The 72,089-nt window shown below is 44.2% G+C and overlaps 1 protein-coding gene across 1 annotated transcript; it reads left to right on the top strand.

Annotated features, from left to right (window-relative positions):
• Positions 1-39,538: 39,538 nt before the first annotated feature.
• Positions 39,539-71,043, top strand: LOC119396651 (isoleucine--tRNA ligase, cytoplasmic). The gene is made up of 31 exons (XM_037663941.2): positions 39,539-39,654; positions 40,018-40,156; positions 42,870-43,026; positions 44,016-44,135; positions 44,543-44,677; positions 46,727-46,811; positions 47,558-47,686; positions 49,389-49,476; positions 49,566-49,626; positions 50,125-50,220; positions 51,125-51,247; positions 51,907-52,097; positions 53,156-53,282; positions 53,587-53,660; positions 53,782-53,976; positions 55,279-55,365; positions 56,200-56,283; positions 56,397-56,541; positions 57,182-57,299; positions 59,490-59,581; positions 61,352-61,429; positions 61,846-61,964; positions 62,128-62,230; positions 62,525-62,608; positions 63,064-63,198; positions 63,668-63,826; positions 64,448-64,543; positions 66,145-66,321; positions 66,795-66,925; positions 67,975-68,089; positions 70,663-71,043. Exons 2-31 carry the CDS (start codon positions 40,041-40,043, stop codon positions 70,798-70,800), a joined length of 3,558 nt encoding a protein of 1,185 aa, XP_037519869.1. The 5' UTR covers positions 39,539-39,654; positions 40,018-40,040; the 3' UTR covers positions 70,801-71,043.
• Positions 71,044-72,089: the final 1,046 nt, after the last annotated feature.

Genomic DNA, 72,089 nt, shown 5'->3' with positions numbered 1-72,089 from the left:
AATGCTTTGCGCCTTTAAAGCAGTATAGTAAAAGCGGACTAAATGCGACTCTGCGGAAGCATGGAGTCGCATTAGGCTGCTTTTGTGCAGTAGGTCGCACTGTGGTTATAGCGACAATAGTAAAGTTATTTAGTTATTTAACACACACAGATATATATATATATATATATATATATATATATATATATATATATATATATATATATATATATATATATTCGTTCCGCAAACCGCAAATAATAAAAAGAGTGGCTTGCGTCGACGCTAGGAATGTTTGCGCGAGACGGCGCATATTTACGTATTCGCGCTAAGCGACAAACTTGCAGAATGTAGATGCACAGAAGCACGATTTCTTAACTTACCGTGGACATTATTAACGCTTCATCCTATTGCTTGAACAGTGAGTTAGTAGTTCATTTTAGTGAGAAGTATATTCATTTTATTTTATTTCTTCCTGTTCCTTTTCTTGCTCACTCACTCTGCTTAAGACGTGCTTAAGCGGAGTGAGTGAGTGAGTGAGTGAGTGAGTGAGTGAGTGAGTGAGTGAGTGAGTGAGTGAGTGAGTGAGTGAGTGAGTGAGTGAGTGAGTGAGTGAGTGAGTGAGTGAGTGAGTGAGTGAGTGAGTGAGTGTGTGTGTGTGTGTGTGTGTGTGTGTGTGTGTGTGTGTGTGTGTGTGGTGTGTGTGTGTGTGTGAGTGTGTGAGTGTGCGCATGTGCGTGTGTGTGTGTGTGTGAGTGTGCGCATGTGCGTGTGTGTGTGTGAGTGTGCGCATGTGCGTGTGTGTGTGTGAGTGTGAGTGTGCGCATGTGCGTGTGTGTGTGTGTGTGTGTGTGTGTGTTGTGTGTGTGTGTGTGTGTGTGTGTGTGTGTGTGTGTGTGTGTGTGTGTGTGTGTGTGTGTGTGTGCGTTGAACCTGCCGTTCCGCGCACGCGAATTCTGACCAATCACGATGACCCACGATGCACGATTCGTACTCTCTAGACAAGCACAAGTCGTTACCGTGCATCGCCGCTAAGTGAATTCGGCGTTCGTTGTTTAGCCGACACGAACCCTATCACTAATGTCACCGCTCTAGCGTCTACTCCGCTGCACGGTAATAACGTGCAAACTACGGCTAGATTTCACCGCCCAGCGCCTTATTTAGCTCGAGTCAGCAGGCAGTCCGCCCTCTGCTTCTTTCTTTTTCACATAATGAAACGCAAAGTGGCACGGGACCGAATATAGCGGCTTGCGTCTGCAACGCACATCCCCGCTGGCATTTTCACCTCCCCCTTCTGTTTCTTTTTTCCCCCGTTTTCTTTGAGAAACGAGAATTTCGCGACTGAGACCCGCGGCGCGAGAATAACGCGGCAAAGAGGAACTGCCCGGGCTCGGGTGTGTGGTGTCGGTTGTTTCTTCCGAAAAACAGCCTCGTTCTCGACGCTCCCGAGAAGAAAGATGCCGCGCCCCTTTCTCTCAGATAGAGAGGAATTCGAAAGTGGGCTGCCACGCCGCGTGGTAAAGCGGTGGAATCGGACAAGGATGAATCGATCAAAGAAGAAAAGAAGAGAGAGAGGGACACAGAACACGAAGGGAAAGGTGAAAGGCTTTTCGACGATCAGGGAGAGAGAGAGGTGACTCTGCGGAGAAGAGAATCGCAGCGTCGGGACGCGTTGAACCGAAACCGAGCCCAGCTGGAGGGGAAAAAAAACTCTTAGCGGGGACTTGTTTGTGACTCTCTCTCTCTCTCTCCCTCTCTCTCTCTCTCTCTCTCTCTCTCGCTCTGGTGATCCAGCGTGTTTGCAAGTATCCTTTCTTTCCTCACCATCTGCCTCTGTTCCTCTTCTTCTTGCGATCTTCCAGTATCAATTGCGTCCTTTATTCTCCGTCGTTTTCGTCCCCATCCCCTTTACTCGCAACTTAAGAAAGAGGAGGAGTGAGAGAGTTAGAAAGAGAGAGAGGAAAGAGGGAGTCCACGGAAGGAAGAAATATGTACGGGAACGAATAACGTTTTCTCTCTCTTGTTTATTAGGCGCGATTTTTCTCTCGCGCCCAAGAGCGCGCGCCAGGAACCCCCGGACAGGAAACGGCACGGAACGACGTGTGCAAGAAAAAAGAAAGAAAGAAAAAAACAGATGAGTCCCGCTGCGTTTTCGCCAGAGCGTCCACCATCACGGGAAAAGGAGGACGCGCATTAAATGACCGTGACATTCGTCTAGATCTCCAGGAATCCCGACCGACCGACCGCCATGTCGTGTCCATTTCGCCTCCTTGGACCTTCAAGTGTATACGTTTCTTTCTTTATTTTTTTATTTTTGCTTGATTTACACTTCGATTTCCCTTTTCTTGCTCCTTTTTTTTTTGTTATTCTGGGTTTCTTTTTTTTTACGTCTGTCTTTTTATTACGACACCATCTTTAATTTTTATGTTTCGCGTATTCCGCCTCAGGAAGGGGAAGATCAGGGCAGCTTACAACGACGCCTCTATACCCGCAAAACAGCCGTACGCTCGGCTGCTCGCGGCATCGTTTGCCAGCCGGATGCGCAGAGAAGCCGGCCGACAGGGGCACACGTGCGAGAGATTGTACACGAAGAAGAAACGTTTTAATGCTCCTCCACGAAAAGAAACGAAGAAATAGAAGCGCAACACAAGCCGCTAGAAGAGGCGATACAGAGGACGAAACGCTCGAGAGAAGGTATGCAGCGGCCGCAAAATGTTTGGTCGACAGCTTAGCGCCCTATAAAAGCCTCCTACCGCCGGAAGAGCCGGATATTTTCGCGAAGCATTGTCGTAAAAGAGTGGCGAAACGATAAATAATAATACCCGACTTATGAACGAAGCATTCTTTTGTACATCTGGGGTGTTGTGTTGTTGCGTGTGTACGTCGAGGGAAACGTTTAGACGAGAGTGGAGAAGCGATCGAGTAGCCGTACCTCACGAGGAATGCGGTCGGACAAGGCGACAAAAAATAATAAATAAGAGGAAACAAGAGTAAGGCTGAGTAACGTAGTAAAGCTCAGCCGCACACATTGGCCATTCCCTCACAAAAGTTCTCGATCCTGGACAACGGCGTGCGCCTCCAGTTTCCTCTGTCCTCTCTCGCGCGCTTTTTCCAGCGAAAGAAATACCGCTCTCCAACCGTCAAATAAAGAAACTTTGTCTTCTTTATTTCTTTTTTACATCTCCCTGCTGCCTTAGTGATCTGCTGGCGCTGTAGTAGCGTGTTCCTGCCCTCCCTCCCCTTCCCAAACCCATATCCTGGACCTTCCTTCCTCTCATACCGATACCAATGCCCTCGTATGCCCAAATCTCTTCGTTCAATACCATCCGCGATGTCAAAGTTGTTGCGCCGCTGTTTCTCCGTGCACTCGGCGTCGCAGTTCCTTCGTTTGGTTGTTGTTTCTTTGCTTTTTTTTTTTGCGAAGTTCGGGCTTGCATCCAGCTGCTTTCATAGCCATTGTTGTTCCCGCGCTGGAGAAGAGGGCGAGAGAGAAAACCAGCCCGTGCGAGCTCGCAGTTAGGTACAGCGGCCGTTTGTCCGTAAAAGCCCGAGAGGCCCGCAATGTAGGGTTTATGACAGGCGACGCCTGTTCCGTGCAGTGTTACGGAAACTGAAACGCAGTCCCTCGCTTGCGTGTGTGTGTGTGCGCGTGTGCGTGTCTAGTCTGTGTGCGCATACTCATACAATCCAGATACACTACAAAGCCTTTGCCTTATGGGTTGTTCATGTTGATTTTTTTTTGCGTAGACCAGCAGAAAGACTCTACTGTTGTTCCTAGGCACGTTGATTGATTGATTGATTGATTGATTGATTGATTGATTGATTGATTGATTGATTGATTGATTGATTGATTGATTGATTGATTGATTGATTGATTGATTGATTGATTGATTGATTGATTCTTCGGTGTGTATATGCCGCAACAATGACCTTTAAACCTGGTGAGCTACGATCACCTATAACCTGCAGTGTCCTCGTAAGAGCTGCTACTGTAAAAGGGAAAAAAAATCAGTGCAAGGAAATACCTAGCATGCTACCGAAATGGTTGGAGGGCTCTGGCTGGGTTGAAGAGTAAAAGTGCATACGCCGCTTTCTGGAGACGAGCTAAAAGCGCCAGCGCAACGCCGATGCAAAAAAGAAAAAAAGGAAAGAAAAGCGCGTGTGTGAAGGGTCGCGACAACGGCTTTGGTAATACCACTCTCTCGTGCTTTCTTCTTTACTCTGCCTCCTTCTCACATTACCCCTTATCATCCTATTACTCTGCCAAATTTTTTCTTCTATTTTCTCTTTCGCTTGTTCGTTCACTCTTGCATCACGCTTCCTCGCTCCCGATGCCTCTCGAGCTCTTTTTTGTGCGGCTGACACAAAACGGGGTAGTGTGGGCTGACTTCAGGACGCTGACATGGTTGACAGGTTTTTACGCCGGTGAGAAGTAAAGTAAAAAAAGAGATCCCGTCTGTAATTCAAGCATTTTTTCGTCACCTGACACACTTCGCCGATCGTGTCACCAGGCAACACTTACTTGTTCATGTTGGTTCGAGACGCGCCAGACACTAAGTGGCAAAACAGCAGCGCATGTTTAAGTGCAGAAAGATATCCTCAAGGAAGCGTCTGGGCTATAGCTACAACGACAAACTCCGATAGCTCCAATAGAAAGAATAAGAAATAAAAGGCCATGCGGAAAATATCCATGTTCAATGAAAGAACATAGAAGAATGTTGCAGAAACTGCTGGGCAAAGACGAATTCACATTCAAAGCGTATGGAATAGGCAATGCACTGGTTATCTTTTTTTTTTTTTCAATAAACGAAAAGAGGTGAAGAGTGAGAGGCAGCGTAGAACAACCCTTTCTGTGGCTCGCTCAGAAAAAGAGCGCTTCATATTAATGGGGCCGTTACAAAACCCTAGCGTCAACTTGCACTTCACAGTGCTTTTGACGGCATAGAAGAGCAACATGGACTAGTTTTCATTCAATATTCATTGCTCCGTCGCAGTGCGAATAAAAGTCGTTTATCAAGCTCGCATATGCGTGTCGAAGAGTGACGTGCAAGTAGCGAAAACATTGCTTTACATTCTTTGACGTCAAGGGCTTCTCGAAGCAGTGATCAACAGCCGTCTGCGCGCCTAACATGCGCTGTTTCTGAGAGGACCGCGAACGTGACAATGATGATATTTTTTTACCATTGCCTGTTTGATAGAGGTCGTCACCAAGCTATATTCACCTAGCATCTTTGTTCTAAACAAGTTTCGTTACGCTTAATGCCTTCTAGCATTATGATCATCTCGTTCTGATCATTCTTCTAGCCAATAAGGCCTCTAGCTGTTTCTACACTGTAACGTTAACTAACGACTATAACTCTTGTTTTCGAAACATTCTTCCCTGTATCTTTTAACCAATACTCTAAGCCTCTCTTCCTTGTCTCGACTGCTGACTATTTATTACTTGCACCTAATTTGAATGCCAACGTCCCGCAAAGTTTAACGTTTTCAATAATCTTGGTGGGTTAATATCTTATCATTTCATTACGATTAGCTGGGAAACAGGTGACGGAGTATACACAGGAATATATTTGCGGCGGGGACAAGGTTCCTTCTGTTGCGAACTTCTCCTTTGGTAACTTTTTGTTCAGAAGCTCCAAGCTCAGCCTTGAAACGGCAAGGCACTGACCTTTTTGTGTTATCGCACAGAAAACTTTCCCTCTGACTTCTTGCTTGCCCTATTTGTGAATATCATTTATATTTTCTACTTGTTTCTGTTCTTCGCGATCGTTACGGTCATTGTTTCTCTGAGTTTCCTTTGTTTTTCTGAAGACGCCTGCTTGTCTGTTCACTCTTCCTATTGCCTCGTCACCTTTTCGCCAACGTCCTTGTCTTCTTCATCCATTTCGTGTCACCGCATTTGAGCTACAGCCATTTCTGCGCTTCAGCCATTCGTTGCTGTTCATCCATGTCCCTGGGCCCCTTTGTCGAAGCCAACGTTGATCCGCCCTTGCTCGAGATCAAAAGAATCCCAACTCACATCACATCACAATGCCTCATTTGTTGTTTCACCTTATTACATCAGTGCCTGTTGCCTCTCTGACCTTCGGTTAACATCCAAAACCGATGAGACCATTCTGACTTTAGGTAGACAACGGCATCTGCAAACCTTAGCGCTGGCACCGTTAATCATTTCCGAAATTCCTAGGACCACTTCATATTTACTGCAGCCCCAAAGTGCTTTTGGTTTCACTATTTACTGTTAACGCGCTTCGCTTCTTCATGGCCCTCTGACTATGTATGTGAGTCCTTCAGCAATATTTCCTGCGCTTATGCATACAGGAGATATTTTGTTTCTACCTCTCGCAACGACACAAAGGTACTGCGAAGCAATGCAGCCTAACTGCTTTTGCTTCAATCAAACGACTCCTGATGCACCCGCAATGTGTGAAATATTTTTTTCGTCAGCGGCTAGCTTTAAACTATCCAAAAACTACAAGAACAGAAACGAGGTGAAATAAAATTCGCATGGAAATTTACCCTGTATATTTTATACGTATATTTCAGAAGCAAATAATTAATAACTAGAGAGCGGAACAGAAGAATCAGCAGTATTTTGCCGCCGACGTCTCACCTAACGGCGACAAAAAGCACTACTCGATTCGCGTTCATATTAGGAAGCTAGTAAAATAAACAAACAACAATATTGGCAGAGAATGGCTGACAGTATCTCGCGTGGCATGCCACCTTCATTCTCACTTCATTGCTGGGTAGTCTTCAACGGCGTGCCGATGCACACCTCGTAACAATGTAATGCCTGTGTTAATCCTTTGACACGCTATGTACACAACTGTGTACACCCTTTGTTTTTGCCATTTGTAGCGACTAGGGGCTAAGAGAGAGCAAGATACATTGAGCTTTAGATGAAATGAACCTCCTGCCTAATAAATTTGTCTTCATTTAACTTCATTTTGCAGTGCACTGTTGCATACGATTACTTTGCTGAAGGCACTACACTGTTCGACGAGCCGTTCGACGCGCCCTTCCCCGCGAACCACGTCAAAGGTATTTTTTTTCTTTGCTCCAAATGAAAATACCAATTTGCACAATATTTCTGGCGTAAGATTTCATTCTATTAATCCAAAAACGGAGCACGAATGTCTTCACAATGAATAGATATTTAATTACAATTGAATTAGAATTAATTACTATAACACACATAAATTAACGCGTTATGACATTATTTTTGTTGCAATAGAATATCGAGTGCCTTGAAGTAACGTTGTATCGATTTGACGCATTTACAGACAGTTCTTCATAGGTGGCGTCTGAAAGGGTTAAAACCAAAAAAAAAAAAGAAAGAAAGAAGCTAAACAACAAACCATGCAAGTTACTGGACAACAACGAGGCTAATGAAGTTGTGGTTTATTGTCACAATGTCACCATCACTGAGACACGGACGTTGCTTGGAAAAAGTTACCGAGAGCTCAAAAAGTCATTCTTTGAATCACAGTATATTTACCACGCTGTTACTATTTACTAACCTTGGAACAGGAAAAAAAAAACGTTTTCCTTTTACTCTTCAAAGCCCCGATAAACAGACGCATCAGAGACAACAATCGTTTCTAGTCGGGAAACGAAAGGGATCGCGGCGGCTCGCTTAAATAAAAATCTTGCCGATTGAGGCAAACAGCCTTATTGCTTTTCCAGCTTGCTTTATTATTAAAATTAGGTCTTCTATCTACACGAGACTCGGTTCATTTTACGACGTGCTTTTTTCTGTTATCTCAAACTCGGAGAATGTTTATTCAACGCTATCCTCGCAACTCCTTTTTAGTTTTTATTTTCTTCCTTTTTCAGAGGCTTGTAGTCACTGCGTCTCCATCTGAAGATGTGACGTACTATAGCACCGGAACTGTTTAAGCCGACCGTTAGTCCGTGCAGAGCGAACAGAAATAATCATCCTCATCATGGCCGGCGCACGCTCTTTTCGTTCTCTTCGTGATCGTCGTCTTCGTCTTATTCTCCGCTAAGGAAACACGTGCGCCGATTTCTCCGAGGCGGGATGCAATAACTCTGATGGGCGAGACAACGAGTACAGAGAGAGAGAGAGAGAGACAAGTAAAGGTAGATAAATTCTTGGGGAAAGAAATTTCTTGGCGAGGCGAGATTCCAACCCGCGTCACCCACGATCCGAAGGCGAACGTCTTCGCCACTCGGCTATCCAGACACGCTAGCAGAGCATAGCATAGCCTTGTGTAGTATAGTGTAGCAAGGGTATGGGAAAGGGAAATGAGGGTGAGGAGGACAGATAGAGGTTGAGGGGGAGGGAAAGGGGGAGGGGAGAACGAGCAGAGAGAGAGAGACAGACAGAAAGAAAGAGAAAGAGAGAAATAGATAGAAAAAGAGAGCAGGCATAGCCATGTTTAGTATAGTATATTAAGGGGTAGGAAAGAGAGAGGTGAGAGGGTAAAAGCCTAGCCAAGCCAAGACCAGCTAGGTGCCCACCAGCTCTGCTGCGCTGATTTTTTTTATTATTTCAACTAGTAATGACAATGGAAAAATCATAAACGTAGCGCTGAACGCAAGTGTAATAAAAAACAGTCGCATAAGCCGCCATCGTGCAGATAATAACCGCAAGCAAATGTAATTAAAGGATCCCCAACCACGTTTCATGAGAATTATGACGAGTTTCTCTACACAACTGCGGTTAACCTGTATTTTTTTTTTCTTTTAGCAAATATCTAGCTTTTTAGTCTTTTTTACTGTAGAGCAAAGTGCATAGAAGATGCATATATTGGTAATTAATTTATTTTTCTAATTTCGAAAGCTTGCCCGTAGTGATCTAAATATTTTTGCTACATGTGTCACGCTTTTATGTGCGTAAATTTACTCATACCTTATGCAACAAATATCACCCTGATCACCTGGCATAAACAAGTTGACACTGCTGTGTACTTATGTGGAGACCACACCTGTAAGGCACATTGTATTTATCCTGTATAATTTGATTATCTTTTCTCTCTAGCTTCATTTTGAAGTTGCACTGACAGTTTTTGTCTAATACTTACAGCGGCTAGAAATTAGGCAAATACCATCCAGTATTTCTGTTAGATATTCTTGACCATAAAACAAATCTTTAACTCGGCCATTAACTTGTGCATATTATTTTATTTCCGTCTTTTTATGGTCAACAAAGAATAACGCAGCCCGCAAACTCGATTCTCGCGACCTGTAAAGCGTGCTTCACCTTTTGCAAATACGTATAACAACAAAGCCAAAGCAAAAATAAAAAAGCGAAGGTTAGGTAGAACCGTAGAAGTGATTGAAACGCGGATTTGCTTGCTTGAAACAAAGCGGCCGTCAAGTACCGAATGAATTTTGTTGGTTCCCCGTGAATACTTGTTATTCGTTTTTTTACCAGTTGTGGTAATGTTATATTTACAGTGTCAACGTAATTCAACGTCTCCGAGAGAACTGAATTCCTGTAAAGCTTGCTTCGTCTCAAGTACACTCTTCTCAGGGTAAAGCCAGGGGATCTAAACGAGGGATAAGCCTTGATTATCGAAGAGAGAAGTAACCCCTGAAACTTTCTCATTATGTTCTTCGTGTTCATAAAAACTGCTTGACGATTCACATTGTACTAAGAACTCATATGTGGGAGAGCGGCAAGCCGTCCTCAGCGAACATATTGAAATCCTTCTATAGGGACCTACACCTCGTCATGAACGCAGTATTCTGAAAGCACTGGAAGAGTTTTTGTGCGAGACAGAACTAGACAAAAGTCTGTAAACAGTTTTTGGACATTCAAGGTTTCGTTTCATCGCCACTTCTCTCCTCTCTTTTCCAGCCCTCCCCTTTCCTAACGCTGAGTAGCAGGTAAGAAAAATTATTCAGGCCGACCTCTCAGCTTTTATGGCATAATAAACCCCTCTCTCTAACAATAAATGAGCGCCCATGGAATTACGGCGCTCACTTATTGTTCAATATTAACCGTTGACGTTACAGGCATTGCTTGAGCGTCGAGTGCACGTTGAGACCTTCAAAACGTGATTCTTTTTTATCCACTCGTTTCACGGTAAAACCGCGCGAAGCAGCCTTCGCAAATCGAAGTGAGGCCGAGCATCTACTTTCTCACAGACACCACTGACACATTTATCTAAGTGGCGTTGTTTGCGTTGTTGTGCTACTTTATTTGGGTTTCACTTCACCTAAGCAACCAACTAAACCGACCAAAGCCGCTTGTTATTACCTGTAAAGCGTTCTTCTCCTGCAACAAGCTCTTTCGACGGCGAAGCCGCCTCTTAGACGCACAAAGGAGGCTGGGAACGAAGCGCACCAGTGCTATAAACGCGTGGGAGGCTCAGGCAGAACATTTGCCGACTCTAGTAGTAGTAGTAGTAGTAGTAGTAGTAGTAGTAGTAGTAGTAGTAGTAGTGGTAGTGGTAGTGGTAGTGGTAGTAGTAGTAGTAGTAGTAGTAGTAGTGGTAATAGTAGTGGTAGTGGTAGTAGTAGTAGTAGTATTAGTATTAGTAGTAGTAGTAGTGGTGGTGGTAGTAGTAGTAGTACTTAGTAGTAGTATAAGAGGAGGAGGATGGTTGCACGTGGATCTAGCCTAGGAAGATGCGCTGGCGATGGTCGTTAGGATAGATTAAAGAAAGCAAATGAAGGGAATTTAAACAGATAACATGCCCGGTTTGCTACCCTATAAACGAGGTAGCGGAAGAAACTACGCAAATAGCAAGGAGAGAAATAAGTGAATTGATAGGCTAACACCTCGTGACGCCATTAGATGCCTGTCGAAAGTGAAATAATATACTGAATGCATGTGGAAGCTAAGTCAGAATCGATCGCCGATTGTTACAAATCTATATTACTTGCGATATATCAGTTGATTCGAGGATGCCTAACGTTTTGGCTGGTTCGTTATATTTCTGCATTGTGTATCTGGCTGCCGTACTTCGACTTGACGTCACAAATCAGAATCGAGGTAGAACGGCATACACGGGCAAACGCAGCGGAACAAATTCAGTTACGTTATGATTCGTGATTAAAACGTAGATTATGTGTCGAAAATATTCCCCTTAATGTTTCATTTATTGTGAACTAAATAACCAAGGGCAGGTTCAAGAGAATTACGCGTTCTAAATTGACGATACGCATATGTGTTCCCATTGTCGATAATTGACGATACGCATATGTGTTCCCGTTTTTATTCACTGTTTGGATAGAAGAAAGCTTTATGTCGAGTTGCACGCGTCTTTGCATATTGCACTTTCGTGTCTTTTTTGGAGAACGCTGAGTTCACATGTATTTACCGTGCGTTTTCCTCACTCTTTTTTGTACTTTTTTTAAAGACAACACATAAGTTGAAAAATAACAAGCATATTTCCCGTAGTAACAGAACCAGCGAACTCCACACATCGCATTGGGTAACAATCGTCCATTAAATATTACCTAGGTGGGCAGATCGAGTGATATAGTTCGTCTTTCCTACACATTAGCATGTACAACATTAGTGTACCTAGTTCCTTACAAAAACATGATGTATCTTAATCTAATCATGCTTTTCTTGGCTTAACCACGACTGTCATCAGTCATCATCAACAGTCATCATCATTCTCATCATCATCATCAGCCTGTCTACGCCCACTGCAGGGCAAAAGCCTCTCCCATGTTCCGCCAATCAACCCGGTCCTGTGCTTTCTGCTGCCACGTTATACCTGCAAACTTCTTAATCTCATCTACCCACATAATTTTCCATCTCCCCCTCACGCGTTTGCCATCTCTTGGAATCCAGTCAGTTACCCTTAATGACCACCGGTTATCCTGCCGACGTGCTACGTGCCCGGCCCATATCCATTTCTTCTTCTTGATTTCAGCTATGATATCCTTAACCCCCGTTTGTTCCCTGACCCACTCTGCTCTCTTCCTGTCTCTTATGGTTACACCTATATTTTTCCTTTCCATCGCTCGCTGCGTCGTCATCAATTTAAGTTGAACCCTCTTTGTAAGTCTCCAGATTTCCGCTCCGTAGGTAAGCACCGGTAAGATGCAGCTGTTATATACCTTCCTCTTGAGGGACAGCGGTAGACTACCATTCATGAATTGATAAGGCTTGCCGAATGAGCCCCATCCCATCCTTATTCTTCTAGTTATTTTACTCTCATGGTTCGGCTCCGCGGTTACTACCTGTCCTAAGTAGACGTACTCCTTTACAACTTCCAGTGTCTCGCCACCTATCGCAAAGCGCTGTTCTCTGCCAAGATTGTTCCACATTAATTTAGTTTTATGCATATTAATTTTCAGACCTACTCTTTCACTTTCCGTATGCAGTTCAGTAATCATGAGCTGTAATTCGTCTCCCGCGTTACTCATGAATGCAATGTCATCAGCGAATCGCAGGTTACTGAGATGTTCTCCATTAACACTTATCCCTAATTCTTCCCAATCTAGGGCCCTGAAAACCTCCTGTAAACACGCGGTGAATAGCATTGGAGAGATCGTGTCTCCCTGCCGTACGCCCTTCTTTATTGGGATTCTGTCGCTTTCTTTATGGAGCAGCTTTACAGAGTAGCGTTACGCAAAGAATTGATATCGACGCCAATATAAACCGGTCCTTCAGGGCATTCAGACACAAATTGCACCTTTAGAAAATCACTCTAGCTCGCCTGAAATACATGGAGTCTGATAGTCTCGAGTAGAAGCGGAACGTGCTGACAGGAAGATATAAGCGCACGAAACAACGGCTCCTCTGCGACCTTTCGCGCCATTTCCACCAATTACGATCGTCTCCTGGGTAAGCTGATGGGAAAGAAGAACGTCGCAGTGGCAATTTTAACGGTGACCTGCCTTCGAGTGGTGTCACTAAATTGCACACCGCGGATGCAGTCCTTCCTGCTGTGCCCCGCGGCTATGTCTCTGTTGAAGCAAGCTGTGTGTATCCTCTATCTCTCCCTCTGTCTCTCTTCCTCTATCTATCTATCTATCTATCTATCTATCTATCTATCTATCTATCTATCTATCTATCTATCTATCTATCTATCTATCTATCTATCTATCTATCTATCTATCTATCTATCTATCTATCTATCTATCTATCTATCTATCTATCTATCTATCTATCTATCTATCTATCTATCTATCTATCTATCTATCTGTGTCTTTCTCTCTTTCTATCTCTGTATTTCTGCCTCTTTCCCTTTCTCTGCCGCTGTCTCTCTCCATTTCTTTCTCTCCCCCTCACATCTATCTATCTACTTATTTTTGTCTCATCTATTTCCCTTTCTCTGTTTCTTTCTCTCTATGACTCTTCCCTTTCCCTCTTTCTCTCTTTGTCTCTCTCTGCCTCTTCTCTCTCCCTCTCTGCATCTCGCTCTCCGAATCCAGCACGCCAAAGAAAGAAACGGTATAACGCGAATACGAGGAAAAGCATCCGCGAACAAGTTTAGGTGTTAGCCGTTCCGAGTGTGGCGCAAAACACTCGTCCCGAGATGTGCCGGAGCACGGCCCTTGGGGCGTAATTAACTTGTGCAGCGCAGTAGCCGGGCACGCGCCGGCAGGCCTCCCCATGTCCCCAGCTCAGGATCGGGACGAACGCCACTTGTCGCGAGGACGGACGTGCATTGCGCCTCTACGCGTTTATTGTGTCGCTTAAAACGCATAGTCTTGTGGAATGCTTACAGAGCTACAGCGTGCACCGTTCGTGAAATGTAATGTTCGTGAAATGTTGAGAACGCGGGCCTGTAACAAGCTTAAACACTAGCGTTCTTGAAACACTCTCATAGAGGATTAACTTTAGCTTCACCAGCCTTCATTCATACGTTTATTGGCTCTACTCAAAGTTGGCCCTTTTCTGGACGCCAAGGAATGCGTTAGTTTTCACTTTAAAAACTTGCAAATACTGCATCGCGAGTGCGGCTCTTAAAGGGGTACCGACACGAAAATTTTCAATAGTCGTTTTTGTTTTTTGCGTCAAATGGAAGGCTAAGCCCTCGAGAGCCCAGAAAATGTACTGCTAAGCGCGAGTGCACCCTGAAATAATAATTACAGTGTGTTTTTAAAAGCTAGTTTCGGTTACTACTGTACCGTGACGTCACAACGCGGTATGAGCTTCTGGTCACTTGCTCGCGCAAGATATCGTGACGTTTGGTGACGCACAAGTGGCCATTTTGGATGTTTTGGTAACGCACAAGCGTCCGTTTTGGAAGTTTTGGTACCTGACGTCATCATAACTAGCCAGACTGCTGCGTGAAGTCACCGGAATTTGTACTGTAGCCTGACGTCAAGCTAGTGTCAATGTCGGTAGGTGCGCCACGGTAAAATTGACTTTAATATCAAAATAAAATATCAGCATTTGCAGAGCTTCACACTTGCTCAGAGCCGTCTCTGTATTCAGGAGATTTGTATGGCAGAGTAAACTCAGCTTCGAAAAATGGTGTCAGTACCCCTGTAAGAAAGCGCAGTGTGGATGCTCTGTGCCAAGGGTAGAAAAGAGCAGTGAAACAGGCATTGCACGAGAGTTTTCTTTCTTATAACAGCGGTGCTGTTTAAGACGGCCGTAATCTGTTTAACGCGAACAAGAAATTTGGGCTGGTGTTAAAAAAAAAAAAAGCTTGGTTAGAGCGGGAATCGAACCAAGGCCGTCAGCGTGGCCTGCAGGTGTTCTACCAAAGAGCCACGCCGGTTTTTTTTTTTTTTACTTTTCTTTCTTTTTTTTTCTGAAGCAAAATGGAGCACCGGCGTGGCTCTGTGCCTTCCAATAAAGACACAGAGCCACGCCGGTGCTCTATTTTGCTGCAGAAAAAAAATAAAACCTCTACATGCGTCCCGTATTGCAAGGAGGCCCGTTATGACACGTATAATGTTGCGTGACAGAATGTGGTATGGCAGAGGGGTGGAAAATGTAAGTGAGGGCGAGAGGAGTGATGTGAGGGTGAGGAGGAGGAAGTGTGGAGGGGAGAGAGTAAAGCATAGCATACCCATGTGTATTATGGTATAGCAAGGGGTGTGAAAGGGAGGTGAGGGTGAGGAGAAGGGGAAGGAGGAGGGGATAGCCATCAGCTCCGCTGACTCCTCAGTCTTCGCACCACTAGTACGTAGCTGCCCATATTTTTTTTTTGTCTTTTCGCTAATAAAACAATAAAGCTCTACGCTTACTCATCACTTATACAACTCCTGCAAAAAATTCTGCGCAGATTTTTTTTTCCTTTCTTATTTCTCTTAACCGGCGGAAACGCGTCAGATTCTTCCATCTCTTCTGGATGATGTTGCCCTACTTCCGGTATCGGCCCATCATTCACCCGGCGACGGTGTCACGCTAAGAAGTCATGAGATGACGTCGCGACATGATGTTATTGATGACGTCACGGCATGACGTAATGTCACATACTTTCTGTGCCGTTCGTGTTGACGCTGATGACGCAGGTATTTTTTTCGACTCGAGAGACATAAAAGGCTTTCACCTTAATAAGGGCATACGTGTCATGTACAGTCGCGCTGAATAACACTTGCAACACGGGAGCGCGTCGCCTCACGAGTTGAAAGAGTGCGCAAGGCCTCCACTAGCCCTTATATCGATAACTAAACGCTGTTCTCTCACTTGAGTATGATCCCAAATAAGAAAACATCATTTAGTTGTTGTAATAATAACAAGTTGAAGCCATGCGCTATCTTTGAACTCGTGAGGCCACGCGCTCCCCTGTTGCAAGTCATACTGAGCGCGACTGTGCGTGTCATGATTGCTGGTAACGATAGCGATAACGAAAAATGGTCGATAAGACCCTTCGGAACAACCGCAGATACCCGTACGGCGCAAATAAACGTCACTGATGTCACTTGCGTACTTTGCTCTCACTAGTCCAAAAATGAATAAAGATTTTTCTCCCTCTCTTGCATCGTGAGCTCTTATCACAAGCATTAGCATAAAGAGTCAGCGCCGAAGACAAAGAGGTGCCTCATCGTTTTACTACTAATTGAAAATTGCCAATAATCATTATGTAATTGATTGAACAGCCGTTCATGCGAGTAGAGTAATCTTGAGGGTTGTTTTTTATGACATGCAGCTAGCGCCACTTTTAATATTGGTAGTACCATGGTCCCTCAACTACGGTACTGCTCAAAGCGAATTCTGAGCGCAGCTATTTAGGTGTTTTTATTCTGCGATACGTTGAGGCGCGACTGCCTCGCTAACTTGGACACCGCAGAAGGCTCGTGGGCGCATTCCAGAACAGCCGCCGCAGACATGCAGCGCTTTATTTCCATATATAATCATTGAACCGCGTTGGGCATCTATTGGCGACGAAAGAAAACAACTGCCCTTTCCTCCTTGCGCGCATGTTGCTCGCAAGAGTCGCAACCTCCTCGCCTTCGGCTTCCTCCGCGGGTGCCCACCGGCCGCTATGTTTTAGATGTTTTAGATGCGAAGCAGCTTTTGCTCGGGGCTGTGTCCGGCGGGGGCGTCCGCCCACGTGATGCAGCCGCGCCGGTGTGAGCGTGGATGGCTGTGAGTGTAGCATAGCCATCTGAGCGCTTGCTTGCGCCAAGAAGTCTTCTTCCTCTTGTTCTTCGACCGCCTTGATGATGATACGTGCGGAGCACTTTAGGGGCCCGGGCTGCCGTATGCTGTCCTAGCTTGGCGTAAAGCTGACAAAACGATGTGTGCTGGCACGATCTAGCACGTTCGGCGGGCCTGTGTAAGGGGCTGGGTAAGACGCTGTGGCCTCTCCCCCTTACACTCTCTCAGCGATCGTGTGATGGCGTCGGGGAACGAGATTCTGCAGATGCGCGATGAACCAACGCGTTGTATCCTAGTCAGAACGCGCTGGCACGCGCTAGCGCGTTCGGGCCTGTGTAAGGGGCTGAGTAAGACGCTGTGGCCTCTCCCCCTTACACCATAGAGTTTCCTACAATACTTACTTGAGGAAACTCTGGCGCTAGTGTCTATGGGAGCTGCAATGCATCGCGCTTCAGCCAGCATGGGAATCATGGGTAGTACACGGATTTGTTTAAACTTCGTTCTTTCGGCTCCGTTTGGCTCCGCGTCACCTGCTTCCGCTTTGTCGCAAAACGAAGTTCAGAAAAAATCAGCAGTTTCACTGCACCACTTTAACTTCTTTAGGCTCACCGATTCAAATCTGGTCACGAAGTTCACAACGATTCATTCTTTTATCCGAAAGAAAACCAAAACATAGCAATAAACAAAGCCACAAGTGCGTTCGAAGCCCACAAGCACGAAGACTAGGCAAATCCGTGTACTACCCATCATTCCCATGGTGGCTGAACGATCGCAGCGCCAGAGTTCCCTCTAGGTCATTTTAGGAAACTCTATGCCTTACACTCTCTCAGCAGTCACGTGATGGCGAACAGCAACAGCAAGTGAATTCGTGGTGTGCTCCACTTGCAAGGACGCGTTAACATCGGGTGAGGTGCCCGTGATGAACGGAACTTTAAGTCGGCCCATGCGCTGCTTCGCATCCCCACATGGTTCCCTTTAGTGGGAGATGGTGCAAATTTTTATCCAGAGGCATGTACAGAGGTCTCGTGGATTCATATTCGGTTAATGCCCGACGAGTGTTGGCCGCTGCGGGCAGACTCGCGCTGTTCGCTCGCTGTGTGCAAGGCGAGTCTTTCCCACCACTTCGGATCCACTGCAGTGGTGGGAAAGTAGGAAGTTCATGTACCCTAACTTGTGTGCGATCGCTTTGAAAAGGCTATGTATTCCCGCGACAAGTGTTCCTTGTGAACGAATATTCTCTAAAGCAGGCCAAATTTGTACCGAAAAGAGCAGCCGTCTGACTTCTGATAAAGTCAGCAAAACGCTGTTTATTATTCATAACCTGCATTTAATGTAGTGTTTTCACTGCACATAAGTCTTGTGGATCTTACGAACTTTGTTGAAGTGTTTTATTATATTGTACTTGGCACTTTGTATTGTATATTATTGTATTGTACTTGGCATTTTGTGTTGTATTTCATTTCATTTTGTATTGCTTTTTTATTGTACTTGGCGTTTATTCTGTATGGCGTTGTAGCCTGTTCATTTATAATCAGCGTGTGTATGTGAACAAGTGAATAAATTCGAAAGAAAATGTGCAGTAACCTTTGTTTTTATTTGGATCGACCACAGTTGACGATGAATTCGACCTCTGTGTTGTGTTGTAAGTGACTGTTCCACATTTTAGAACGTGCTACCGGTTCTTGCACATGTAGTAACGTTGTTTTTGTGCGTATAACTTGTTTTTGCGCGTGTACGGCTTCCTCATTTTCTTCTTGCTTTTTTATTTTTCAGGAAAGTCTACTTCTCATTGTTCTATATACGAATCGAAAGAGGCCTTTCTTTAGGCCTAATTTTATGCGTAATGTTACGCGTAATTTCTCTGAATGCTGACATGAAGACATTGTTTTGAAGTGCGGAGCACTTTAGGGGCCCGGGCTTCGAATGTTGTCGTCGTCTCGTGTAGCTTTGCGTAACGCTGGCAAAACCACGTATAGCATAACCATCTGTAGCATATCGAGCGCGCGCTCGCGCCAAGAAATCTTCTTCCTCTTGTTCTTCGGGCGCCTTGATGATGATATCAAGTGCGGAGCACTCTAGGGGCCCGAACTGTCGTATGCTGTCGTCGCTTGGCGTAACGCAGGCAAAACCCACGTATAAAAATAGAAAAAAAAAAGAATGCAAGCGAGAAATAGAAAGAGAGAAAAAGGAAGTGATAAAATAGGAAGAAAAATAGAAATAAAGACAGAAAAAACTGGAAAAGAGAGAAAAAAAAGAAAGAGAAAAGGAAAGAAAGAAAAATCCGAAGAGAAACGAAGAAGGCTGCCCAGCTCCGCACTTCCTTGATGCTTGGCACCACTCGTGCGAAGCTGCTTTCTTTTTTTTTGCATGCCTTGTACCATCGTTTTGACAGCACGAAAGAGGGGGGGATTGGTCGAGGGCTCGTTTCTTTGTTAGACAGAACACAATGAAACCAACATGCAATGAAGCTAAGGAACGTGCAGGGGACATTATTTGTAGGTTTTTAACTGTAGTATGGTAATTGTGACATAAACGGAAATTAATTAAAGTGGATGAAAAATCAACCTTGCCGCAGCTAGGGACCGAACCTACAACCTTCCGATAACGCGTCCGATGCTCTATCAATTGAGCTACAGCGGCGGTCGCGCTCCCATTTACTTTGTTGAGTATTTTGTGTTTATGTAATCCCGAGAGCGTTAGCCAGTGCCGCTTTTTGCCTCCCGTGTATCAGGTATGTAATTCCGGCCGGGAAGTTTCGCTTCTTGGAAGCCGGGACGCACTACGTTGTTTCGCAGTTTGTTACAGCGGGTTTAACGCTACGTTACGAAGCGCCCAGTGCACTGTCTTCGTTTTAAAGCACGGGATTCATTGCGACAACGAAAAGTCCCCGAGCTAAAGTTTGAACATTTGAAAGTGAGATTCCGCATTCTCTTCTACAGAATTAGCACATCCTTTGGACGCTGGTGCACGGGCTGGCGCTCAAAAAGGACTAAAGCGAGAGAAATAAAGGAGAGGAGAAGTAATCTATTTAACTTTTTACGCGAAACTTTGTACACAAAACCAGTGTTCACACACCCTGAACACAACTAGTAAAGCTGCAAGAATGCATTCATCCACAGCGGTGGGGACGAGGCTCTAGCGCCTTGCGTCGCGCAAACGCATGCATAATAGAGAAGACACGCGGAACGGAGGGGGCTTTCCGCAAGGTCTCGTCGACAAGCTGCAGACAGCAGCTCAGGGAAACGCACGCAACAAGCGCACTGACTAGGGCGCGCTAATTTACTTTATGTTGGTCAATTTGCACACGCGTCGTGCGAGAGGATACAAGGCTGTCCCGGCATGCCGTGATGAGCCTAAAGCGGACGCGAGATGCGTGTCTGCATGCAGAGTAGAAGTTCAGGGGAAGATGGAAGCTTCAAGCGATGAAAAATTCTTGAACACGAGTTGTCGATGGAGCCGACGTTTCGACAAGCGGACGTGTCTTCTTCAAGGGAGCAACCGTCTACCTTAGCGTGTGTGTGTGTGTGTGTTATTCGTACCCTCTCCCACAACCAAAACAGAAGAGAAGGAGAGGGTAAGGCCGATAACGGGGGTGGAGGAAAGAAGGAAAGGACTGAGAAGGAAAAGAAGAAAATATCGTATTTACACGATTATAGGTCGACCCATTTTATCCAAATTTGAAATCCGAAGTTTGGGGGTCGACTTACAACCAAAACCGAAACAAACGAGAAATAAGGCATTCTGTGGCATGGTTACGACATTATGTTTACGTTCCGGCCCTACCTGTAACATATACCATATTTTCTCGTGCATAACCCGCACCCTAAGCAACGATTCACGGAAAATTTTGTAAAAATGATCCCCGCATGTTCCCGCGAAGCTAGCTTTCCTGCATAGCTTTAAAGCTCTGCCGTGAAGCCATCTTTGTACACAAGAATTCGAGTTTGTTTTTTTCAAGCGAATCTTAAACTTTCTTTAAGAAATGTGCTCGCTCTTTTTTTTTTGTCGTGTGATTTTAGGGGGTCGACCTACATTCGAGTCGACTTACAATCGTGTAAATACGCTATTTTATGTTCTTCTGTCTCTCTCGCTGCGGCAGAACAGCGCAGGAAACGGGACGACACAAGACACAGCTCTTCGTCCCGTCTTCTGCGCTGCTCTGCCACAATGTTCGTGAACCAACTAGCCCACCCTTGTGCATTACATTTCTTTCTCCCTCTCTTTTTCTCTTTTACTGATGTGCTTCCTCTTCCCTTTTAATCACCCAATTCGGGATGGCGGCGTATCTCAATGTGCCACCTGTCTGTTCCTTCTATCTCTCTACCCCCCCCCCCCCCACCCCGCCGCTATGTCTTAGTTTTCGCACTTGCCCTCTCCTCCTCTTCTGGTTTGGTAAGGGAAGTGGGGGAGGGGGGGTGGGTGAAGTACACGAAGCATGCACATACACACACTAATGTAGGTGGTTGCTGCCATGAACTAGGCAAAACCACTTGACGAAACGTTGGCTCCAGCGACAACCCGTGTTCAAGGATTTTTCGTTGCATGTAGAGTAAGCACTCACGGAACGAAGGCATGGAGACTCAAGTTTTAGATTAGAGGAATACGGTATTCGAAGTGTTGGCATGTAATATGCAGTTGAGGCTGGCTACTGAGACTAGCATTTTACTATGCTGCAGATCTCTAAGTGGTGCGGGGTCAGTATATTATCGCTTCAGCGCGGACATGTTGTTGGGCTGTAGTTGGCATCTGCTTAACGGCATCATTAATGCAGCACAAAAGCACAACCACAAGGCACTGTAGTATTGATAAATTTTAAAAAGCTTTTAGAAATAGTGATATTCTGAATTCCGCGCCACAAAGAAGTATTCGTGTTAGTAGAGGTCCTTCCGTTTCAGAAACCAAGAAACGTTGTGCGCCCGTATTTAACGGTAGCGCTTGATATGACGCCTAATTACGGAGTCCTCGCTTTATCCCATCAAGTTTACTCGAACGCGAAACAGTTTTATCGATAGACACGGCTCTTTTTCTATTTGGTTTTTACAATATCTATTAGGTATTTTTCTAGATGCCCTACGAGAGCAAGTAACCAGTCGACGAGCGTATCAGTCAAGTCTCTTGAGAACATGTGTCAGTCTCTAGAGCAAGTCCATCGCTCTAGGGATCAGCGCGGAAGAGGCACGTTTGCGTAAGATATACGCCGTGCATAGTACAGTGCAACAATGAGCACCATTCCATCACCCTGTCAAGCGAGTGAAAAAAACAAAGATGTAAATAAAAGGAGGGGAAAAAAGGAAAGGATCCAACGCGAAACGAGCGTCTCCCTTCTCCCCTTTGCATCGATGCTCCCGAGCCTCCAGACGTCGTCCCACTGCTCCCGCCCTAGTTTCGACGGGTCCAGTTGCACGCTGACTCTTCGCGAGTGGCGTGGGCGAGAAAAACGGGATAAAAGTGGGACACGGGGGAAAGAAACTCCCGGCGCGCTTTCGGGACACAGCACAGGATCGGGTCGTGTACTTACCCGTCTCCTCCTAGGCCTACTCAAGAAGACCGGCGGCTGCATCCATTCAGAGGACGCGGCGGCAGCAGCTGAGAAACAGGCCATGTGAGAGTCGACTTCGATCGTCGCCGAGAAGGCATTCTGGAACAGGGGATGCATGCACGGAACCACCGGGCGGAGGCGTCGACGGCTGCCGTTGCAGTTATTTATCCTCACGGCCTTGGGCGCACAGGCGGCGATCCGTGTGTCCGCGATCGCGCCGCGGATGACGGGTCGCCACGGTTACGGGAAGACGCAGCAGCGAGCACGCGCCGCGCACTAGCACCGCCGCCACCGGCTCCACGGAGCTCCGCAACCGGCGATCAACGCGTCGGCCATGTTGTGTTTGCAGGCTGTCAAGCGGCGGCGCGGGCGGCGCGAAGTGCACTGCCTGCGCGTGCGCCCCGCTTCCACATTCAGGGGGCGTGCAGGCCGCGCTCTTCACGGTTCTGCAGCTCTCGCAGAGATGGCGCCACAGCTGTTCCCTTTAACACCGAGAAGCAGCAGCAGCTCTCCCTCGTATTTTCATTTGAGCGCACGAGCCTCTCATCCCGCGCCTTCTTTTCTCACTCCTCCGCTCCTCCGCATCACTTCTGCCGCACAGATCCATACGACCTCTCCATCGGATCCGCCTTCATGGGAGAGCACGGCGCGTCGGCCATTTTGTTTCCCTAGCGTTCGGCATCTTTAAAGAAATCGGACGACAAGGCTCTCGCGAAGACCGCGGCGTAGTTCGTATACAACGTACGAAGACACAAACGCGCTCGTGGGTTGCTGAAGATGCACTAGCCTATGTATAACCGCTGGTGAAAAACTTCGCTTTATTGCGTGTTGTGTGCGTGCATCTTGTGAACTTTTCTTCTTCCTTCCACCTTCTTGTGTAAGAGAGCAACTGAAGCACAAAAAATGTATCTTTAAGAAACGCTGCGTCTTTGATACTGGTTTTCAAATTAAGGTACGTTGTATAAAACATGACACTTTTCTGAAGCTATGATTTCCTTCGGTGTAGGTTCTCTATTTCGGGTTTAAAGGTATGCAATCCGGCGCTTTTCCTATTTACTTGCGCTTAGTGCCGTTCAATACTATACATTCACTTGTCGTATTAGCATGTCTCGAAATACCTTATACTATTCTGTCAAAAAAACTGTATTCAGGACGTTTAACAACGCATGCAGACACCTTAATACATGCAAATGGACCAGGTAGAACCCTGGCAAGCAAGCACGTGAGTACAACGTCGCAAATTATCTACCTGTCGGCAAGAATCATATACAACTTAATTCTCGGTTTTATGGGTAATCTTTGCCGCATTACACCACTGTTAAGCAAATAAGCACGCATAAAATTTTGCAGTCAGGCATTTGGGAGTGAGAATAGGTTACAAAACCTAGTTTGTGTTCCTTCAATATGCGGTCACTAGCGCACTATCTCTAGTGAACGAACATTGGGACGCCCAGATAGCGTACTGTCAGGTCTTCAGAAGTGTACCTGACTTGGTTGTGACGACTTGACTTAAGTCCTTGCTACGTCGACCTTGCGCGCCCTTTATGAGATATCGTGGTAAAGCCTAGTACGCGTTGCTTCACGATACACGCGCGTACGGGTCGTTTATGAACACAGTACGAATACCAAGACGTCTAGTCATTACATTGGCATCGCTTGAGAGTCCTTTTTGACGTGGATTTGGTTCTCGTTTCACACTTGTGCGTATATGGGCAGTTACGGCTGGTCGTCTGTGCTAATATCGAAAAAGAGGGTTTCCGTATCACCTACTGCATAGGGGAAAAGCTTCTGTACTAACTGTAAAAGGGATCGTGAACGGAGATCCGGACTTCATAACACCTACACAAAAGCATATAGAATGATGAAACTTCATTGGCGAAGCTGTGTGTGGGGCGCTCCAGGCGTTTCCTTTTACAATTTGAGCTCATGTCATTGTCTGGGTCAACTAGACGTCTCAGTGTTCGCATTGTGACCGGAAACGGCGCGTGCGTGGATGAATAATCAAGCGACGCGTTCGACGCTTCGCTACGCTACCATACGCAGAGCGCGTAATGTGAACAAAACGTGGACTTAACTAGCAACAGCCACGTCAGAAACAGCTTTGAGGACCCCCCAGTGCACTTACTAGACGTATCCATAGTCGCACAGTAACAGAAGATGACATCTGCGCGAGCGCAAGAAACCAACGGGTTCCCTTATACATTCGCCTAAGACAACTCGAAGTCAAAGCCATCGGGTGTTACTATTTTATCATTTCATCATCACCATCATCATCATCATCATCATCCACGCTTGGGAGGTAACGTCAGTAGGCCCGGTGCACACTTTGTTGATCCTGTGACTGATGATGATAATGGTGAATTTTTGCTCAGCCTTTTGTAATGGGTTGGCAGCTTTCAACCGCTCACTCGTTATGCAGTCCACACTCCTGCCACGCAATATTACATCTGTTAACGTGACTCCTTGCCCGACATGACGAATGTATATGGTCTTTTTCCAAAGCGGTTTCAAGCATTGACACGGCTCTGTAGCAGAACACTTGACTGCCGTGCCGGATACCTGTGTTCCATTCCGGTTCGAACCCTAATTATTATCTGGTTTTTATTACGGCCTCGTGGATCGTTGCACGGCACACCGCGCTTTTCTTCTGATGAGGCCCTCAAGGCTTTCGCCTTAATAAAGGAACACGTGCCGTGCCTCGTGACTGCACCCTCTTCAACTCAAAGCACGTTTCATCGCAACACCATGCGTAAACTTGGCCAAAGTGCGTTAGTGGGCCAGCAACTTCTCCGCACAGCACAACTGCATTGTGATGAATTCAGCTTTCGGGAACCAAGAGTTAAACTATACGCATAGCCTGTCAATTGCTGCAAATGTTTAATATACCGAAAGTCATGTACAGCAAGCATTACGGTATATTCACTGGACCGAACGCTCAATCGTAACATCCCGAACGCCGGTCGCAAAAATGTAGTTACAGGAGCAGATGAGACTGCTGCCTACGAGCCAGTTTAGAACCATTGCTTCAGCAGTCGGTTCACAGATAATGGAGAGATGGCAGTATCTTACATCATCACACAAAACGGACTACACAATCACACTTCAACTTTCGACCCAGATATTTATGATGTTAACTGGCGCTCCTTTGAGTCATTCTTGTAGTTCTAACACTCCTGTTTTGATCCCCCCCCCTCCCATTCTTGCTTATTGAAATAGTTCCTCAGCTTCGAGAACTCCTTCCTGAAGAATATCAAATAAATATAAAGCTTTAGTAAGCATTATCTGCCGCCACCTCGCGTGGTACACATTCCCAAAGCAATAATAAGAGAGTTCCACTGTCCGGAGTTGCTCGTAGGTATGTGCAAAATTTATGCCTAACCTTAGATACCCTGCATAAAGGCAAGGCGGTTGAAGACAAAACCGAACAAACAAAAAGCCTCCCTACCGGTCGTCCGACTTGCTGTGCAAAGCGTTCAAAGCTTATTACTTATGTAGCACGCAGGAACTCGCGAGATAAAAGCGCGGCAGCTCGAGGGCTCGCGGTGAAGGATTACGGCGTTGGGGGCAACACATAGCCAGCATCGAAAAAAAAAAAAGCCATTTACTTCCCCGTAAACTTGTGCGAACTCTGCCATGCCTATCTCAAGAAAACGCAGAGGGGCAGTTACATCGCTTAAGGCTGAGGTACCGCGTTTTCTCGTCTATAAGTGTCCACGAATGCCAATACTCCACCGATTCTTTTCCCTTTCGCGAAGGTGACGTTCTTGCACATTTTCTTTAATTTGGCCACATTTCACGTATAAGTGGGGACATGTCTCAGGGGGTGGGGTGCGGGGGGGGGGGCACCTTCTTGTGCCCCCCACTTTCGCCGCCCCTCTGTAAAAGGATGATTACAGAGCTACTTTCATGTAGCCATTCTGAAGTTGAATTTGGGCAGAGTAATGTTGTCGCAATCCAAATTTCCATGCAGCATGTTAGCAAGCTGTGCTTAAACTGCATTCCTTCGACTGCATGCTGTTGCACCAATTCTGAAAAAAAGAAGCTCTAACATCGAGAAGCGAAGTTGTACAGAACGTCCTTGATACCGGAAGTTTATTTCGGTCTTAATCTTATGGATAATGTAACGATTTCTGCGGTGTCGTCCTCATTTTGTTTATATGTACACTGCTTGAAATGTGCGCGCATCTATCTGTTCATGCGTTGTAGTTATGCCTATATTGCTGTATTGCCACTTTCTTTCTTTCTTTCTTTCTTTCTTTCTTTCTTTCTTTCTTTCTTTCTTTCTTTCTTTCTTTCTTTCTTTCTTTCTTTCTTTCTTTCTTTATTTATTTATTTATTTATTTATTTATTTATTTATTTACTTCATTCATTCATTCATTCATTCATTCATTCATTCATTCATTGCGCTCTATACCTTTATTTATCCGCCTATACTTTCCCAGAATGCAAGATAGCCAAAAAACAACTACCTCTAATTAACCTCCCTGTTTTCCTCGACATCCTCTCTCCTCCTCTATATATACGTGATGGGCGCATTCTAACTTGCGTTGTATGAGCCTGTCGACGCGTGAAGCGCGCGCGTGTGATTATCGTTCGAACTGCGCAAAGAGATGCATTCTTGCATTACTTACTCGGACACTTTGACCACGCGTTACAAGTTCTGTCTTTTCGGAGCACACGCAAACTATTATCTGTCTGTTCTTCCCGCAGCTGCGAGATATAGCGGGAACGCACACTCTATGCAAACATTTTGCAATGAAAATAAAAAAAGACAATAGATTCCCGAACACACAGTCCAGCTTATTACCTCTCGTTTTAGTGCGCCACTCGAAGTCGAGTGCTTTCTCGCTCTTTACATCGGGCTGTGGTTTTAGTTGGTCCTCAGCGGGCTGCAAATTGGGCTGTTTCCTACGTGCCTCGCAACGCTTTATTTTTTTATATATCAAAAGAAGAAAAGATGCGTGAAAAGCCTCCGGGGCATGCAGGGAAACGGTTCCGTACACGAACTCGCAGTATTTTACGGACGAGCGACTGCTACGGGGAACATAAATATAACCGCTTCCCCATCCTCTTCTCCCCATCACCCTTTCCCAAAGGAAACGTCGGCGAATCGTCGCACAACCCTCACGCCTTTCTCGTTTAAACGAGTTCGAAATGCGCATCACCCCTTTCCCATCCTTCTTCCCTCTTTCGTTTCTTTTTCCCCGTACCACCCTTCCCGCAGTATTTCCCGTGGCATCCTAAACCCGCCGGTTTGTTCATATTTTCGCCCTCGTTCACCACCGCCGCATCCGCAGAGCGACGGCGAAGTGCCTGCCGGGCATCTCTGTCGGTCGAGAGGCGCTGCGTTCCTCGATCGATATAACTCGAGCGACACCTCGAGTGGAGGGATACTCTCCCTGAAGCTTCCCTCTTCATAATGATGCGACTCGAGGCACTCCGCCTTCAAAGTTGGGACAAAAATCGGGTCCAAATATTGTACCTAACCGACGCAAGCGTCACCTCTGAACAAAGTATAAAAACGTATTTAGTTAATTTAAGAGTATTTGATGTCACGGAGCGTTTGGATTATTTCCCTATCGATGGCAATGGTGTCGTCTTTCTAGCTTTTGCCGGTGTGCCGGACATGCTGACGCATGGGGCCTATGTCAGACTTTGTAGCTGACCCTATTAAATAGCACAGATGGCGGTTCAGTCACGGAAATGTGCTGGACGGCTTCCTCCTTTAAATTAAAAGTCAACCCCCACCTGTAAAAAGACAGATCGGAACGACGGTCCTCTCGTTTTCTTCCCGTTTAGTGACACGCACTCCGTCTAAACTTTCTTTGTAAGTTACTTATATTTTATTTATTTATTTTCTTGAAGGTGCTTGTATGGGTAAGTGAATGGGTCTCGCAGGAGTGTTTTCTTGTGGCTGGCGCTTAGTGGTGGACCCACGCGCATTGCGCAATATTCCTCTCTGCTGACCTAGCAGAGAGGAATATTCAGAGAGGACTTCTTCCATCAGTGTGCCTCACATGAGAGACAAAAGACTGTAATCCTGCAGTTCTCTAGGATGAAATAAGAATGCAATCGTGCATTCTTTTTTATTCACTTAGATGTGGACACATGCGAAGGCAGGCTACGTCAGAGCTGGCTATCCCCAAACCCCCAACTCGTTACTCAATATATTCCCAAGTGACATACGCACGTCCGAATGCAATCGTACCAAGAATGTATCTTTTGAAGAAACTCACTGTTTTGCACCGCCAAAGCAAGTGAAAGTTTGTGGAAACGCGACAAATGTGGCAGAATCTAGCAACTATTTTTTTCTTCAGATGTTGATAGTCATGAATTTAATGATCTGCATCACGTTCGAAGTCATTGTTTCTCTCCGCGTTTCAAAGTGTACTTGATGAAGAACTTGATATTTCGACCAATTGTCTCAGCGTTCTTGGGGCTTTGTTTTTTTTTTACTCTTTGTTTTTGTGGATAAGCAAAATCGCTCTGTTTTAGAATAGCGCGCCCAACTAGCCCAAGTTGGGCTAGTTGGCTAAAGTTTATCTTCAAAGGGGTTTTTTAGCGCACTAACAACACAGACAACAGAAGACGAAAAGTACGAGACTTGCGCGGGCTCACAACTGAATCTTATTAGGCGAGAGATGGCATATATAGAGTGAACAAAAAAGACAACATCAACTCATTGGCCATCCAAAGCCATTATAACGCTGCCGTCAGGATCTTCCGTCTAAATAATACACTTCACTTTTTTTATTGTAATAGCAATCATATGGACAGTCTCGACGGGTTTTTGCCGTCGCCGTCATGTCCCTCCCGTATGAAGCCTAAATTGATAAGATCGCCCCGCGCATCGTATGTTAAGTAAAGCGCGCGAGCGGGGGCGACGAACGCGGCCGAAGCAGAGATCAAACGAGCCGGCCCATTTCCATCGCTCGGAGGGTACATGCGATAACATCACCCCGCTCGGGAGGCCTGCCGTCGAAGCAAACAGGAAACGCTCCGCCCGTCTTTAACGACCATGAAAAGACGCGAGGTGGGGGGAGGGGGGGGGTGTCGCGCGAGCAGCCGCTTTGAACTTTGAATCTAAGGGTGCGGTCGCGATCGCTGGCGCGCGCGCTATCTCGACAGCCATCACAGCGGGCGGCTCGTATACCCTTCTACGTGCTGCGCTCTCAACGCGAAGTGACTATGCGGAGAGCATCTCTCCCTGGAGCGGCCGTATTTTTTTACACGAGCGTTTTGTAGTTACGCGAAATCGGATACAAAACAGGTAGCTGCCAGCCTCACTTCGTATAACACTACAATTTGTTGCTATCTCATTCATTGCTTCGCCCTTGCGGTGAAACTGTGACTTTTCTTTTTTTCACTGTACATTTTTACTAGAAAGCACAAATGAACCCATCATCCGCCGTGGTAGCTTAGCATGTACGGTGTCGCGCTACTAAGCTCGAGGGCGCGGGTTCGATTCCCAACCACCGCGGCTGCATTTCCATGGGGGTGAAATGCAAAGAACACCCGTGTGCTTAGATTTGGGTGCACGTTAAAGAACCCCAGGTGGTCGAAACTTCCGGTGCCCCCCATTACGGCGTCTCTCAAAATCATATCGTGTTTTGGGGACGTAAGACCCCAGCAATTATCATAATTACAAATAAACCATGGCAGCGGCAACATGATATTCAGTGCACACGGATGTCATATTTCGCCCAATAAAATTAAATAGTGAGTCTACGCACGTACTGTACTTTTCGACTTCTGTTGTTCATGTTTTCAGCACAATAAAAAAACCTGCTTCTATATGTATACAGTTCCGTTCTGTTCACGTGCTACGAGTGTTTTAATCTTGCATTTTAAAGATGTCTACATTTCTTACTCAAGAAAAATGATGACAAACGATGTATGACAGTGCTTCCCAAAGTCTTTTGCTATTCGAAGTCTACATTAATTGTATCTCTCAAAAAAAAAAAAAGATAGGGCATACGAAGTTTAGTTGTGCTTCCCAAAGTCATTATCAGTTGGCGTTTGAACTTTACCAAAGGTGAGCGTCCTCGTCAAACCACGGATTGAATAATGCACGGTTACATGCGTCGGGCCTGTTTTAGAGCGAGGGAAGCGAAGAACAAAATAGGTTCTAGTAAAAAAAACCCAAGAGCATGGTTGAAAAAAACGGGCGACTGTAACGCACAGTTATCGGTGCTTCAAAAGGATGGACGGGTAATCGAGAAATAAGTTAGAGTTGCCAACTAAGCGAAGAGTAATTGAAAGTGCAAGTAGACAACTGTAAAAAAAACAAAGAAAAACTGCGACATTGAGTTGCAAAAGACGGAAACATGAACGACCGACGAAAATTACAAATAGGTCAAAAAAAAAACGAACAAATTTCGTATGATGATGCAAAAGAGTAGTGAATCGCTATTTGTAGCAAGAGCTGGCGGCCTGAATAAAAAAAAAAAGCAATGCAAATATTCGCAACAGATTCAGGCATGTGTCTGTTGCAACAAAGATCTGCCCCAAGACATCATATGCTGATCTTAAACCAGCGAAGCCCACAGAAACCATCCACCTTTTGTTGACGTCGTATAGAAGTATTAATTACGTACCGGTCGAGGTTAATTAGATACGTTTATGGTATAGAAAATGAAAACAGGAAGGAGACTGATAGAATCCAAGGCGTTACACACATAGATGAGGGCTTTGAGATTGTCTCCAACCAAATAACAGAACCTATTAGCCCAACGTTTTTGAACCCATTCGGCTTCTTCTTCACGGGGTTATGCTTCGGATGTGGCGGTGCTGAGCTTTGAAATGTCTTTCGAAAAAATGGAAGGGGGGAGAGTTCAAGGAGGGAAGGCACTTGAACAGGGCACTTCTTCTTCACCGAGTGGACAAGAAAAGTTCCTTTGATCAAGAAAAGGTCCCGTCCACCACCACCAATAATATTACGTGTTGCTTAGCCACAAGTTTATACAAAACTCACAGGGTCCTTATGCACCAGCCTAAGACGGCTCGAAAGCGAAAATCATCTTCTTTTTTTTCTCGTCGAAGTAGTGATCCTCCCTCAACCCCCTCTGAAAGCTTTCTTAACCTAACGTAGTTTTGCACTGCCTCCAGGATCGGAGGCATTGCATGCTTTCTGCACCTAACCTGGTTTTGCACTGCCTCCGTGATCGGCCCATCTTTGTCCAAGCGACGATGTCATGTGATGACGTCACCATTTGACGTCACTGTGTGACGTCATATGGACGTCATGGTGACGTCACAAATTTCGACGGTTTCTGACGTCATTATGAATTCGTATGGTGACGTCATCGCGTGATGATGGATGTTTTGTATCACTCGTGTTGACGCCGACGCCGCAGACAGTCAATTTTCGCGTTTGATGAGTCATCTAAGACTTTCGCCTTTGTATACACTTACAGCAAAGGCAGCCAAGATAGCGACTGTCTGGCAATCCGAACCACGTGGTTTTCCGCCTCCTGTTCAGTGCAGTCGCTCTGCGGCGGGCTGTTCTGTATCAGTATGAATCCAACGTTGCCCTGACACTTGTTGCCCTGACCATGACAAGAAGTTTTCTTGCGAAAGCGTTGGCCCCGAAAACCTTTCTTTGCCAAGCCCTGTTGTTGACTATATAATAAGGCATGAAGTATCGATTCCTGTACTCTACTGCTTTCGCGCCATCTTACGGTCCCGCAGCTTATCGCATTGAGTGTATTAATAGTATAATATGCTAAATAAGTACAGTGATAAAATTATTTGCTCCAGCATAGTCGTAGTCAATTGGTTTAGCTAGATGCTAGCGCAAGAAAAAGTACAGTGTGCTCCTTTAGAATGGGCTCTTCCTGTAATTATCAAAGCGACCCACGACAGTACCTCTATAGCGAGTACTGGCCAAGGAGTCTCTGAAACTGCATGGCCTTGCGCAGAACTCTTGCTCCCAGTGACACCATACTCACTTTTTTTGCTCGATCTCCGCTCTCCTCAACTTGCTCTAGTCTTTACTATTATCGAACTCCCATTTTTTCTTACCCCACAAACGCTGAGCTATGCTTCCAACGAGGGCTGCAGAAGTGACGCCTCTTCCACGCCACGTTCACTCAATCTCCCTACTATCTATAGTTTCGGGTGCGAGTCATGACGTCATGTTTAATGTTGCACTACGCATAACCCCGTCCCTAGTTAAGAGTCACTACTGACTTGACGCACTGTATCGGCACGCAGTTCAAACGCTATTGCGCGGAATGCCGAAACGGTGCAAAATATATCCGCAGTAGGCGACACTTGCAATCAGTGCAATTTATTTAATTTTTGCCTCCCGCGATCGACGCGAGTCTGCGGTGACTCCGCGTTAAATTTCACCGGCGCACTCGATCCACTAATGAAGGGCCGCGCGTTGCCACGGGCGACGCCCACTCGAAGCCGGAGGCTCAACTTCGCCGCAGTGACCTGCATGATAGCCGCTCTCCTGGCGGCAATCTATACTCTGTCATCGTCAGGAGAGAAGCGGTCAGCGGCTGCACAAAATTGATGACCGTATGACTAGGGAGACCGGCTACGGCCAGACGGTCGTTAGCTGCCGACGACGGAGGTGGTTGCGCGCGTATACGTGGTCAGCTGGCGATTCGGTAAGATGACGACGCGCTGTGGGTCTACCAGCGGTGTGGAGTGATCGCGCGGACTACTTTACCGGAGGTGTAAGGTTTATTATAAAGACCTAATCCTTTCACTATACCGAGGAAAGCATTTGCTTGTCATTCGCAGTTGCAGCGCTACTACTTATTTCCTCCTCAAAAAAAAAAAAAATATATGGCAGCATCGCACAAGTGGTGCCAAGCCTGAAGGAAAAGCGGAGCTGGGCAGCCTTCCTTATTTTTTTCTTTCGTTCTTCTTATCTTTCTTTCTCTTTCTTTTTTTTCTCTTTCTTCCTCTCTCTCTCTCTCTCTTTCACGTGTTCTGGGAGCGAAGTAGAAGAAGAAGAAGAGGTCGAAAAGAGAGCGCATGCCGGCAGAATTATTACGCTCACGATGATGACAGATCTTTTGTACACGACCGACAGAGTTTCTCCTCACGAAGAAATTTGATTTCGCTTTCTTTATTCTTGCTCCTCCTCTCCACTCCTCATCTCCTCCTCCTTTCCTTCCTGCTCTCCACTTCGCCTAAGAGAATTTTGTTTTATCTCGCACCTGCTGTACTCGGTAGGGAGGCTTGCCCAATTACGACGGCGCATAGCCGCCCGAGGTTTTTTGTTCGCGTTGAACAGATTACGGCGGGCTTAAAGAGCTCCGCTGCTAAAAACATGCAACGCACAACTACGCCTCCTTAGTTCAGCTTCTCTGCGCGGAAGTTCCATCTTCCCATGCGCGCACTTGCTGTGTTCTATGAAAACAATAATTTCGGCACGCGTTTGAACTGCGTGCCGAAACAGTGCGTCGAGTCAGTAGTGACTCTTAAATAGGAAGGAGGTACCGCGTAGTGCAACATTTAACATGACGTCATGACTCGCACCCAAAACTATAGATAGGAGGGAGATTGAGTGAATGTGGCGCGGAAGAGGCGTCACTTCTGCAGCCCTCGTAGGAAGCATAGCTCAGCGTTTGTGGGGCAAGAAAAGATGGGAGTTAGATAATATGAAAGACCATCATCGTAAACATCTCGAAGCCAAACTAGCGTATAACTCAAGCTTTAGTCCTTTGTTGTACCGAACTTTTGGCGCGATACTGTGAAAATATAGTAACGTAAGTGGCATAGCGTACACTTAGATAAGGACGGAGTAAGCAATACGGCAGAAGTGCTTATCTAAGTGTCTGTCTAAGAAGTGCCTGTCTAAGTGTGTGCTATTCCACTTACGTTGTGTACCAACAAGCCCAAGCTGCTGTTCTTGAAAATATAGTAATTATACATGTACTAATACTTTGACAGTACTAGTCGTCGGTATAGTTCGCCTGTGGTGTTCCTCTGGTGTCAGTCTATATCAAAGCTGCGACACATGTTGACTGCGGTGAGAAGCAAAAGGAGGTACGGCTAGCGTTGTGGCGTTGCGGCTGCCAGAGAAACAGCTTTACATCGCCTCCGTGATCGCAGCCCACCGATGTTGGCACAAAGTACGCGACGCAACCTCGGAGGGCATCAGTAGTAGGGTGGAAAACTGGGCAAGTTGGTGCAGTTGCATACTTAATGGACTGCGCGAAGAAGAAACGAGATACAAAAGCAGCAAGACGAGCGCTGAACACGAGATGAGAGGACACGAGAGAGCGGTCGTCTCCTGTTCTTCGTTTTGTACCTCGTTTCCCGCGCAGTCCATTAAGTATGCAATCCGAGGCCATATTTGACGTGCTGAGATCGTCGCCGCTACCTGCTATTTGTGGGAACGCACGATTTTTTCGCATTTTCTTTATGTTACTCTTCCCCGCATAACTGTCGTGCCTTTCGGTGTTTGGCTTCTAGGTACAACATAAACGTGACTTTGAGAGCCAATTTGCCATACCTGCAACAGCCATGGAGCCGCTACAACTGTAACCCACCTCTGCTGTACAACGCAAACTTAGAACTTAGATCGGCTTCTCCACAAGATAAGTGTATGAGTGGAGAAGCCAGCTTCGGCGGTTATGTTCGTATGCAATACATTTTCAGTGCCCGACGCGTGGCTTACGAAGCCTACAATACGCGCCAAGAGCCACAAACGGTAGAGTAGATGTCACGTATCAACGTTTATATTAAAAAAGAGCTACTGAACCGATCTTGTAGACCAAAATTATCACCCAAGAAATTGTGCGATTCAGTCCATTCGCGTGTCGACAGAAGCGTCGTAGCAAAACAACCCTTTATTTTTGGATGCGAAGCAGCTTTTTCTCGGGGCTGTGTCCGTCCTTCCATTGGCGAGCTTCCGCTTGGGAACCATGTGTGCTGGCACGCGCTAGCGCGTTCGGGCCTGTGTAAGGGGCTGGGTACGACGCTGTGGCCTCTCCCCCTTACACTCTCTCAGGAATCACGTGATGGCGTCGGTGAACGATATTCAGCAGACGCGCGATGAACGCACGTGCTCCCGCGTGGCGTGGCGATGAACCCGCGTGGCGTGCTTCAACAAGAGTTTGGGACGAGTAACAGCAACAGCAACTACAGCGAATTCATGGTGTGCTCCTCTTGCGAGGATGCGTTAACATCGGGCATGATGCCCGTGATGAACGGAACTTTAAGTCGACCCATGCGCTGCTTCGCATCCCCACATGGTTCCCTTTAGTGGGAGATGGTGTAATTTTATTTATTTATTTTCTGCTGCAACGCTATAGACCGACTGTTGAGGCATTTGTATTTTTTGCTTTTCCCTATACTGTTACCAAACGTATGGCTACGGTTACGTTCATGGGCAGACCATGGCATGGATGTCGCCGGCGTTCGTTCCACAGGTGGTAACGACTCACTCTCCGGCGGTGCAGCTGGAACTCTCTTGCTGGCGATGAAGACGTTTTTTTATAGCTCATACCCTGCTCATTCTCTGTTGAAAATACTGTCTTGAATTATACTCTGTGCGCTACTTTGACTTGTGTTTCAACGTCCGAATTAATGTAAGTGTCAGTCTCGTATTACAAAGCTTCTCTTCGTCTGTTAACCTTTTTTTTAATTATTTGCTCCCTCCCATCCTTGTGTTCTACCCAAATTATTTTTCGTTTGGCGAACATAGATGCTGAAATCTTGATTTCACTTGTGTGCTCTGTACTTGTTGTTACGTAGTTGGTTCTTTGTTATAAGCATTCGCTCCATTATATGTAATTTCAATACTATTACACACACACACACAAACACACACCCTCCCCCACCCCCCGAAATTTTTTTGCCATGGCAGAGCACAAAATGACACTCGACCAAATCTGCCTGCCCGAAAAAAAATTCTGCCTACGCCTCTGCCCCCCCCCCCCCCCCCCCCATGTAATTCCCTATTAAGGGTCCTTAAGGGTGAATAAATTATGATCATGATGATGAACCGTCATCGAGACCAACGCGAGAACCACAAGCACCGCCTCCAATGCGTTGCCGGGGTTTTAGAAGAAAGGCAGTGCTGGCGAGTAGGACGTCGTGAGTGCGATGGCGCAGGCACCAGCTCGATCGAGGAAGAGGAATCGACCGGAGGCGTGGAAAATCTTGGTGACCAGTGGTCAGCGTTCCTGCGAGACCACGTTTAGAAACCTTAATGGAGTTTAAGAAACCTAAAAACTCGGAGGCCGCCTGAGCTTCGCCTTCAAGAGTTGAACGCGATAGCGTGATCGGGCCCCGTTCGCATCGCCTTCAATCGAGCCGCTAGGAAAGGAACGTTTGTGCGCGTAACATTGGCCGTTTCAGACCGTCCTAGAATGCCTACTACGAATACAGTTGCGAAGTGCCCACTACGCCATAATTCTTCCTTTTGCAAATTGGCGACGCGTCCGTAAGGTGCCATGCGCACCGGCGCAGCTGCACACTTTGTAATGGTCGGGCAGCTTCAAACCACTCAGTTGTTGCGCAATTCACATGTTTTGACGTGTGGTGCGGTTCTACGATTCTGCCACGCAATGTTAGAGGCGTTGAGGCTCCCACTACATGACATTCTTATAGCCACGCCGGAGCCACGCCAGTGCTTGAAACTGCTGCGTAAAAAAAATATATTTGTTTGTCACTGCTGTATGTATGCACACAGGCAATGAAGAAAGAAAAGAAAAAGGCGTGGCTCCGCGGTAGAACACCTGCTTTCCACGCAGCAGGCCTGGGTTCGACTCTCACTCGGACCCAAGATTTTTTATGATTTATTTTATTTATTTGAATGTATTCCGAAATATTGCTCGCGGAAAACGCCGATCTTTCGCTCACGACCCCGTTGGCTTCGTCCTCATTAATTCAATGCGCACCGCGAGACGGTCGAACAAAGCCACACGGAAAACAACGAGTGGCGCCTTCCAGTCGATGCCGGCTGAACAAAGCCCCGAAAAAGTCTGAAATGAGCCAGAACACTTTCCGCCAGAATATTCGGCAGTCTGCTGTAGCGCCTCCGCGGATGGAGTCAGCACGTTTTCCTACATAGCTAAACAAGATGAGACTTGCTGTGCGCCTTGTCTTTTTTTTTTCATATATACAATACTGGTTATACACCAGGAGACCCACAGTTAGAAACTGTCAAGAGAACTTCCACACATGAAATAATAATAATATTATTATTAATAATCAATCAATCAATCAATCAATCAATCAATCAATCAATCAATGATTTATTTAACGTGCCCAGGAACAACCGTAAGGTCTTTGTGCTGGCGCACGCAAAAAAAACAATAAAAATAAACAATACAATACAGACAGTTTTCAGAAATAAAAAGAGCAAAAACACGTAGACAAAGAGAAATGAACACAAAAGGGGAGGAGTAAAATAAGACAACACGAGAAATATTGACAGGGCATAAAAATTAGATTGCATATATACAACTATGTGGAAAGACTGAGAAGGGAAGACTTTGTACATTGTGCCACACTATGTCAAAACAGTGCAAAGCTCGGATAAAAACAATGATTGTGGGCTATGAAAAACGTCAAGATCAAGAAAATTAACATTATAGAGACTTTGTATTCTGTGAACGGTAGAGTGTTGGAAGAAGCAGGCGGGTACATGAAACGGTCTGTTCTCTCTGGTTAACTTACGCGGAATTCGAAAATTTACACAATTGAGAAGTACAGGGCAGGATATGATACCGTGGACTAGCTTGTAAAGAAATAAGAGATCAGAGCGATTTCGTCGGCAGTGAGGTGATGGCAGTGATAATAATTCAGCAGTACTTGAACGAGATCCAGAGTCATTTTTAGCAAAGCGATGGTTATATATGCTGAGGAATTTTTTCTGGACTCGTTCAATGGTGTTACCGCTGGATTGAGCAATGCCATTCCATATCACGGACGCATACTCAAGTTGCGGAAGACATATTGCCGTGTACAATTTGTGTAGGGCCATGGGAGACCTGAATTCTCGAGATATTCTACAAACACATCCGAGAGAACGAAGGCCCCGCATAGCAGCACGCTTAACGTGAGAAGAAAAGTTTAACGCGCTGTCAACAACAACACCAAGATCACTGATTTCATAAACCTTGCATAACGGCACAGAATTGACAGAGTATTGAAATGACACGCTAGATGTTTTGCGAGTGATAGACATGAATTTTGTCTTCGAGGTATTCAGAGAAAGGTTATTACCGTCGCACCATTCGGAAAAAGAGCGCAAGTCTGACTGCAGCAAGCGACAGTCGTTAACTGAATGAATTTCCTTAAAAATCTTGATGTCATCGGCATACAAGAGGAAAGAAGAATTACGAATGGCAAAAGAAACATCATTAACGTAAATTAAAAATAGGAGTGGTCCTAATACCGACCCTTGAGGGACCCCACTAGTCACTTTATACAAAGAAGACGTTTGGCCATTTACGGCAACATAACAATATCTATTGAGCAGATAGCTCTTCAGGAGATTCACAACTGACAAGTCAACATCAAAGTGCGCAAGTTTAACCATAATCAGCGTGTGGCTGACTACGTCAAAAGCCTTGCTCAGGTCACAGTAAATTACGTCAACCTGTCCTCTCTGAGAAATAGGTGTGGAGATCTGCGTCATGAAACTAGCAAGATTTGTGGTAGTTGAGCGGCCAGCAAGAAAACCATGTTGATTTGGAATCAGTGAGTTTTTCACACTAAAAGACAATATGTCGTGAAGAGCCAGCTCGAAGATCTTTGATGTGGCACATAGTAGAGAAATCGGGCGATAATTAGAAGCATCTGTTTTAGAGCCCGACTTAAATACTGGAAAAATACGAGCAGTTTTCCACATGCTTGGAAATGTGGAAGTGTCCAGGCAGTTATTAAATATCGTAGTTAGTACTGGGACAAATATACTACCATAAGCTTTTAGTATGGCGGAAGGGATGCCATCTGGCCCACATGATAAGGATGGTTTTAAGCGCTTAATGCATAATGCATTATGCTTATTATTATGCTTAATGCATAATAATAATAATAATAATAATAATAATAATAATAATAATAATAATAATAATAATAATAATAATAATAATAATAATAATCAATCAATCAATCAATCATTTATTTAACGTGCCCAGGAACAACCGTGAGGTCTTTGTGCAGGCGCACGCAAAAAAAAATCAATAAAAATAAACAATACAATACACAGTCTAATAATATTAATAATAATAATAATAATAATAATAATAATAATAATAATAATAATAATAATAATAATAATAATAATAATAATAATAATAATCAATCAAAGTCGTTAAGCGCCGAGTTGGTTTCGGGAAGAACTCGTTTAAAATTGGCGCTCCGCAAAACACGAACACCGTACATGCGAAAAACCGCACACAGACAGAATCCCATGAATGAAAAATAGTTGCATGAAATGTTTGACAACATAGCTTAATCAATGGGTTTAGTCAGTGACGAAGCCAGATCCTACAATAGTTTCCGTTCAGAATTACGCAACTGCGCAAAACCGCATGACCGAACGACTCGGCTTGGCCTAATTACGCGGTCTTTGGCTTTTGTGTCTAGTAGGCCGGCAAGACCGGTGCGTGGTTTTCGCTGCAGTGCATATTTCATTCATTTGGATTTCGCTCGGGCGAAAGTAAGTTTACGATTTGTCGCTAACACGTTAGTCGCTCCATAACTGACCATTTCGTACACGTAAAATAGGCCTTACGGTCAGCATTTGCCTTCGCTGCTGTCCTTAACCGAAGGTTCACGAGGACCGTGTCGCATCGCGTGGCCCTGATGACATTGTGTTGAGACATATCCCGTGTGATAATCTCTGGCAGCGCCCACGTTGCGCCAAACGCCTCGCGAAGAAGTTCGTGCCGTGCGCGCGCCGTCAACTCGGCCTTTTTCCCCGCTTTCACGAGCTGCGCACGCTGTACGCACCGGTTTTTCGATGACTACTACGCTGTCGAAGTTGCATCAGTCTCTTTTTCCTGTGTCGTCCCTTTTCCAGAGCCCAGCCGAGCGACTCCAGAGATGCAACAAGTCCCTGAAAACATCAGCTTCTCGGCCGAGGAAGAGAATATCCTCAAGATTTGGAAGGAGATTGACGCGTTTCAGACCAGTCTGAAACTTTCCAAATCCCGACCGAGGTAAGTGCGTGGTCGTCGGTCGCGTTAGGAATAGGCCACCGTGGCGCATTTTGAAGTGCTCCTTGAAACAACTGCGCAATAAGCGGGCTGTCCGATCTGTCACGCCCATAATCCCCAACCGCAGCAACTTGATTACTTATCTTTTCGGGATGTTTAGTATCACTAAACTCATCCGTGCTTTCCTTATTTGCCTCCGTTAGCACGTGGTGTGTGTCCTGTGTGGAGCTGAAAACCTGCGTTATTCTGTGCAGTAAATTCAACATTTGGTGCCCCTACCGCACGGGCTGTTTGGATCCTCATTGAAGTCGACTAACGTTTACCATATTGAACGTGATTGAAACAGGAAGTACGAGTACAGATGCATCGAAGTGAAGCGGGCTTGACTCGGTCTACCATCAGTTCCGCGTAGCGTAACACCCTGGCGTAGCGCCAGTGGTCAGGTACGCTACACAATAACCGTCTGACAGAGCGATTAAAAGATGTATTTTAAAGCATGTGCTCCGAGTATTCGCAATGCCCACGAACTATGGGTGGCGCGCCGTGCTTTTCAAGATGGCGCCAGGAGGAGGGTCAACCCGTTTGCTAGCATAGGAACAGATAGTACGTGCGGTCGTACGGCCCGTGCCACTTTCACCGGATGAAGTCATGAGCTGTGCTGAATTGGATATGAGACTAAACTACTTTCCCAAACCATGGAAAATGCTAAGTACTCGCCACCTAATTATTTGCTGTGGTGTGAAAGGTTTCCGTTACCGTGCATAACGATGCTTTGCGAAATCCTGTGCGTGCTACATAAAACTGCATGAACTAAAATGGACGTATGAGCAGAACGGCACTCCGAGGTAGTACGTACCGAGCCAACGTTTATAGATAGATACGTTGTACCGAGCCTGCCTTACGGATTTGCCGCAGTAGTAGGCCGCCAGCGAGTAGCGCCATCGCTGCTGCACGGAACCGCACGTTTAACGTAGTGATGGTTTGCAAACATAATACGCCGTCGTCATTACTTATGCAGTCGGGAACGCGGAGTTACGTCTTCAGCGGAAAACAAGCATTTAACTTCCCGTTCAGTAGCGCTTGTGTCACAGCCATGCTGAGACTCTAGCCGTGTGCAATTCACTTCACTCGCATGTTGCAGGCTCGATCAGCACGATCGAAACACGAATATCAAAAAGAATGCACACGTATCCTTTTCGCAACGTCGAAGAAGTTAGCCGAGAGGCGTGGATTGTGGCTGTGACTGCATGTTCCAACGCTCTACCATTTCGCTTCTCTGGTCGAGCTCGAGCGTGTTGGCGGCATGCGGCGCTCCATAATAACCACAATAATTGATACATGCAATGCACAAGAGGAACTATGCTTTTATTTTGATCTCGCTCAATGATATTATACATTAAATACAAAGTGACTTACGAGCGTGAAAGAACATTAACGCACGAGGGGACGTGAAGTGCAACTCGCTCCTCGTGAGTTAGCAGGTGATCGTTCACCGTCGCTGTCACTCTCGGTGCCTTCACAGTCTTCTACATCCAGTGAAAAATCCTCATCGTCAAGATGGTTTCTTTCAAGATCACTGCTGAAAGCAATCTGAAGAATTTCCTCCGCCGAAGAACTTCGACCACTCCGCGTCACCACGTTTACAATTACAGAGACATCTGGGCTGGTCTGGGCGCGGATAACATTTCGCTCTCAGATCGGTCAACGAGCAAATCGCTTGCACTGTGCTGCCACCTATCAACAAACGTACAAAAACAAGCGGCGCAGTGCTGGCTATGAAACCAACACACTGGCGAAGGACGGCGTGGAAAGCGCTAGCGTTCGCTCCACGAAAGGCGTGGAGCAGACGCGTCCTCGAATGATTGAAACGTCGCTCGCACGATTAGTAACAGCGCTTTGCTGACAAAGGATAGAGGCATATTTTAATGTATCGACAACTTGAGATCGCTCAGTTTTACAAGAGCACATCGCGAGCCGGCGCGACCTCCTGCGTACAGTGTTATGGGATTGATGCACTACAAGAAACACTGACCAATGCTATATACAAGTAAAGCAGGGTGAGCTTCAACTGAATATGTCAGACGATAACATTTAACTAACCTACGTGGCTACAGAAAGCCTCGCGAAGCTGATAGTATGCGTACTCCGTGGGCTAGCATTGAAAGCGAGAGTCGCCACGTATTTTCACGAAAACTTCGCGCCTCGCAAGAACGAATCAGATTTCTCGTGTCACGGAGGGCCCGGTTTGTTCACTGATGCAGGGAACATGCCGAGTCGTAGTGTTACTTCCTTGCCAACGCGTTAACACTGAGGTTAGCACAGCCGAACAAGGGAGCGACTGCGTAGTGCTGCCATTTTGTCGTCTACTAACCCTCCCCGAGAGGACGCTCCTGAATTCCGCTTGGCGGCGCGACAGTCTATGGGCATTGCGAATTGTGTTGCCACTGATGAGCCAGTTTCCTAAAGTTTTCATTTTGTTTATCGCGTGATAAATAACTGACAGGTGTTAACATATTGGTATTGAAGGACATAAAATGCGCAACTAGTAAACAAAGACGAGAGGGCAACACGGACAAGCAGTACATTATAAGATTACACAAATTTTGGGATTGCTCTTACAATGTCTTAAGTTCATTTTTCCTTGTTCTCTGGTGCCAGAAGCAAGACTAAGTGGATTTGTATTGGTATTCAAGCTTATACCTATTCATTTTTTTAGGTATTCATTTTTTGACGGCCCACCGTTTGCTACCGGGTTACCCCATTATGGCCACATATTAGCAGGCACCATTAAGGACATTGTGACAAGATTTGCACACCAGTCTGGCTTTTATGTTGAACGCCGTTTCGGTTGGGATTGCCATGGACTGCCTGTGGTAAGTTGTATTTTCACGTAGTGCAGACTTGTTTTCACTTGTGAACATATTTGCCGCACTTTGGTCACCTGGGTGGGGCCTATTCTAGCTTCTCAAGTTGTATCTGGCTATAGTGCGTACATCCTCACAATTTTCTAATTAACATGAATGTATATTGACCTAACGGTACATCAGCATCTTATAGCAGGCACAAGCGGCGAGATCTGCGATGGTATGCTCAAGCACTAAGCAGCCTTTGGTTCAAATGCTATCAGCTACATGTTTAGTTTCAGCAGTACTCGGGGCATACATTTGTTATCCACGAGGCATCATCATTACCAGCACAAGTAGCCAGACCACAGTGCTAAAAACACTTGCGATCACTGCTTCCTCTTCCTTTATTTCTTTAATGGTAAAGACTTCTTGCCATATGTTCACCTCTTTTCCATCTCTATTTTCTATTGTCTGTGCTTACAATGAAATGGGAAATGCATCACAGATGAAACTTCTTAATCTACACCTATTTTCACACCAGCTTTTCTCAAGCAGCACTGCAGAGATAACCATGGCAACTGATGCAAACCATGTAGCAGACTGCTTACACTGGACAGTAAATTGTGTGCTAGCCCACTTTGCGCATCTCATTCTGTCTCGCTGTTATAAAGCACTGGCATGCTCTATAGTCCAAGCTCGCACGTTTTGGTGGAAGAATCGCAATAGCGTACGGGCAAGTAGCAAATGCCGAGTGTGTTGCAATTTACTGTTGATTTCACATGTTGACATTCTGTCACACCTGAATCCAGGCATGACAGATCTGATTGCAGATCTGTGAAAAGACTTCACTGAATCTTTGTAAGCACATAAGTTCTCTACTGTCTTGATTTGTTTAGATGTTAATTCTTGGTTTTGATCAGAGGAGTGTGCAAGTGCTCTCCCGACAATTGCCTTTGCATCAAGAATAACATTACCTTCTCAGTCTAAGTAATGCACCTCATCTTTCTGTTTTTTAGGAATATGAAATCGACAAGTCCCTTGGCATCAAAGGTCCCGATGACGTGAAAAAGCTGGGTATTGAGAACTACAATGCAGAATGCCGAAAGATAGTCATGCGATATTCCGAAGAATGGGAGGTAGGCATTGCTTTTATGCTACAGTAGTTTGCATTGCCAGGAGGTGACCTTGACGTTATGCTGTGACCTGTTAACTGATAACGGTTGGCACTTTAGTTAGTCACATTATTCATTCAACTTACACGCTAGAATTGATGTCTCTTCTTTTAATTGTCTGTTGTTTCTTTTCTTTTTTAATTAAAAAAGCTTTACTCATATATATGGGGCAGGAAAAGCAGTACTTAGCAAAAAATAAAGCCTTAGTGATACAGAAAGTCCTTCCAAACAGTTCTCAACTTTTGATGCAGTGCCATGCAAGAGCTCAAGTTCAGTGACGCTAGTGTAACAGAAGAGGTCATATTTGGGGAGCCAGAATTCTGGATGCTCTGCCAGTATGTTGAGTGATCTCTGTGACTGACCCTTTTCAGACCATTGTTACAAGGATGGGACGTTGGATAGACTTCAAGAATGACTACAAGACTATGTACCCTTGGTTTATGGAGTCTGTATGGTTTATCTTCAAGCAGCTGTACAACAAGGGCCTTGTCTACAAGGGAGTCAAGGTAAGCCCACTCTGTTATTAACCCGTATATGCCCAAACTCAGAAAAAATGACAAAACAAATATTTTTCTTCACAAAAAGTGTACTTCTACCCTCAAAAGAAAGCACAAGTTCTTTATTTACTGCCAGGTAAATGCAACACTGTTTTTCAAGCCGTCCTATACATATAGGACACTGGGCATTAGGGGTGTTATGTGCGGGCGTGGTAAGCCATGAAACATTTCACGTGCACACCGACATTGCACTTGTTCCTCTTCATGGCGTATTTAATACAAAGCACGCGCTTGCCCGGAGGAGGCGGTCGGCACATGGCGGCATGAAAAGCAAGCAATGTCTAGGCTTGCACGCGTTGAGAACGAGGCCTGCTTGATGTGCTGTAGGTGGCGCTAGTCATCAGCTAAAGAAATAGCGATGTTAGAGTGCATCAAAGAAGCGTCCTATATGTAGGACAGTGGGCATATATAGGTTAAGGCAGAAGCTTTAATGTCTCATGTGAATGTCACCTTGAATTAAATACCAGTGCGAGCAAAATTAAGCAAAAAAAATATAGCATGAACGTCAAGCTGAGAATAGAAGCTGCTGGCATTGTACATAGCTGTGTATCTAATGCAAAGAGCTAGAATGAAGAGAGAAGCTAGTCTTCTTCTGGCAGATTTCCTGCTCTGAAAGCTGCTATTGCTTGTTAGATTTCTTAAAGGGGTACTGACACCTTTCTTTGAAGGCAAGTTTACTCTGCATACAAATCTCCTGTATGCAGAGATGGCTATGAGCAAGTGTGAAGCTCAGTAAATGCTGATAAGATACTTTTTTTGATATTAAAGTCAATTTTTCCATGGCGCACCTACTGACATTGACACTAGCTTGACATCAGGCTACAGTACTAATTCTGGTGACTTCACGCAGCAGTCTGGCTAGTTGTGATGGCGTCAAGTACCAAAACTTCCAAGATGGCCACTTGTGCGTCACCAAAACATTCAAAATGGCTGCTTGTGCATCACCAATGGAACCACGGTGTGGAGCGGCTGTGGAAATGTTACTATGTAATGTGCGAGCACATGATGAGAAGCTCATGCCGTGTTGTGACATCAGGGTACAGTAGGAACCAAAACTAGCTTTTAATAACATACTGTAATTGCTTTTCCAGGGTGCACTTGCGCTTAGCACTGCCTTTTCTAGGCTCTTGAGGGCTTGGCCTTTCATTTGATGCAAAAAAAAAAACAACTGAAAATTTTCATGTCAGTACCCCTCTAAACTTTGTTTTAGTATGCTGATTTCTGCATTGTTGCCATGCTTCTATTGAAGGAAAAGCAGTTTGAGGTTGTTTTTGTGGAGTGAATGGCCACTGTGATTGGGGGCCAGCAGATTCCAATATCGACAGCAATAGTACTGGAATAAACGTAACTTTGTACATTTAGGAAAAAGGTGAAAATGTCCAATGAAATCTACTGACTAGCTTCAGCATTGAGTTCAACATGTCTTCGTGTGCATCAAGATGCAACATCAAAGTAGCAAAAGCTGTCATAGTATTGACAAATCACTTTTGTATTGTGAATTCCCAGAGGTGTGATGCTGAGATGCGCCCTTCCTCAACGTGTAGACTCATGAGAGCAAGTACATGTGAACGAAGCTCTATACACTATAGATTTGTTATACTAGTGTTTTATGGTGAACCTTACGGATTTGATGAAAGAAATCTCACAAATTTTTGCAGTTATGGCAATAACAGTCATTCACATCATCGGTTCTCAGCAATGAATTGGTGACAGCTCTGCTGGAAAAACATTGGAAGAGTGCTCATGCAATATATGTAGTGCTGTTGCTGTAGGCACAGCGGTTAGCATAAAGAAATTGACAAGTCAATTTAGAAATAGATTTTATTTTTGCCAGCAATCATCCACATACCACAGGCTACTAATGCGATGAAAGCCTATTTATTTGTTTAATTATTTTAGCCAAGGACATTCTGACCCTGTATGTGTGTAAGAGTACTAATATTTTTTTGCCTGATTTTGGCTTTTGCCCTAATTGTCTGTTTATTCACTGTTAACCAGGTGATGCCTTACTCAACTGCCTGCAACACACCCCTGTCCAACTTTGAATCGGGCCAGAACTACAAAGAAGTTGTGGATCCTGCAGGTATGCCCGAAACATTTGTAAGGATATGCTTCTCTGGATAACAGTGTTCGCATTGTTCTGTTTTTGTTATGGTGAACTGGGCTTTGGATGTTCATGAACTTTATCGGACGTTTTTACCCATTGCAGTGATTCTGGCATTTGGCTCTTGAGCTATAGGTCACAAGTTCACTGGTCATGATTTCCACATTTTAATGAGGAGAAATGTGCAAGCTTGTTTACTAATACTTGGTGTGCTATAAAAAAAGCATGGGTGGTCAAAGTTATAAGCTGTAGCCCTTCACTACAGTATCTCGCACATCCGGTGCTGCCTAGCAATTTGTAATGGGGTTCACACTGTGGTGAAATTTCTGGTTAAGTTAACATGATCTAAACTTTGTTTGCCTTTCACGCATGGTTTACACAATAAGAGTGGCCTGTTGAATGAGTATTGCATTTTAAAATATCTTGCTGCTTCACACTTCTATGTGGCCATATTGTTTCAGTTTTATATAAGTACACTCTAAATGATATAATGAATTATCAGTTTATAACAAAGTAAGTGAAATGTGCTCTTGTCATAAATAAAGTGATATGAATATGTGTTTATAACAAATTTTCAGATGTAAAGAAGTTTTTTTTACGTCAGATGCAACTTCTTCGTAATGAGGTTTGGGTTTACAGCTGTTTTCATGCATTATCTGCAGACGCTGCATGGCCAGGCCAATAAAATATTGTTCTTCGTTTTTTCTCACCTGCTTGCTCCTCAGTGGTTGTCAATTTCCCACTCGACGATGAGCCCGGTGTCTCCATGATTGCTTGGACGACAACACCCTGGACACTTCCTAGCAATCTGGCTTTATGTGTCAACCCTGAAATGATCTATGTCAAGCTGAAAGGTTGGTAACCCTTGATTAAATATATCATCTTCTATAGTTCTAGCAGCAGTGTCAAGTGAAATTGTTCCCCCTTTGACTGTAACAAGGCCCATTCCTTGCTTTTATGGCTCTTTACAAACTGTAACTTTCTTGGCGCACTCATTTCATTGGCTTTGTACTTTTTAACTTCATGGGAAGCCTTTTTTTTTCTTTGTAGAATGCAGTATTTTGTTAGGCTGACAGTCTCGCACGCTTAGTCTTATTATGTGCTGTGGGGGAACAGCTGCCAGTGTTTGGTGATATGCAGCATGTATATCATCGCAAAGACGTTCCTACAGTAAAATCGTGTGTACAACGTCACTAGCAGTAAAAAATTGTAGCAGCTTTTCAAGCACGGTAAAGTTAGTGTACGGTGTTTAGACAGATGTGTATGATTATTCAAACCTCAAAAAAGAAATACCCAAATGCCTCTGCTATCTAGTTCCATCAATGTTTTCTTTATAAATACAGTGAAACCTCGGTGATACGAATCTCACGGGACCACCAAAAATATTCGTATCATCCAAAATTCGTATCACCACAAAGCATGGAAAATTAGCATGCGACAAAAGAAAGCTGGCCTACATTTTCATTTATTGTATTTCATGGCCGCAGCAACGTCAGGAAGAACCCTGAATGATTGTCAGTTAAGTTTTTAGATATCGGCAATCATATCAGCACTCGTAAATATACGGCCCGTACGCGCATATTTAATTATTGAACCAGGTGTGTTGTGACCCCCGACAGCAGTAGCCCCTTCCAAATTTTAGTATGTTTTTTTCATGACACTGGTGTACTGCAGCGAATGTAATGAAAGAAGCGCTTTGACACGATGGATCAAGGCCACGAAGTTACAGAACCACGGTCCTGTGCTATGATTTTGTTATCGTGGAGGTGTTGGGGATGTTTCTTTTTTTTTTAATTATTTACGGCTGTGCCCGCACAAGTGCGACCTCAGCGGTCGCGCATGCTGACGTTGCGAGGCCTGACTCCTTCGTCAAGACCATCCTTGTCTTCTTTCGGTCCTCGTCCACGTTTCATAGGATGTCTGATGCACGAGGCAGGCACGTGTAAACACAGTACAAAGACAGCAGCCCGCATCGACGCGTTAGGAAAAAAAAAAGCATGGCGCTAATGTCCTCTGTAATCTAAACACGAAGACACACGGAGGCACATAAGAGCCTCAAAGATTCGCGCACACAATCTCGGAGACACTGACGTGTCTCTGAAGCTTTATTCTGACCGTAAGAAAAGTTTTTTTCTTACACCCTGATTCTGACGATTTGGCGGTGCGGCGCGCATGCCCACGCTTGCGTTCCCGCGCTCGCACGTGCTTGGCGCGTCTTCTGCGACAATGCGGACAGCACCTCTTCGTACCTGGGCAGTTGCGTACGTTCGTATCAAACGTCGCTGGGTGAAGATCTGTTCGCACCAATCGTACTCCATTACACTGCAGGCCAATGGGCCTTGGCCGGGACCAACTAAAAATTCGTATCACCCTGAAATTCGTATGAACTGTGATCGTATCACCGAGGTTTCACTGTATATTAATCTGCACTACGCAGATTAATATACAGACCATGAAAATAATATACAGACCATGAAAATTAATATACAGACCATGAAAACGATGCCATAAAGATTTAGCTCCTATTCAAAGATAATTCCTTCATTTTTTGTTCAGACAACAGCTCTGGCAAAGTTTATATAATGATGGAAGCAAGACTGGATATCCTGTACAAGAAGCCAGAAGAGTACACCATCTTGGAAAGGCAAGTTTAAATTTACCACATTGTACCCTTCACACTATGGCGTTGTGAACAGTGTTGTTGTAATCTCTATTTACCCTACTCCCGCACAGGTTCAAGGGCAGCACACTTGTTGGCAAGAAGTATGAGCCAATCTTCCCATATTTTCAGCAGGTGTGTTTTTAAACAATTCTACCACAACACACTGTCATGTAATATAAGCAGCTGTAGTGCTCTCTTCGTTTCCTGATTGTGTGTAGCTTGTACTGCTTGATTTGGATAGGACAGGTCTCTTATGTTCATATCATGCATTGCATTCTTTCATTTGTGGCTATCGCGAAGATTGTCACTATTTTTCTTGAATCATTGTCTCACAGCTGTGCTCGGAAGTAATATACTGAAGCTACACATTCTTATAATATTCAGCAGAAGATGCTCGGAGAATATTTACCTGCACTGCGTCATCATGTTTCCTTTGTAGAAATGAAAATGCAGCATAAACTTTTGTGCAGTAAAAGTAAAGGTCAGTGTATCTTTCCTCTTGAGGGTGTCAAGTAGTACTACTGAAGTTGTTGGTCATTTCTACTGCTACAGCTGTGAGGCATGATCTTTCTTATTTCCTCTAATTTCTTTAGGTGTTATCAATTGACACTTTCATCTCATTTGTTCCAGTATAAATCCAAAGGTGCCTTTAGAGTGTTTTCTGACAACTATGTCACAGCTGAGAGTGGCACGGGAGTCGTTCACCAGGCACCATACTTTGGTGAGGTAGGTTCAGCCTTTTATCTATTTTCCTTTATTTTTTATTTTTATTCTAGCACAATAAATTGCCAGAGTGAAATTCAGCTGTTGTAATTTCTCTAATATATTCTTCATATGCTTAACTGACACTTAAAATCAAAGAAATAGAAGTGGGCTGTGCACAACACTGGCTTTCACATTCTGCTTCACATCAATCTACGAAACATTGCAGTGAAGTTGCATAGGCTTGCATGTGTATAAAAAATTAAGGGGCCGGTTATAAGCACAATATGGCACTTAGCTTGTGCCCTTTGGAATGCCAAGTCTTAGTTTGAGGTGGCATGGAAAGTTTAAGGACAAGCTTGAGGGCAGTAATTTTTGCACATGTGTTTTGTTTGAATATAAAGTTTACTGCATTACCTTGGGCGTATGCTTCCCTACATTTTTTTTTCTTCTGAGTGTTAATCTCAGTTATTGGGATGTACCAGGTACTTGAACTGATGTGCATAACTCATTCATATACAAGTAATTTGTAAAGACGAACACCTAAAAATGTAATCAAAGCAGGCTGACTTATATAACAGCTCTAATGATGAAAAGGGTTTTGTATATTGTGTGATGCATAGTATGGATCACTCTAAAAGGGATCATCAAATTTAGTAGTGCTCTGACTTGCATAACATTGAAGAAGATAACTAGCCGATATCATTGAATAGATGGAAATAACTGGATCATAAATAACTCTGATCCTAATTCTGATTCTGATTCTGTGTGTTTTGTTGTTTTGCCTGATCAGTTATTGATGTGGGTATTCTAATCGGATGGTCCGTAAAGCAGTTTCCATACTTTACACACTGTCATCATCTCATGATGTATAGTCATGACTTCTCAATGCAGACTACCAATGTTTTCTTCTTGCATCGTGTACCAGGACGATTACAGAGTATGCCTCTCTCACGGAGCCATCACAAAAGAGCAGGAAATAGTCTGCCCTGTCGATGCCAGTGGCAAGTTTACAGCACCTGTGAAGGACTTCCTTGGACTCTATGTCAAGGCAAGTGCTTTTAGGCATCTCCTTGCACTCCCATACTTTCTTCATTGGCAGAGAAAACGTGTTGGCAATCTGAATAATTGGTGTATTCCATCAATGTTTCGAGGAAAACATGTTTGATTGTGCACATTTTCTTTGTACAGGGTGTTTCAGCTTACTTGTGCCTAGTATTACAAAAACAAAAATGCGCCATGCTTGTCGAATCGGCCCAGTACTTTTGTTCCTAGCTGTACGTAGCATATCAGGATATTTTTCCAATCTGCCAAGCTGTGTAATTAAGAAAGATTGCTTAATTTACTTTTTAATTAGTAACTATAGCAAAAAATCTTCAATGCAAAAGTTGTAGCACTTGTTTTCATTCATGCTAACTGCAAATATGATAAGCTGAGTAATTAACAAAAATTGCCTAACTGGCCCTTTAAAATAGTAACTCCAAGGAAAAATATTCAGTAGAAAAGTTTTAGCGTTTGTTCAGCAACTTCGGATTATTTCAGCTCTGTTAAGATAACCCTGTTTAACTTTTTTTCCAGTTTTTCTTTAGAGTGCGCGAAATTAAAAAGTACACTTGGCACAACTTAGCTGAAATGCCTTGTATGCCTGGCATGCTCTCATCTTAATCTCTTATGAGGAAGCCAACCATAGGCATCTGTCTGTTCACGTAGGATGCTGACAAAGAGATCATCAAAGACCTCAAGAACCGAGGTCGCCTGGTAAACCACAGCACATCCAAGCACAGCTATCCATTCTGCTGGCGCTCGGACACTCCGCTGATCTACCGCGCGGTGCCTTCCTGGTTTGTTAGGGTCGAACACATGCAGGAGGATCTGCTCAAGGCCAACTCTGAGACGTACTGGTGAGCACAACACATTCCCCGCAATTCTTGGCACATAATTATGCTCACAAAAGTGCTGGTTTGAGTCTCGGCCACAGCAGCCACTTTTTGATGCAAGGGAAATGTGAGAACCCTTGTGGTACATTGGTTTAACTGCATGTTAGCAAATTGCAGGCAGTTAAAATTTATCTAGAGTCCCCTACTACGGTGTGCCTCATAATCATGTAGTGGTTTTGGCCCATTTGTGAAACCCCATATTTTTCTAGAGAATTTGTCAGCACTACTCAGTATCACTAGAGTTTATTTTAATCAGAACAGCAGTAATGTGCTCTGAAATGTGCCTTTTTTTGTCATACAACAGTTTAGGCATGCTACAACATGATGCAATAAAAAAGATATTGGTGTGGCATCAAGTTTATGGTCTTGCATTTTCAGGCCGAGCATTCCTAACAGTATGCAATGTCCGCATTGCGCCAGTGTCACAGTACCAACGCGCATGTAGCCAGACACTGTGCGTTGATGAATATTGGGTTGTTTCTCTCCAAGAGTGGCATGAACCCACTTCAGTGGTTTGGCCAACAATCAGATAATACTCAGCCAGCCGTGTCTCACGTGTCCTGCATGGAAATCAGTGGTGTTTTTCAGATGAGACGAGTCTTGTTTTGTTGCCCAGAAGTTTCTAGGTGCTTCATTCTGGGCTCTGGAGCTCTGTTCTTTAGGTTTATTAGGGACTTCTATTGGAGATTTGTTTAGAAAGTCATGTAGATATTCTAAACAAGTTCACTATTTTGAGGCTCATCTCACAGTACAATAGACCTGTCAGTAAACGGAAATGTCTTAAACGTAACTGCTGCTTAAATTGAAGAACTGCTTCTGATATGATCGGATTCATACTTGAATTCTGAACCATTCTTCCTCTCTCTCTAAACAGAACTCCTGTTAAATGGAACATAATTTCCCTTTCTCTTAAGTCTGTTTAACGAGAGTCTCCTGTAATTTAGTTTAGGAATCTCTGTTACTGAAAGTTTGGTTTTCTCTTTTGGTGTGCCATGCTCATCATTCTTTACAATTCATGACAGGGTCCCCGACTTCATCAAGGAGAAGCGTTTTGGCAACTGGCTTCGGGATGCCCACGACTGGGCCATCTCCAGGAATCGTTACTGGGGCACACCCATCCCCATATGGGTCAGCGATGACGGCGAAGAGGTGGGGATTACTTTCCTGTCTTTGCCTTTCAGGAGGAGCTGCTCACAGGAGTTAACCATTGTCGCAAAAGTTCCGTGCTCTGGTTTGCAGAATGTAGTTATTGGAATGCTTGTACGTTAGCTCTAAACCGTACCTGTTCCGGTTGTCTGACTTTACCATTGCTACCTTCAAAATGTGTAAATGGTAATGCAAAGCTCAAAATATGATCCGACGTTTGAGATTCTGAATGCTTGACATTGGAGATTCCTACTGGTCCTGTAGTTGTCACTTTCATCACGCTGGGCCGTCGTCTGATTTCATTCAGATTGTCTGCGTGGGCTCTATCAAAGAACTTGAAGAACTGACAGGCGAGCAGGTCACCGATTTACACCGGGAAACGTACGTATCATCTTGGTGCCGCTACGTTATTATGTTTACTTGCTTAATTAAACGATGGTGTGAGTGTGAAGTTGAATACAACGGCCGCAAAATGTGCACTTGCACTTTTGTTTGCTTTCAGGGTAGACAAGCTTGTGATTCCCTCAGCCAAAGGCAAGGGAACCCTGAAGCGCATATCTGAAGTGTTTGACTGCTGGTTTGAAAGTGGCAGTATGCCATACGCACAGGTCCATTACCCTTTTGAAAACTTCAAGGAGTTTCACAACTGCTTCCCCGCTGACTTCATTGCTGAAGGTGTCGACCAGACACGTGGCTGGTGAGGCACAATTACATCTGTGTTAACTTTATTTGTTTCTTTGTTTTTTTACTTTTGGTTCTTTACTCGCAAAGATACTTGTAAGTTGTACGAATATTCGAGCAGTTCGAACATTCGAACGAATATTGCAGTATTCGAATTCGATTTGAAATGGAATTTAAATTATTCTAAAATGAGCGAATAGACGTATATGAACCGCATATGAACCGCCTGTAAAGGTGGTTTCACAACAGTGGAGGGGTGCTGTACTGTGAATACACTTATCCAGAGGAAATCCACAATGCCTCGAAGCCCCACGTCAAGGTTAAATGAACAAATTATTACCCTCACATCGATTCATCATTTTTTAAGTTTAAAAGCTTGTTATACCGGCTTATATGCTGTAAGTATAGTAAATTCTAAAACTTAACCTATTTTACAGGTCATCACTTGCATTGTACTGAAAGTCAAATCCTGCTACTATTCAAAGTTGCTTCCACTGCCCTTTGAACCAAAAAGAATGACATTCGCACATGCCTTGCTTCAATTTTAAAAGAATGTTGTGCAGGTTAATTGGGTCATGACATGTATGCTCATTTTTCTTTGTAATATGTGATATATACTAATCTAATTTGATTCGAAATTATTCGACCAAATCACTGTTCGCTTCGAACCCTAAATTTACTATTCGCACAAGCCTACTTTTAACACTTTATGTGTTATTATAAGTAGAGTTGATGAGGATAGAAAGTGTAAAGTTGTATGTCTTAGTGTTGTTTCATTACTTGTCTTGTGCTGTGTGTGGCTTTGGCTCTTCAGTGTCTCTACTCGGCAGTCTACACCTTGTTCTTCACATTGCTTGTGTAGCTGTGATTAAAAGTACTTAAGTCATGGGTGCCGTATGAATTGCGAAAAATAAAATAATTTCTTGGTGGCTTACAAATTGAACATGTTGAATACAAAGCCTTCTAAAGTATGAACGACAGTCTGCAGTTTCAAATTACATGCTTTAAAATATTGCAGAATGCTATTTACTTTTTTTTTCTTCATAGAACTTCCTGGCCATATGTTTGTGAACACATCGCGAAATTCTCTGAAAAATTTGCAGTTCGTCACCAAAATTGTGTCTGGCTCCGCAGCAATGCCAGACAGATACATTTACCTTTCCTGGGTTTCTTGTTGTGGACTGTAAATAAATAAACTTCATATTTTATACTGCATATATAATTTTTAATTCTGGGATTTTTTTTAATTTTTTTCCCCCAATTCAAATTGCGACATTTGGCTCTTCATAATCATTCTCTGTGAAAAACTCGTATGCAGGTTCTATACACTGCTGGTCCTGTCAACGGCTCTTTTTGGCAAAGCGCCATTCAAGAATCTCATTGCCAACGGCATGGTACTTGCCAGGTGAGCTGCACTGAAGTAGCGTTTATTTGCACTGCCTACCAACAATGTCTTCCACGTTGTGTTCAGGGCACAGCCGGAGTTAACTGTCAGTGTCATGAAAATGAAAATAATAATGTGTGGTTAAATATTAGTCTGAAGTTCCCAGCTATTTCTTGGTATTGTGGCAACCCAGTGGCGCAGCAGAGCGTTAGCCTGGCATAAATGGTTAGTAAATAGAATTTTGCGGCAAGTTGTCTTGTTTATTGAGCACGGTGTCATTGGCTATGCTCTTTATGTTTGTAGTTTTCTTAGAAGTGGAGCTCTACTGAGAATCACTAGTCTTGTCCTGTACTATCAGTGGCACATTTTACTGTCAAGGTGTAGCAGTGCTTAGGAAATATGCAAGCCTTTGTGCGTATATCTGCCAAGGCATCCTTCTAAATAAGTAGACTCTCAGTAAACGGAAATCTGTTAAACGGAACTGCTGCTTAAACGGAACAACTGCATCTAATATAATTAGTTTCATACTTAGATTCTGCACTCCTGTTCATCTCTCAGTAAACGGAACTCCTGTTAAATGGAACACATTTTCTTGGTCCCTTCAGGTTCCGTTTAACGAGAGTCTACTGTAATTGACAAGTGACACTGTAATTTCAAATTATTGAAACACCCACACAGTAGTCACTGACCTCGTACTCAATTTAGGACAACAAAAGGTGACTTGCTGGAAAAATTCGCTGGCAGATTGCTTGGCTGGTTTAGCTGCTGAGGGTGCTCTGTATTAGTTAACTTAAGTACGTGCTGTTCATTTCACGCATTGACTTCCTGCTGTTCTTGCCATGCCTTGTGTTTCAGTGATGGCCAGAAGATGAGCAAAAGGAAGAAGAACTACCCCGACCCAATGGATGTCGTGAAGAAATATGGAGCAGATGCTCTGAGGTACAAAGACAATGAAGAAGCATGTTGAGATTTCGTGTTTGGGCGTTGAAAGTTGACTTTAAAAAGTTCAGTGCTTGGTCAATGCATGGTTTATTCATTTTTCTTTCTTCTAGGTTGTACTTGATCAACTCTCCCGTGGTGAGGGCAGAGAACCTGAGGTTTCGCGAAGAAGGCGTTCGGGACATTCTGAAGGACGTGTTCCTGCCTTGGTACAACGCTTACCGGTTCCTGGTCCAGAACATTGTGCTTTTTGAGAAGGTACGCTAGGATTATTTGGCCGCTCAGGAACACTAGGACAATATGTTTTAGAAGCTGAATGCCTTATCTTAATATACAGCACAAATTTCTTGAAAGCAAGAAATTGTTGCCCACTTGTTTGGTGCATGAAGCCACCAAGCAAATCTATTCCAGTCTTCTTGAAGGAAAGCTTCCCAGTTGATGAAAAGTTCACACTAGTCTGGGATTCAAACCTGAACCAGCATGGTGTTCACTTTGCCACCTGAACTAATCTGGAGGCTAGCAGGTCACAGCATGAGGGCAAATAACAAGCGTATGAAAGCATGGGTGCACTGAATAGGGTAAATCAGTTCTCATTTGTGCTGAAGCGTGCAAGGTCAAGCCCAATGTGCAAGCTTTCGCTGGACTGATTTGCTCGCACAACATTCTAATATTGCCTGAGAGCCAGGCTCTTCTTATTGGTTGCTATTGGAGTTATTGTTGCAAAGAAATTTGCATATATACATTCTTTCAGCATTACTGTATCTTGTGCCAGGTTAGCTATTCATGTGCTAATCACAGTTGCAGATGACAATAGTCCAAGTGGTGTTATTGGCATGCTTTCTTTCTCTGTTGCTGTGGTGCGTGCCAAGGTAATTATCATCTGTCGCATTCTTTGCAGGAACAAGGAGAGAAGTATGTGTACAGCGAATCGAAAGCAGGCTCTGCAAACTACATGGACCGCTGGATTCTCTCGTACACCCAGAGTTTGGTGCTCTTTGTCAAGGCAGAAATGAAAGGTTGGTGCTAACTAGAATTAGTTATCTTTAGGACTACCTAGCTCGGGCACCATTATCAGCACATTCTGGTCTGGCATTGTCACTTGGATGCCTGCATCCAAAATATTTTGTGGGCATGCAGCTATCGGCGATTTGTCATCAGGTTTTGCGTCCAGGTTTTGTGGCTTTTAAAGCAGCATTCAGGCTGGCTGGTGATCATCCAGCACCTACTGTGAATGCATACAGCAAGTTATTAGTGTGCTTGTGTGTGTAAGAAAAGCTGCAAACTGCTTGTACAAGTCTTTGAATCTGTAGCCGTGAACATGTATATCCAATACATTATGCAGTTCTTGCAGTAGATAATCAGTTCAACCTTTGAATGTGCTTCAATGCTTGCCATTGGCACTGCTTTTGTGACCCTCCGTTTGCATCCCACGTAAGCATAGGTGTGCACACCGGAGGGTGGGGGGGCATCCCCCCTAGTCACTCAGGGGGGGAGGGGTGTCAAAGCCTGCCCCATACTTTGACTTAACAGGGCGGGGAGGTATTGCGATGACCCTCCCCCCACCCCCTAAGGGGAACCCTGCGCACGCCTACGCACGTAAGAACCATTTCATTTGGTTTGGTCAACCTTGGACTGACAGAGACTATGCACAGTAAACAGTTGCATGCATTAAAGCGCCAACCTTGGCCAGATCTTTCTTTCAGTTTCAGTTTCACAGATTCGAATATTCTTATATTCCTAGCAGTTCTGTGTGGCATAAACATAGAATAAAAGATTGGGTGCATTTGCCAACCGATGCCATACTCTGTGTTTTCTAAAAAGGATATCCAGGCTTTCATATTTTGATAATGTACGTGAGTGGAGGTACAGATATTTAAAAGTAGGTTAGAGTAATACTGTGTTAATTGAGCAACATCTTTGCATGTGTTTGTGACACTAGAGGTATGTGTTTTAGATAGTAGCGAGAATTTATTTACCCTAGATTCGTTCAAGGAAGGTTTTGGAACAGTTGAATACATGAGGTTTCATTTTCGAGTTGCAAGTTAGGGAATGAAATGTGTGAGGACATCCATCCATGACGTATGGCCAAAGTATGTGGCGCCCTCTGAACGCTGTGCTGGAGGACCATGGTTACCTGTGCTGCTCATGGAAGCGATTGCAAGGTGTATCAAAGGAGTGAGGCCTAAAAGACTTGACAAACCTTTGCGTTATGTTTTGCATAGCTAGATAGAAAACTCTGGCGAGTGATGTCATATTTTCCCAGGCTGTTCTTTTCTATTTTCTGTCTTTTCATGTGACTCAATAGCAATGATGTAAAGTGCCACCTGATTCTGGGTGTACTTGCATCTTGTAGTTACTGAGCATGTACCTGCACCACCGGTAAAATACCGTATTTACTCGAATCTAACGCGCACCTTTTTTCCGGAAAAACGAGTCCAAAAATCGCATGCGCGTTACAATCGAGTACCGAAAAAAAAAAAAAAACTCTGTTATCGTATTGCCATCGACATTTCAAAATGGCCGCCTCCTACGATTTCTGCCATTTTTTCAGTTCGTACGTGTGCTGAGGAGATTGTCATCCCGTTCTGCGTTCGCATCGACGGCATGGAAGTGCCGACTCCAAATACTCGACGAGTGTACCACGATGCCGCATTTAAAAGAATAGTTATTACATGTGCAGAGAGACGGACGGAAATCGGGCCGCATCGCGGTCGTTCGGATATAGTTCGGAGTTCCCGAAACGTGCGTGCGAGACTGGCGCAAACAGAAGCAGATTTTTTACAGCAAAGCTTCACGAAAAGGTTTCAGTGGACCAAAGCAGGGCCGGTTTCCCGAAATCGAAGAGCGTTGACAGCGACAAGGAGTTGTCCGACAGCGACGAGGACTGATCCATTACGCGACTCGTATCGCTGCCGTAGTGGTGACAGTTTTAGCGGCAAGGCCCGCTTTTTGACTTTGTGTTTTACTTTTTTGAAACTTTAGTTCTTTAAAACCCAAATACATGTTCATCTGAATGTGCGAAGTTTGACTCCTACGGACTTTTTTTGTTCTTTTCTCTCACGAAAAATGGGTGCGCGTTACAATCGATGTATTACTTTTTTTTTTTTTTTGGTCGCGGAAAACGGGTGCGCGTTACAATCGAGGGCGCGGTAGAATCGAGTAAATACGGTATGCATATCTTTCTTCTGCCTTTTTATTTTTCATAGAGTACCGCCTCTACACGGTTGTGCCACGACTGGTCAAGTTCGTTGACCATTTGACCAACTGGTATGTTCGGATGAATCGGAAACGGCTCAAGGTATGTTCTCGGCTTATTCAACAGTTTTTAATGTTCTGGCTATTTTGCCTTTATATCTTGTAGACTCTCTTGTGTTACATTTGATGCAGATAGTTAACGTATTTTTCAGTTATGCTCAGTTTTGATTTCATATTCATCACGTGACTTTAACAAGAGCACACAATTATGTATCTCTCTTTCTTTCTTTCTTTTATTGCGATAGCAATTATATGGACAGTCTCGGCTGGAAAATGTCCGTCCCCGTCGCCGTCATTCACCGTATATGTATAAGTATGTATATATATAGAAAGGCCACAAAGAAAAATAATTAAGAAATTCTTTCCGACGCGCGGAATCGAACGGGGGACCTGTCGCTTTGCAGCCCGCCGCGTTAGACGTTAGGCCACTACAGCACCGTCTCTCAGCCTGCTGACGGCAAGCTATTTATATACACCATGTAATTCAGCATGCTTTCTTATTGGCCGCATAGATGGCGCGACGTGCGCGCGTGTTGCGCGCTTTAAAGATCGTCGCCCCGCCCTTGCGAACGCCGTTGCTGTTCGCTCTACAGGGCGTCATCGCTTTCGTGCGCTTATCTCAAGGAAAGAAGGGGCAGCCGGTGGGGTGCTTCACTTCGCTCGCTGCAGCGGCCGTGTTTGCGAAAGGAGCGCGCTGTTCAAACAGAAATAAGTAACAACTGTGACAATTAGTTTGCGCTCGTCTTGTGTGTACCTGTTCGTTTGTTTCGTGCGTCCTGCTTTATGTTTGAGCAGTGCGCTTCAAGTGTCGAGCTGTGACGCATTAGTTCGCGCTCGTCCTGTGTGCATTGTTTTCATGCGTCCTTTAGGCTCGAGCGATGCGCTGGCAATTTCGAGCTGCTTTCCGTTCTTTGCGTTACATTACAATTTATTGCTATCGCAATCATTGCTTTTTCCTCTCTCTTCTCTTCTCTTTCTTTTCCCTCTCTCTTCTCTTTTTTTCTTTGACAGTTACAAGACAAGTACCTTGTTAATGCTATTTCTTGCAATTAACGCATCTTAAAGAAACACGTTATGCTTTAAACGCCATCTGTGCTACTCCAAGGTGGAAATAGTTGATTTGTTGCAAAGTTCAAGGCAGATGCCTAGTGCTTGGAAGACCTAAGCCTAGAAAGCTTTAAAGTACTGTTAATAAATATGCATAACACAAAGATAATCTTCGATGGCCTAGTAAGAGAAAAGCTCACAATTGACAACCGGACCCTGGAATCTATACGAGAGTATGTGCATATATTTAATTATGTACTATACCAGGAGAGCTTTCTCATTCTAAGTCTTCGCTTGAAAATTGAGCCACTTCACATCCTATGGCACTGGTGACACTTGGCAACACAGAGGTGGGCTTTGACTTGTACATAAAAATGGATGACTCAATTTGAAGGTTGTGAGTTTACATCCCGCCAACGGAAAGGTCAATTTAGAGCGGAGCTGTTAAGCTTTTCGTTATGCCGTTTCGCGTCCACAGATAATCATCATCATCATGAACTGGCATATGCTATCTTTGTCTTCCTCTTCTGCTTCGCTCCCAGAGCATGTGTGCCGATTTGTCCGGTGTTGGATGCAATAACTCTGATGGATGAGAGAATGAATATAGAGCTGCAAATGAGTGATTGAAAAGATTCTACAGTGGCTTTCTTTCTCTTGTTTGTACGTTTTTTAATAAGCATTGCTTGCATACACGCATACAAATTTCTCTTAACGTTGACTCTAGTATTACCTGTGAGGCATGCCTAACCTGTTGCTCTTTTTGCAGGGTGAAGGTGGAAAGGAGGACTGCAAGCATTCCCTGGACACGTTGTGCAGTGTTCTCTACACCATGATCCGGCTAATGGTAATCATTGTGTTGACTAGCTGGGCTCATGTCTTGTGCTAATTGAAGTTGGAGGTAAAGGGTAAAAAGAATGAATTGCATTTCGAAGTGAGTAGAGAATCTGCTTGTCAATTTCACGTAGTGTTTGAAAAGGGTCACGAATGTTAAAAATGCTGTACAATTTGCTACATTAGACTGAAATTGTCAACTCATTACTTGCAGTGCAAAATTCATTACGAGAAGATTGATCTTCATTTCCTCCACCAACTACTGGCTTTTTTTTTTTTCAGCAGTAGGAATGTAAGGAATGTTTTGAAAGAATAATTAGACGTTCTAAACCTAGTTGGGGCTTCTCTTATGCGTTCTTTACATGGCTTATGTGTGTGTCACCTGATTATCGCATGTTGTTTTCCATTTGTTTCCTCTGTGCTTGGCAGGCCCCTTTCACGCCTTTCCTGACGGAACTCATGTACCAGAACTTGAGGCACCTTTTCTCTGAACTCTCGTGCAAAGAAGACGCACGCAGCATACACTACCTCATGTTGCCGGAGCCAAGGTGAGCATCTGCTGTTTCTGATTACTTTTTTGTCTTTACTTAAGTCTCATTGTTCTTTTTTTTTTTTCGTTTTCCTTTTATTCTGCTTGCCCTAATGTTTTCTTATTCCAAAACAGCAAGCTGTCATTATTAATGCATTAGTTTATTGCTTTTGCGCCTGCAGGAATGAGCTCATTGAAGAGGTGGTGGAGCGAAGTGTCAGCCGGATGCAGACTGTGATTGAGCTGGGACGCATTGTCCGAGATCGCAAGACTCTACCTCTAAAGGTGACTGCTTTGAGCATGACATGTTATTCAAGAGCTCCACTGTGTTATAGTTTTCAATGCACAATCCGTTAACTAGTACGTAGTTAGTTTTATTTGGTTGATTGGTTTGATGTTTTTCCAATCTTGCAAGTCTCCAGTCTTCCAAGGGTTCTTGTGTTCACAGCACCACCTAACAGATGAAAGGGAAATTTTCAAAATTGAAACTTTTTTCATGTATTTTTGTTAAGCTCAAGGAAATAGGGGTCGTAATATAGAAACAATTCTCATGATTCCTTTCGTCCATTTACTTTCCAGTACCCACTGCGAGAGGTCGTGGTCATCCACAAAGACCAGCAGTATCTAGATGACGTGGCATCACTAAAACAGTATGTCCTTGAGGTACGTTGGTTTCATTTGGCATGTGCCAACTTGCTGCAGTGTTGAGACACTTGAATCGGCACTGCGATTCCTTCATCCTTTCCGAGAAAATACCAAGTGAACATGCAGAGTAAAAGTAATGCAAACCAGCATATCTCCTCACAGTTTTTTAAACATCTGCTCTGCTTGTTCAGGTAATTTAGTGCAGACTTTCATGCTATGTGGTTTAACCAGTGTGCGTTGAAATTCCCAAGTGTGGTCAGTCAGGCAGTACAGCCTTAAAACTGCATTGGCATTTTCCTATGTTCAGCTAAACGATTGCAGAGCTATTTACCCATAGATATACAAGTATTGAATGAGGGCAGACTTGCTAGCTTTTGATTAGAGTTTGTTATTGTAAACTGCATATATATGTATTCACATGGAACCTTGTTGACTCAGTTTTGTTATTTCACATACTTTTTGCTGGCTTGTAGGAACTGAACATTAGGCAACTGACTGTAACGGTAGAAAAAGAAAAGTATGGTGTCCTGATGAAAGCAGAGCCGGACATCAAGGCCCTCGGACTGCGTCTCAGGGGTGAATCCAAGGCTGTCTCTCAAGAGATTCGGGTACGCTGCCTGCAGCACTGTTCTGTCATAGTTGTCATTACGTTGTTTCTATTACAGTGACACTCATGTTCTGTCTAGCCTTGCTGTAAATAAATTTATGCTTCATTCATTTGCACACCTATTTTTAAAAGCTTTTAGTTTACTTCTACATTTTCTAAAAGCAGAATTTAACAAAACATGCTTTGTCTCCAAACAAATTAGGTTAGTGCGTAAGAATGCATGCACCAAACATTTCATTATTACACCGTTGAGCCATACCTCACCCAGCGTAAACCTGAAATTGCTGACCGTGTCAAAAAGGAGACCTGTAGAAATCTTTCTGTCTAGGCAGTATCGGCAGTATAATAACTAACTTTCCTGCAACTCACTGTTGCTGTATTGTACATAGTGCATAGAAGTGTCCAAAATAAATGGCAAGGAAGGAGAAATTTCAATGGCTGTCATTTTCCTTTTTTTTTTCTTTCGTCAGGCCCTGAAGGACGCAACCATCCAGGCCTACCTCAAGGGTGAAATGCCCACCGTCTGTGGGCACCAGCTAGAAGCTGGTGACATCCGTGTCCAGTACAGCTTCTCTGGGGCTCATGCCGAGGAGTTGTCTAAGCAGTATGAAGCCCATGCTGAGGGCGATGTGAGTGAAGCATTGCCTTAACCCTTTCGGTTTGTCAGTCTCTCATTGGCGCTCTTACTTGTTAATAATTGTTCATTTTATTGTCACGTCTCGTATTCTCTTTCGCCACTTTACATGTGTGGCATTCATCCCTTTTTGTTGATCTTTTTTCCTTCACCCCCCCCCCTGCCCTTTTGTACTGCATTCGAAATCCAATATGGAAACAATGACAGATGGCACTGGAACGTTATGGTGTTTGTTCATCACTGAATGCATGCTTCAAAACTGCACATATTGATTTTTTTGGAGCCAGTGCTCCTACAGGAGACTTACCTTCATAAATCAGGCTTAGCTTATTCACCTACTATCGATCAGTTCCTCTTTATCCTTCTGCAGCACATTTCCTTTGCTCGGATTAATCGCTCACAGTTCGATAGCATAACATCTAACAAGCCTATCATAATTTGAGGTTTTTCAACTGTGTGCAAGCTGAACATTGCCCCATATGCAGTGTTATCCTCAAGCTGCATCTTGTATGTCACATAAATATTGGTAAAGAACTGTTATTCGAAGGCATTAGCTTAACCGGTTAGGGCAGCTTGATGTTGATGAAATATTTGTTATGTTGCCATATTTTTCTAGGTTCTCATTTTGCTGGACATCTCCCCAGACCAGTCCATGGTGGACGAGGGCCTCGCCAGAGAAGTCATAAACCGGGTCCAGAAGTTGCGGAAAAAGGTCAGCCTCTTCCAGTCTTTTTGCTGCACAATGTTTGGTATCAGGCCATGAGGTGTTCTCATGTGCAAATGTTTGTAAAAGTGTAAAATGTTGTAGTAAAACTAGATAATGAGGGCATAACTTACAAATGTCTTCAGGTACAGGGCAAGGTTTTAGCTTTGACTGCATTATTATGAGTATGCAACAGAAGAAGCACTATGAAGTTGAAATGTGATCAGTAAAAACTCTATTTCTACTTACCGTCTAGACCTGTGTAAGGGCCATGCCCATGTAATGGCATCAGAAGTTTGGCAGCCCAAGATTTGGGGGAAAAGAAAAGTTTTCCAACAGAGTAGCAACCATGTTCAGTGCCTTGGCAGTGCACGTGCATCACCGAACTTTTGCATTCTGCATACATTTGTGTGCTGCTACCTTTAATGTGACAGGGATTCCCAACGCTATTAACGGGGACGTGGCAATGGCAATGGTAAATTTGGTCAAAATGTTCAATTTTTCAATTAATTTTTTTCTCCAATTCTGAGACCATATTTTGTGTCATGGTAAAATATTAGACCAAAATAAGCAGTAGAAGTTGAAAAAAAAAGCATTTTACTAGTGTGCCGTCATCAAAAACTATGAAAAAATTGGGCTTTAGAAAATGCAAATCTGCAGTTTTCCCTTGACACAGTGCCACCGTATTAGCGTCATCCTAAAGAGGACAGATAGAGCTCCAGATAGCCGCAAAGCTGCATTTCTCCAATGGAATTTCTGGCCCTTACATGAGTCAATACAGTTTCCTGTGGGAGATGCAGTTCTTTTTGGTAAAGCCATAACAATGTGCCATGGACTTGCAAAAAGCATAGCCTTCTTACCTAAAATATCAGTTAGCTTGTAAGCTGGTTCATTTGCAGCCTGGATACTGGTGCCAGAGGCTGCCCAGTCTTGCATTTGTTCGATACATTGATAAGGCCCTGTGAGAGGCTCCTCTGTAGGATGTGCTCATCATATCAAGCTTATCTAGTCCATAAACATTGCCACCCCTTGCCATCTTTTTCTTGTTATTCTTCATTATTGCATTTGTCATCATTTGAGTGTTCAGCATTGTCGCACTTGTTTATGTGCGAGATATGCTCCTGGGATTTTTATGTTTGAAACATTGTAGCCAGTTCCTTCGAGCAACGTAGGGTTACCTGATGACACTCATGAGTGAGTTACGTGTAGCAGGTTCCAGAAACAATGACCGTAGACGTCATGTCTGGCCTATAATGACTACTGATGCAGTATAAATGAGCTGACTACAAGTCACATCGCTCTGAAAAGTGAAAAGTCTGGCTGTCACCGTCTCCACAACCAAGTTGAGTCTTTCTGTACTAGTGATAGCGTTGCCTAACAGAGCATGCCTTCAGTTCATTTAGATCTCTGCACTTATAGTTTCTGTGCAGCAATGTTAAGCATGGGTGCCATGTATGCTGAACTGCGAACTGGAGGGAAGTATTTATTGTAACTTCATGTTGAAGGTAAATAAGCGCTACTGCTGTATTTCACCTGGTATGACAACTTACCATGGCCTTGCATGTGCTCATGTTCATTTTTCATTCTGCACATGCTACAATCAACTTCAGGCCCACTTGGTGCCCACGGATGAAGTGGCAGTGCACTTATCAGTATCACCTCCGGATCACCCCATGGCTGCAGTGATCAAGTCCCACCATTCACTAATAGAAGGTACCCTAAAGGTTCCCCTCAAGATGGGCAACACATCCTCCAACACACAAGTCATCATTGAGGAAGATCATGAGGTTGGTGACATTGCGTTGTTTGTATGAAGTATAAGCTTGACTCTCTGTGGCAGGAAAAAATCATTTGTTGGGATATGAAATGCGTTTCTGATGATAGTTCTCTGGCAGTGATTACGTGTGATCAAGTTGTTGAGGTAACAAGCGAAATTCAAGTTCGCCACTTATGTAAGCTTGGCTGGGCTCAATGTGCTTGCAGTGCTGCCAAAGCTGTAATACAGTTGTGTTTTCTATGGAGTGTTCACTCTTGCTCCTTCGTGTACAAAGGGCTTGTTAGAAATGCTTTTCTGATGTAATAAAAGTTGATGAGGTGTCATTTACTGTTGACACATGTTTAACTGGCAGTCGCCATTATCAGTGGAACGTTTAACAGAAAGGCCTTTGCAGAGCTATGCAGGTGCTCATGCGTCACACAGAAGGATATGATAAACCAGAAGCTGTCTCACTGTTTCCCTTATTTCATCTTTTCCATATAGCTGAAGGGCTCCCAGCTGAAGATAGTTATCACCAAGCCTAGTGGCAGCACAACAGCTGCTGGAGCCACTGGCAAGCAAGTAGATGCACGTGACAACAAAGCATCAGGTTCGAGTGGAACTCCTTACTGTAGGTACGGCCTTTGTTTTTTTCTTCAGTCTTCCTACTGTGCTATGATATGGCAACCAACACGGGTTTAATGTTGGTGATTATGTGCTTTAAAAAGAAAAGCTACAGCTAAACATAATGTAGACTACATTGGTTCTGTAGGTTGTACTTTGATAATATTGCAAAGGCTGGCAGCAATGTACCCTAATTAACTGAATATCCAGAGATCTTGACACCCAAATTCTAAGGGTTCAAAGTGAGAAAGTGATGTTCATTAAGAAGTGCCATGTATCTCTGATTTTTATGTTCAGGAATAGGCTTCTTTTGGAATGAGCTCTTGTAATGAAGGCAGGGATTTGTGGATGCACACAGAAAAGTCTTTTGTCACAGTCTTGTGACTGTCAGGGGTAATCATGTTGGTTCTGACAGTAGTGTTAACACTGTGAACGCAGTCTTGGTTCTGTGCGCTTCCTTTGCTTTCTGTGCATGCTTGCTGAGTCACTGCATGCAGAAAGGGCTGAGCTGCACGAGATACACTTTGGAGAAACTATAATTCAATTTCCTAGATAAAATGCACCTCTGTTTAACATTGGAGTTAGCATCATAGTCTTTTTTTAGTTATGCCCCATCTGTAGTTGATTATCGCCTTGGTTATCAATTCAGTGGTCACTGTGATGGGACATCATTTTGTAACAGCATAACAAGATCTGCTGTCTATGAGGACAAACTTCTCTGGTACTAATGCAGGCAGGGCATAGCTTATTTTCTATATTTTATTCTTTTACGTTAACTTTCTGACCCAACTCAGTTTTTCTTTTTGTCACTAATGCCACTGGTTAAAATTGGTTTAAATGTTAACTGTAAATTCAGAGTAACGCTGTGCACAGTTGAAAGATAGTGAACTACCCTTTGATAGTTTCAAAACATGCTAACCTTTTATTTGTATGGTTCAATACACCTACGATGTTGTAATTAAACCATTTGGATGTCTATATGGAACTGTGTTTGCATAATAAGGTTCTAGAGAATTACGATTTAAGCACTAAAAAGAACCACGCTCCGATAATGTTTCAGATATGTGAATGTTGAGCTGTGTGGTGCCAGCCAGACCAATGGACTCAAGGCAACTGTATTGTTGGAAAACCCTATTGGCCATAATTTCGTTGACGTTCCTAGGCTTGAGCAACTGGTAAGCATAATTAACACTTGCTTAAACTGCAGCCTGCTATGTGCTTCACATTACAGTCAAAGCTCAGCTTAACAAATTGTAAGATATGAAAAAGAAAATAAACTTTTTCGGGGCAATATTTGCACGCGATGACTGCATGTTTATAAAAGTACCGGCTTTACATATTGACAGAGGTATCTTTGGGTTATATGAATGACTTCATTAAACTGAGGTTTGACTGTATTATGTTTTTCATTTTCTTGCTTAAACTGCCTTATTTGCATAATTTGCAATTCTTGCAGCAAATGAGTGCTGAACTACCCCTTTGCCCCACCCCCATGCTCTTTCTCTCAAAAAGCTTAATGAAGGAATGATGATATTTTGTCTGCAGCATTGAGTTTGCACAGAAAATGCATTTGCTCTTGCCCTATCTCTTCTCAGGCTTTATCAATCTCCATGTGCACTGCTATTAAAACAAAGGAGCACCGACATTCAATAAAACTTGTTGCTGAACTAATGCATGCTTTTGTAACTAACTAGATCACATGATTTTTGTGAGAACCAGCCAATTACCAAGGCAGGCAGGCATAAGAGCACTGAGCACCTTTTGCAGGATTTAGTCTGAGAAGCATTCATTATTTTACGCTTCAGTGCAATTGAAACCGTTTTTCACGTCTAAATATTTGTGCAGCTTTGGCAGTCATACGTATGAACTTCATAGAATCCCAGCTAGGGGTGTGCGAATATTCGAAATTTCGAATATTTTTCGAATAGTGTTTGCTATTCGATTCGATTCGCACTGAAATTTTACTATTCGAACTTCCCAAAGACAAATGCAGTCAACGTCCGGTTGAAAGTGACCCCTTCAGATTTTCAATATGCTTCACCTCATTACACTCTCGTATTGCGGCAAAGCTGCCTTTCAAGCTCCGTTACGGTCGAACTTCGCCAAGAGACAGTCAACGTCAGTTTGAAAGTGGTCCCTAGGCTTTCAATATGCTTCACCTCATTACACCCCCGTATTGCGGCAAAGCTGCCTTTCAAGGTCCGTTACGGTCGAACTTGGCCAAGAGACGGTCAACAACCGTTTGGAAGTGGTCCCTAGATTATCAATATGCTTCACCTCATCACACCCCCGTATTGCGGCAAAGCTGCCTTTCAAGCTCCGCTACGGTCGCAAATGTATTAACTCAAGAAAACGCTGGTTCCAACATGGAGATGAAAGATGTGGCAGAGTTGGAGGCTCAATTAATGCTGTTTTGGGCCTGAAATTTGGGCAGGAAGTCCGAAAAATCGGACGCCGAAGCTTTTTAGCATCAAAAATTTCAGATGTTCTTACATATTGACGTCTACGAGGCAGATTTGAAACTCCGGACTTGAAGGGAGCACACCCTTGTCCGAAATATCAGTTGGGCTTCCACAGAAGTTTAAAGAGGAGGAGAGGCTGAGGAAATGGCATCTCTGCCTATCACGTGTCAAGTGTTGTCGGCAGCACTTTGGTTGCACCAAATCATGTACATAAATAGAATTCGACCTCTACATTGCCTCATTCTTGATAAGAAAGACAACTATGAAATATGACCCCACCAGCGCTTCATCAACCTCGCGAAAAGAAACACTTTAATGTTGCTATCTCACAAGAACATACTTAGGGATTCACTGCAACTTTTTCTGTAATTTCACTTTGAATTATTCGAAAAATGTTTGAGAAATATTCGAAAATTATTCGAAATTATTCGATTCGATTCGCACTCAATCTGTATTATTCGAATTCGCTTCGCACCCAAAATTTTGCTATTCGCACAGCTCTAATCCCAGCTTAGAACTGTGTTACGAGTGAATTGTGACGTACACAGCTACACTAATGGCACATGCGGCTAGTTTCTTTCATGTGCTCTTGTAGTATGGTTGACGTTCTGCTGTTTGCTTCAGAGTGCGTGGAGGCACCCTCATATTTGATGTGGCATCGCATCCGAAAACCAGCAGGGGTACCCTGATTATGTGGCACCTGAAATTGCTCAGAGAGCCACTGTCTGTTGGGATGGGGAAGATTTCTCTGGCTTCGCTTTAACGATTGCTTAACATTGTTTCAAATCAAGTTGGAAAACTGGAGTAATTATAGTCGAATGGTGCAGTTAGGCAGTGTTACTCCACTGATCAACATCGATGTCCTCGTGCACATTCGTTGCACTCATGACACCAGCTAGTTTCGCAAGATTTTTTGCCAACTGAATTGCTGTACTACTCTTTCAGCATGGTAGACGTGTTCAACAGTGACGTCACTGTTTGTGGAATCCCTCTCTTGTTCCATCTGTGCTTTTTCAATGTTGCTGAATCATATGTCATCAGTTACCAACAAGCTGGCTCAGACATGAACAGAACTTGATCTTCGTAATCCTTTTTACAGATAAAGCTGTTTAATTAGCAGGTACATAGTGTAATTATTCCACAGAACATCTTGTCTCGTGGGGGACCTCATTTCGAACGAGAGCTTATTTATCGGGGGATCTTACCTGATAATTGACACTTTAAAAAATAATGCGCTTAATTCTCCCATTCTTGCTTTTTTTTTCTCTCTTTTTTTTTTTATCCAGGTCTCAGTAGTTTTCAACACCACAGGAAAGGCATTGGAAATCTACAAATCTCGTGACAAGTCTGCAAAGCTGACGCACATAACCCCAAACGATGTGAAGACATTGCACGGACAGACGCTATATGCATACCTTCGCTAAGACTGTGTCGCTTCCTAATTTATCACAAGCATGGTAGTTGTAGTAACTTATTCTGGGTTTTCTCTGGTGCTTGGGACTGTATGAAACTTTTCACACAAAATGAACTTTCTGTTGTGCTTCTCTGTATACAGTGCCGCTGTACCCACCCCTCTTCAGTTTTTTCCTGTCCCCTCTCATCCCATTGCCTTTGATGTGCAACATCAAAGTTCATTCTAGTAAATGTTATCTCTTTTTTGCATCGTATTTATGGTTGCCTTGTATCACGCACAGGGTGAAAGGTGAGGCAGCTAGTGCAACAATACTGTTGTGACTGTGCTTCCCATGCCATTTGCTTTTAATCATTGGACCTGTTCCTGACATACAACTGTGCTTCTCTGCGTTGTACATTTGGCCATTGACTGCACCAGTCATGCTTCAACTGAAAATGGTAGTGCTGGCTGCACAGACCCAAGGTTTGCCTCTTGCATGTGATTCCATCATGAAAGCCACATCTGCTTTCCATTTCATAGGACTGTCAAACTGTGATAGTACCTCCTGTTTTTAAAACGACTATGCTGCATATTCTGCATAACGACTATGCTACTATTCTTTTTAAAATGAATACTTACCAACTAGCTCAGCTCTCTGTTATTCTATGCTGCAAGGTCACTAAGTTTATTGATGAACAAGGAACCAGTCCAACTCATAAGAAATGTAAATGTGTTATATCAGATTAGTGTGCAGTGGCACCTCAGGGAATTGAAGTGTGTTATATGTAATTGGGAACCCTGGTTAGCTTGCAGAATTTTCACAATGCCAAAATGTTTGTGTATGTTTGACCAGGTAATTTGAACAGCCAGCTTCATGCTCTTCTTCTGCTCACACGTAACGTGTCAGCAGGGGCACGTGGCACTAGATGCTTACACTTGACATCAAGTATAGGCACGGGCATGTGTGCTGGTGTCATGGGCATACGGAGGGGGGCTACAAGGGGTAGTGTGGAGGTGCCTGGAATCTCGGATAGCATTTTTCTATGCAGTAGCAATGAGCTACATAGCTTGATTAGCACACTCGGGTCCCACATATACGTGTAAAACGCCTTTCAGGATTGCCAGCCAACTTTTCACATCACGCAATATGACTAATCTTGCCGGTCGGGTGACGGCATTGAATAAAAGGCTGGCTGTTCTAGATGGCGTCTCTCATAATCATATGGTGGTTTTGGGACGTTAAACCCCAGATATTATTATTATTATTATTCTAGATGCTCCCCCCCCCTCCCATCCCACTGGGGTGCAAAAAGTTGCGGA

The sequence above is a fragment of the Rhipicephalus sanguineus genome, chromosome 6 (genome assembly GCF_013339695.2).
Source record: "Rhipicephalus sanguineus isolate Rsan-2018 chromosome 6, BIME_Rsan_1.4, whole genome shotgun sequence".
Classification (NCBI taxonomy): domain Eukaryota; kingdom Metazoa; phylum Arthropoda; class Arachnida; order Ixodida; family Ixodidae; genus Rhipicephalus; species Rhipicephalus sanguineus.
The sequence above is the reverse complement of the archived record's forward strand: the minus strand, read 5'-3'. Positions and strand labels throughout refer to the sequence as shown.

Coding starts and splice junctions, on each gene's coding strand:
- LOC119396651 (XM_037663941.2), top strand. CDS start 40,041: ATGCAACAAGTCCCTGAAAACATCAGCTTCTCGGCCGAGGAAGAGAAT. Junction 53,977..55,278: donor GTCGACCAGACACGTGGCTG/GTGAGGCACAAT, acceptor ACTCGTATGCAG/GTTCTATACACTGCTGGTCC. Junction 63,199..63,667: donor CTGTCTCTCAAGAGATTCGG/GTACGCTGCCTG, acceptor TTCTTTCGTCAG/GCCCTGAAGGACGCAACCAT.